The 72089-nt window shown below is 43.3% G+C and overlaps 2 protein-coding genes across 2 annotated transcripts; both read left to right on the top strand.

The window, feature by feature from the left end:
- Positions 1-2786: 2786 nt before the first annotated feature.
- Positions 2787-4199, top strand: LOC308314640 (E3 ubiquitin-protein ligase TRIM39-like; the record flags this gene model as incomplete). The annotated part of the gene is made up of 1 exon (XM_080762272.1): positions 2787-4199. One exon carries the CDS (start codon positions 2787-2789, stop codon positions 4197-4199), a length of 1413 nt encoding a protein of 470 aa, XP_080618398.1.
- Positions 4200-35186: 30987 nt separating this feature from the next.
- Positions 35187-39200, top strand: LOC308313801 (E3 ubiquitin-protein ligase TRIM39-like). Its single transcript, XM_080761128.1, has 2 exons — positions 35187-35237; positions 37088-39200. Exon 2 carries the CDS (start codon positions 37097-37099, stop codon positions 38741-38743), a length of 1647 nt encoding a protein of 548 aa, XP_080617254.1. The 5' UTR covers positions 35187-35237; positions 37088-37096; the 3' UTR covers positions 38744-39200.
- The last annotated feature ends 32889 nt before the right edge of the window (positions 39201-72089 follow it).

Genomic DNA, 72089 nt, shown 5'->3' with positions numbered 1-72089 from the left:
GTGCTTCCAAATATTACAGCAGTGGTTCCCAAACATTTCCATCAAGGACCCCCATTTGAAAAGATATCCCAGGGACCCCCATGAGAGAAGATGTTTTAAGGCTCTATCAGTGATTCTCAACCTGTGTAATTTCAAGGAGTTTGACTAGCTGCAATTTGCAACTCTAGATTTTTTTTAACCCTAACCCTAGAGTTGCAATACCCTCCATTGACTCCCCACTCATCCAAACTGCGTTTGTGATCTGCTCGTATTAAACGACGTTAAACTCACCAACATTGCAGCTCTAGGCCAAGCTTGAATTATATCCTCTTTCAATCTGCCGAGCTTTTGTGTCATAAATATCCACCGTAGACGTGTTATGAGCTGCTTTCTGTCAATAAATTCTCTGCAGGTGATTATTTTTCTAAGTGTTGGAGTTTGGAAGCACTCGTCGTAAGTCACTGAACGGCCCTGCGTAGCACCTGTTTTGAATTTGCACATAATGCAGGAGGCAGCAGCGTGATTTGTTAATAAAAAACGAGTGCTTTCAAACTCCAACATTTAGAAAAGGAATCGCATGCATAGAATGTCTTGACAGAAAGCAGCTCATAACAAGTCTACGGTGGAGTTTTATGAAACAAAAGCTGGGCAGATTGAAAGAGGATCATTCAAGCTTGGCCTAGAGCTGCAATGTTGGTGAGTTTAATGTCGTTTAATACTTATCGTAGCAAATCGCAAACGCAATTTGGATGAGTGGGGAGTCAATGGAGGGTATTGCAACTCTAGATTCATCCCATTTTTAAAAAAAAATCTAGAGTTGAAAATTGTGGCTAGAGTTTGACATGCATATCAATCTACGGACCCCCATTTAAAGGCAGTTCTATCTTTGGGACCCCAATTCATATTGTAAAATCAATGTTAATTTAACATTGGACCCATCAGGGTCCATTTTGACCCATTTGAACACTCAGAGTTACAGAAGCATAAGGGTCTGTAGAAGCCATCTTTTGTATGTCTTTATTATTATTATTATCACAATTGTTGTAGCTATTTGGCATTCGTGGGCATTGGTTTTATGGGTTATAATTTAATTATTGTTTGGACAACAGGGGCACGCCACCCCTGGCCTAATTGCTTGACAGAGGGTGGGTGATTGGGGAGCGGCATGCACCTGGTGGACTTAATGTTTTTTACCAGACAGACAGACAGACAGACAGACAGACAGCACAGAGATCATGCCATAACAAGGAAGAGAAGATGTGACTGTTTGTAATGTATCATTCACTGCACTTTGCAAAGTAAATGCAAACAAAAATGACATTGAACCTGTTGGACAATCTGTTTCTTATGTCTGCGTATACATCCATAATGTCTGAGTGCATCAGTGGGTTTGTTGGCTATAATAAGGTAGAAATGTTTGGAACCAACAAAATGGCCACAATGGGGGTCCATTCTGTTTCATTTGGCTGGGGACCCACTGGAACTCCCTCAAGGACCACTTGGGGGGTCCCTGGACCCCACGTTTGGGGACCACTGTAGTACAGGGTTCCAGGGTCTGTTGTATAGCTGCAATTAGCAACGCTAGATTGTTCTATAATGGGATGAATCTAGAGTTGCAATACCCTCCATTGACGTCCCACTGATCCAAATTGCCTTTCCGATCTGCTTTGCATTAATCAACGTTAAACTCACCATCAGTGCCCTGCTGTATAGGGAAAGCTTGGATTATCCTCTTTCAAACTGCAAAGCGTTTGTTTCATGAACATCCACCGTAAAACATGTTATGAGCTATATAATACTTTCTGTAAAATAAATTACGTGCTGTGATACTTTTTTTCTAAGTGTTGGGAGTTTGGAAGCACTCGTTTTTATTAATGGGTCGTGCTGCGACGTCGAAGCGGGTTAAGGTACGCAGGGCCGTTCAGTGACTTGGACGAGCGCTTCCAACACTTAGAACAACGGGGGGGGGGGGGGGGGGGGGGAGGGGAACTTTTAGTTCCTATAGCTGACTGGACTGATCTTTGAACTTTTTACGCAAAGCAGTATTCACAGCAGTGTTGTTTTCGGCAGCAGATTTGTATTTTAGTTTTAGTCATAGTCTCTTGAATGGTTTTCATCTAGTTTTAGTCACTTTAGTCACCTGGAATGTGTTAGTGTTAGTCTAGTTTTAGTCGACTAAATATCATGAGATTTTAGTCTACTAAATATACAGTTGATTTAGTCTTTTTAGTCTTATTTTGGTGGGCATTGATGCCGTAGTAAGGACTGTTTTTACACTTGCTGAAAATAGCCGATCTACAAGCTGCGACGCGTTGTGGGCTTGTAGATCGGCTATTTTCAGCATGCAACCAAGTGTAAAATGACTTGTACTGGATCTCTTGTCCACTAGTCCCTTCCTAACATTTTATTTGTTGACGAAATTGTCAGTATATTTAGTCTCCGTTTTAGTCATCATAGCTTAGTTTTCATTTAGTTTTCTTCAGTGGAAAAAGGTAGTCGACAAACATTTTTCGTCTTAGTTTTAGTCGACGAAAACGACACTGATTCACAGTGAAAGGAAAACTTCAGGGAACATTCTATAGAAGACTTGGTGTGTAACCTCAAATCTTCTTCTTTCAGCTAATTCCCCATCAGCGGTTTCCATCTCCTTCTGTTCTCCGAGTCTTCTCTTCAGTCACTCCAGACGTCTCTCACCGACGGCCTCCATAAACCTCCGTATCTTCAGCATCCGTCTCCCAGTGTTACCTAGTATAGACTGACTGGCTGATCAACGCGTTTTGTAGCTTAATTCGCTTAAAAGAGACAAAATGGCTTCTAAATTGTCTTTCACAGAAGATGATTTCTCCTGCCCGGTGTGTCGTGAAGTCTTTACAGATCCTGTTCTCCTGCCGTGTACCCACAGCTTCTGCAACGCCTGTCTGCAGGAGTGGTGGAGAACGACCCAAGAGAAGGACTGTCCGGTTTGTAAGGAGAGACATGCAACGGCCCCCCCTCTTAACCTGGCTCTGAAGAACCTGTGTGAGACCTTCACACAGAGGAGACTTCAGAGATCCACCGAGGTTCTCTGCGGTCTGCACGCCGAGACATTCAAGCTGTTCTGTCAGGAATGTCTACAGCCGGTGTGTGTCGTGTGTCGAGAGTCCAAAGAACACACCGACCACCGCTGCAGACCTGTCGATGAAGCTGCCCTGGATTACAAGAAGGAAGTGGGTAAATCACTGTGGTCTTTAAAGAATGAGCTGGATACCTTTAAAACGTTTAAAACAAAGTGTGACCAAACAGCAGAACACATTAAGGTCCAGGCCCAGAACACAGAGACGCAGATTAAGGAAGTGTTTAAGATTCTTCATAAGTATCTGCATGATGAAGAGGAGGCCAGGATCACTGCACTGAGGAAGGAAGAGCAGCAGAAGAGTCGGATGATGACGGAGAAGATGGAGGGTCTGAACAGAGACATATCGACCGTTTCAATCGCAATCAGAGACCTGGAGGAGGAGCTGAAAGCTGAACACGTCTCGATCCTGCAGAACTACCGAACCACAGTGGAGAAAGTACAGCTCACACCACCCAACCCACAGCCCGTCTCGGGAGAGTTGATGGACGTGGCCGGACACCTGAAAAACCTGGCCTTCGGTGTCTGGGAAGGGATAAAGGGAATTGTCTCCTACCGTCCCGTCATCCTGGACCCCAACACTGCCTGGCCAGGACTCGTCCTGTCTGATGATCTGACCAGCGTGAGTTGGAGGCGGAGGAGAGCGTGGGGACAAAAGCTTCCCGACAACCCAGAGAGGTTCGACTTTTGGCACGGCGTCCTGGCCTCTGAGGGCTTCGACTCGGGGACTCACAGCTGGGACGTCGAGGTCGGAGACAACTCATTCTTTGCGCTAGGTGTGGTCGTAGAGTCCAACAAAAGGCAGGGCATATCAGGCAGATTCATTGCAGGCCAACACTGGGGAATAGACGTACATAGAAGTGGTTGTTATGCAAACGCATCGGAGTCGTTCACTTTACTCTCTGTGAATTGGAAACCCCGGAGGATCAGAATCCAGCTGGACTGGGAACGAGGGAAGCTGTCCTTCTCTGACGCCGATACCGACGCACACCTGCACACCTTCACTGACACTTTCACTGAAACGATCATTCCGTACTTTTACACTGAGGATGAGGTTCACCCTGTGAAGATATCACAAATGAAGATCCGGATACAAATGGAGATCTGACTAGTGGCTCTTTTCGACTACACGAACTAGACGGTGAACCATTATTTTAGGTTCTGGGTTCCTGTTCGCGGTTCTCGGGACCAAAATGTGAGACCTGATCAGGGTGTGAATTCTGGGAACCTACATTCTAAACTTGATACTTTCAAAATGTGCATTTAGTTCAAAGTTAAATATTACAGAAGATTGTATGACTCCACGAGGTACAACGTAAACTATTAACCCTAGAGGAGACATGTATGTGTGTGTGTTGTCATGTCCTTGTAACATTGACATGCATGATATTTAGATTCTCAGACTCGGGACAAAGTGTAGTGTGTGTGTGGGCATGGGGAAATCATGGACTGGTTTTAACTAAGATAATGTAACGAATAAGGCTTTTTCCCTAATTCCAGTCTTAGAATCTGACTTTTTTAATTTCACAACATCACCCCATTTCCACTGGGATTTATGGGGCGGATGAATGAGTGTGGCATATTTGGTTTGGAACAAATATCTTGTCTCATTCTGTCATTCTGCCTGGCGACATCATGTGTCCCTATCCAAATCAGGTTCTCCAATCGCCTATTTTGTAGTTTTTGTAGTTTTGTAGTTTTGTAGTTTTTATACTTGGTAAAGCTCAGTGTATTTCTAGGATGTATAGATTTATGGAGGTTATATCATTCTGACATTGATAATGGAACGCAGATATGGACTCGAATTGTAAATATTGATAACCAATATTTGGAATCGAGTCAAATTGATTCGCTTCGAAATGTTATGCCTTTTTGTCATTTATAGATTTGTTTGGGGGGGGATTTGTTGTTCTGATCAGTGGTGGAAACACTCCATGTTTTAAAGTCTCAAATACTGAAATGTAGAAATTCTCTGTTATTACAAGTATAATGTCCGGAATTAAAATGTACAGAAAATAATAAAAGTCAAAGTATTCATTATGCAGAATGTCCCATTTCATTATTATTTTTTTAATGTATAAAAAGTCTTTTGAAAATGGCAGATCTACAAACACACAATGCTCATTGTGATGTAGTGAAATCAACGCTCGCCAAAATACATTTTAGTCGACAAAATCAACTGTAGATTTAGTCGACTAAAACTAGACTAACACTAAAACATTCCAGGTGACTGAAACTAAATTAAACCTATTCCAGAGACTAATGACTAAAACTAAAATCAAATGTGCTGCCAAAAACTGTTCATTTTCCTCAGACATTTTCCTCAGCCATTCATCAGGGAGTTTGTTGGAACGTTTAACGGGAGTTTCCTGTAATAATATACACATCCGTGTTCCAAGCTTCTTGCGCAGTGAAACCTTTTCAGTCGATAGAAGATGGAAACACAATGTCTCCGGCAACATGTCAGCCCGCGGGCCACCCCAATTCCTTGAGTCAATGAGCGCTCTGCACAAACTTATTGGAATAACCTTTTATAGCACAAACCACTGATATTAACCGCAGGAAATCATATCTGTCCCTATTTTCTGCGAAATGGCATATAGAGACAGTCGTGAGTGCATTGCGTGCGGATAAGAAGCCATGACTCCTCTATTCTTCACTCTCTTTCTGTTTCTAATTTTAGTTTTCATTTAGTTTTAGTCACATTTTAGTCACCTGGAATGTTTTAGTGTTAGTCTAGTTTTAGTCGACTAAATATAAGATTTTAGTCCACTAAATCTACAGTTGATTTAGTCGACTAAAATGTATTTTGGCGGGCCCTGATGCCGTCGTAATGATTTTTTTCCCCACTTTTTTCACAATCTACAAGCTGCGACGCGTTGTGAGCTTGTAGATCAGCTATTTTCAGCATGCATGCAACTAAGTGTAAAATGACTTATACTGGATCTCTTGTCCACTAGGCCCTTCCTAACATTTTAGTCTAGTTTTTTTTATTTGTTGACGAAATTTGTTTTCGAAAATAGTTTTCATTTAATTTCCATTTAGTTTTCATCAGTGAAAAAAGGTAGTCGACGAACATCTTTCGTCTAAGTTTTAGTCGACGAAAACAACACTGGCAAGTATACGTGCTCTACCATATGAAACCGGGCTTATGAGACTTGACTGACTGGGTATGATAACTGACTGACTGAAACTGTACTCATACTGTATCTCTGCGTGGGAGACCAATGTTTGCCCATCACAGGGAAGCTGAACCTTCAATTTCAATTCAATTTCAATTTAGGCATTTAGCAGACGCTCTTAATCCAGAGCGACTTACATTAAGCAAGAACAAAAAGCATGGGAATACATCACATAAAGACATTTATCATGAAACATGCGTAGCTAAGAAAGTAACAGTGGAATATCTATAATGAAACTATACATATAAGCTATACATCTATACTACTATGCTACACATATGTACTATGACGTGCTATGACTACATACAATGCACTTATGCTGTCTACATAACATGCTATAAGTCTGTATCAAATGCTATCTAAGTCTACAGAATTGCTATCTAAGGGGGTGGGGTAAGTGCTATGGGCCATGATGGAGTCTGAAAAGGTGGGTTTTCAGACTACGGTGGAAGATTGGGAGTGATGCTGCAGTTCTGACTGCAATGGGAAGTGCATTCCACAGTTTTGGAGCCAGAAGGGAGAAGAGTTTGGGACGTGTGGAGCGTTGTCCCGGCGTTTTTAGTGAGGGTACTTGAACCTTGAACAGAGCTGACCTGTTGTTCCTGCCTGTTCTGTTCCAGACCTTTGACCTTTGACCTGTTGTTCCTGCCTGTTCTGTTCCAGACCTTTTCCATCACCTCGGCACTGATGGATTGGAAAGTACCGTGTAGCCCTACTAAGTACACTTGTCAGGTATTTTGAGGTATATTCAATTTACAATACTTTTACTTCTACTCCACTACATCTCGGATACAAATGTACTTTTTCTTTTCAATATTATTTTTATTTACTTTTTTTTTATAACATACATTACATACAATACATTCACACACACACACACAGATATTGCACTTGCACTTGTATAAACAAAACAAAAAATAAGTATCTAAATAAGAAGAAATAAAATATAACATTTGTTTTCTTTAGTTTTCAGTTCTGTTTCTTTTCCTCTTAGATAATAGTCTGTATATAGTATTCATATATAAATGAAAAGTACAACATAAATGTTGTAGCCTACTTTTACTCCACTATGTACGTATAGATGGCAATAAAAGAGTCAAAAATGTCCGTATTTTTTCCACCAGCCGTGCACTGTGCTAGCTGCTCAGACTGACAAACATGTCAGCGTGAACCTGGACAACCAAGTCCTAAACATGTCTGATATAGAATTCTGTAGGTGTTCCCACTACCCTAACAACCTGCCCTGACACTGACCCTGACCCCTGACCCCTGACACCCCAACCTCTGTGCTTCAGGTCAAACATGAAGGACTGCAGCCACACAGCACCAGACCGGTGGTGAGCAAAGCACTCGTCCTCAATATACCTGAGGCAAATATTACTCTAACTACTAAGTGAGAGTTGCTGTGGTTTTGTTGTACATGGGGGTACTTACAGAAGTACTCAAGTAGTGTATAGTACAAAGTACATTTTGTTTTTAATACTGATGCATGTAAAAGAATATCAACAACATACAATAATAACTAGAACTGCACTCTGCATGTCGAGTGCCTATACTTGCGTGTTGCACACTATAGTAGGCCATGAATGGCCTACTAGTGTGCAAGCAGAGCGCGCAAGTTCTGTCGACCGCTACGAACTTTCAAATCGCAGCCTCTCTGTGAAGTGAACGGTTTCAATTCTGAATTATTAGGTTTAGCTACAGTATGTGCGTACAGTATACGTACCGAGTTTTTGTAGGTAAAACAAATAGTGTTTCAATAGTATCCAGTAGTATCTATGTAGCCTCTATGCATATATATGTAATTTTTAAGTTGATTAGCAGTATACCTTGGTTACTTGCAGTCATTTGATGCGTATATGACGTGATGAGGATATGTACCAATGCCAGGGTAGGCCTATAACTGGCTCTCAATGATGACGTAGGCCTGATAAAGATATGTTTCAGTGTCAGGCCTCTATGTATATATGTATATTATGTAATTTGTAAGTTGATTAGCAGTATACCTTGGTTACTTGGGTCATTTGATGCGTATATGACGTGATGAAGATAATATGTACCAATGCCAGGGTAGGCCTATAACTGTCTCTCAATTGTGACATATAGGCCTGATAAAGATATGTTTCAGTGTCAGGCCTCTATGTATATATGTGTAATTTGTAAGTAGATTAGCGGTATATATACTGTGGTTACTTTCGGTCTGCACCATGTCCATTTTGCTTAACCCATTTTGGGAGGGAACCCCTTTTTGGTATTTTAAACATTATGTTATAATTTAGCTATTGGAAAAATACCGAGTGGCGCGCTACACGAGCTTGTAGGTCTGCTATTTTTGAAAAGAATCGTGAAAATGTGGCACAAATTTTCGAAGACATTGTATAGAAATTTCGACGTCAGGCCTAAATGGCTTAAGTGTCTCCTCTCGGTGGTCGAGGGGCCTTGGGATGGATAGAGATTCATATATGAATATTAAAATTGATTTATTCATCATCTAATACAGATATACTTCCATCATGGACACATATGTACTGTATATTGTGTGGAAGTCGGTCCAAATGAGACTCAGCCCACACTGCAGAAAAACGTGGGGGCGGGGCTGATCTACTGTAATAACCCATTTTGAGCCGGGAACCCCTTTTGGTGTTATAGCATTATGTTATATGCTTTATAGCTGTCAAGGAAATGTGGAATACCAGCTATTGAGAAACAGCAGACCTACAAGCTCATAGCGCGCCACCGAGTGGCGCGCTACGAGCTTGTAGGTCTGCTATTTTTGAAAAAACGAAGAACGACTGACATAGAAACATGGCTTTTTCAGAAAACTGTCAGGATGTAGAAGACGTTTTTAGAATCTGATCTCAGGTCAGAATGGGATAAGGATCATCCATCTGAACTCAGCCGACCTCCTGTCATGATGTACATGTACAGTATGCTAAGCAGATTCATATCGCAAGATGCAATTATAATATCTGGATGGATATCATCTGTGTGCGATCGGGTCAAGCCGTTGAGTCCTGTCTCGGGACTATACACACATGCACACGCACACACATGCACGCACGCACGTGTGTGTGTGTGTGTGTGTGTGTGTGTGTGTGTGTGTGTGCACACATTATGTTGACCCACGTAGAAGATGTTCTCATTTTAACCCATTCTGACCTGAGATCAGATTCTAAAAATGTCTTCTACATCCTGACAGTTTTCTGAAAAAGCTATGTTTCTATGTCAGTCGTTCTTCGATTTTTCAAAAAATAGTAGACCTACAAGCTCGTAGCGCGCCACTCGGTGGCGCGCTATGAGCTTGTAGATCTGCTATTTTTCAATAGCTAAAGCATAACATGACGCTAACATAACAATAACACTGGGGTTCCCGCCCAAAGTGGGTTAATTATGCATCAATCTCAGGACAGAGATATGTTTGTAATAATGAATTAGTAATTTCTGACATATCCGCTCACTCACTTTGCCACAATGCCAAAGCCTGATTCAATTTGAATGTTTAATTGGTTGAAATGTTTCCTCTGTGGACTCCCCCCCCCCCCCCCCCCCCCAAATGGATTTGGGCGCTCGCGCGGAACGAGGCGCTGAAGCACGTCAGCGAAGCTGTGCATCCCTCTGACATCATCAACCCGCCATCACGCTCTCTGGGCTGATCCAGGACCAGCATCACAATGAGGTCCTTTATGTGGGGGGGGGTGGGTTTGTGCCGTTGCATTAACCCATTCTGACCTGAGATCAGATTGTAAAAATGTCTTATACATCCTGACAGTTTTCCATTCTGACCTGAGATCAGATTCTAAAAATGTCCTCTACATCCTGACAGTTTTCCATTCTGACCTGAGATCAGATTCTAAAAAATGTCTTCTACGTCAGTCGTTCTTCGATTTTTCAAAAATAGCAGACCTACAAGCTCATAGCGCGCCACTCGGTGGCGCGCTATGAGCTTGTAGATCTGCTATTTTTAAATAGCTAAAGCATAACATGATGCTATAACACCAAAAGGGGTTCCCGCCTAAAATGGGTTAATCAAATCACTGCGGCTGTATTGAGCGAGCGAGTGCGTGTGCTTGTGCGTGTGCGTGTGTGTGTGTGTGTGTGTGTGAGAGAGAGAGAGAGAGAGAGAGAGAGAGAGAGAGAGAGAGAGAGAGAGAGAGAGAATGATGATTGATGTCTCTGTTTGATATTGATAGCCTAACATGTAGTACGTCACACAGTGTATAAGTATACCAGTATAAGACGCGTTAAACGCGGGAAGCGAACGCAGCTGTTGTGGCAGTCTGACACACACACACACACAAACACACACACACACACACACACACACACACACACACACACACCCACACACTTGAGGCGGTTGCAGGTGGTCCTCAGACTAAATTGAGATTTGGGGCTGATTCATACTCCTATTTTACCCTGTTTCGGCGCTGTAGTGCCGAAAAGATTTCGGCTCGTCAGAAATTTTCAGTAGCACCGAAGAGACGACTTTAGGACGGTACCCGCCCCCCCGAACCTCAAATGACGTCACATTGTAGGCTCTACAGCGCCGAACCCACTTTTATTCGGCTCTAAAATAGGAGTATGAATCGGCCCTTGGTGACCAATTGGACCCTTTAATTCTTGAGAGTGTAAAATGAAACCAAACGGACCTGTATGGGTCCATTTGGACCTGTATGGGTCCATAATTTGGACTATCTACAATGTATTTTTTCGCTTATTTTGGGCATTAATGAAAGGAAAAAAATAAAGAAAACCGCAACGATATATGCGCTGTCAGATCCACTGTGTTGAATTCATTCACTTCTGAAGGTGGAGAAATGGATCTGCGAGGATTGTTTTGCTGTGTGAGGAATGAGCAGTAATGAATTAATGTGTTTCTTCTGTCTGAGAAATGAGCAGTAATGAAATAATGTGTGTTTTTTTGCTGTGTGAGGAATGAGCAGTAATGAATTAATGTGTGTTTCTTCTGCTGTGTGAGGAATGAGCAGCAATGAATTAATGTGTGGTTTTTTTTGCTGTGTGAGGAATGAGCAGCAATGAATTAATGTGTGTGGTTTTCTTCTGGCATTTGCAGAAACACTACATTTCACTAGAGGCAGTTTTTTGGCCAATATAACAGTAATCAAAAACTCTAATGGTTTCATGGGAGCGTGTTAATCATGTGCTCTGTTTCCGATGTGTGGTCATACACAGTGGTGGAGAATATAACTACCGTATACATTCATTATATACTGTACTTTTTGAGTGATGCAACCACTCCAAGGAACAGCAATGTCCGTCCTAACCTATTTATGTACTAACCTATGTAACCTATTCAACCCTCAGTAGCATAGCTACTTATTCAACCCTCAGTAGCCTAGCTACTTATTCAACCCTCAGTAGCCTAGCTACTTATTCAACCCTCAGTAGCCTAGCTACTTATTCAACCCTCAGTAGCCAGCTACTTATTCAACCCTCAGTAGCCTAGCTACTTATTCAACCCTCAGTAGCCTAGCTACTTATTCAACCCTCAGTAGCCTAGCTACTTATTCAACCCTCAGTAGCCTAGCTACTTATTCAACCCTCAGTAGCCTATAGCTACTTATTCAACCCTCACTAGCCAGCTACTTATTCAACCCTCAGTAGCCTAGCTACTTATTCAACCCTCAGTAGCCTAGCTACTTATTCAACCCTCAGTAGCCTAGCTACTTATTCAACCCTCAGTAGCCTAGCTACTTATTCAACCCTCAGTAGCCTAGCTACTTATTCAACCCTCAGTAGCCTAGCTACTTATTAAACCCTCAGTAGCCTAGCTACTTATTCAACCCTCAGTAGCCTAGCTACTTATTCAACCCTCAGTAGCCTAGCTACTTATTAAACCCTCAGTAGCCTAGCTACTTATTAAACCCTCAGTAGCCTAGCTACTTATTCAACCCTCAGTAGCCTAGCTACTTATTCAACCCTCAGTAGCCTAGCTACTTATTCAACCCTCAGTAGCCTAGCTACTTATTCAACCCTCAGTAGCCTAGCTACTTATTAAACCCTCAGTAGCCTAGCTACTTATTCAACCCTCAGTAGCCAAGCTACTTATTCAACCCTCAGTAGCCTAGCTACTTATTCAACCCTCAGTAGCCTAGCTACTTATTCAACCCTCAGTAGCATAGCTACTTATTCAAATAGCTGGTTAAAGTGAGTAGCAGAAGCAGCTGTTCCAAGTTACGGGTCTCTCCTCTGAGTTAAATCAAACGGACGGCTGTTCCTATCAGAGGATGATTGCTGATAGGGAAAGACACTAGACTACCCTCTGCACAAACAGCCTTAGGCTAAACCTCTCTCTCTCTCTCTGTCTCTGTCTCTCTCTCTCTCTCTCTCTCTCTCTCTCTCTCTCTCTCTCTCTCTCTCTCTCTCTCTCTCTCTCTCTCTCTCTCTCTCTCTCTCTGCAGTCACTCAACAGTCTATGGGTCACTGGCTACGTTTACATGAGCAGTTAAATCCCCTTTTCATTCCGAATAGAAGTTCAATCCTATTAAACGTTGTTATGTAAACACCTACAAAAACTTACATCCGAATGAAAACGCTCGATGCGATCTAAAAACCATTCCGATGTCACTGGCCGGATTACTCCGATTTTCAATGCGATTGAAAGAAATTTGACTCATGTATACACTGCTTCGGATGTAAATTAATTCTGGTCTTTCTGAGCATGCTCCAATTAAGGCGCTCATATCCAAGGCGCGCCGTCGGCGCCGAGGAGTTTGCACATAGAGCGCGTTATTTCGTTCCTTTTTTCAGATCCGAAATCCACAAAAAAAACGTGGAGCAGCAGCAGATGAGATACCCCTGATCTCTGTGTGTGTGTGTGTGTGTGTGTGTGTGTGTGTGTGTGTGTGTGTGTGTGTGTGTTCAACGGTCTCTCTCTCTCTCTCTCAAAAATAACGAGCGACCCGATACAATAATAATCATCAGTGTTGCGTTGCGTGCCCTGGCCGTGCTGTAGATACAAAGTATAGTAGTAGGCCTACAAATAAAAACGAGATGATCAACTTCCCAGCGGAGAAGCGGAGCCGCAGCGGGTGGGGAAAAAAATACGGTAAACACTAAACATATATGCCCGCGCCGCCCCTATCCAACCAGCAGCCTCAAAGCTACTGCGGAATGAAATGATGGGATTTCAAAGTATCGTCTTTCGTCTGTAATATGTTTGTATTGTTGAGACAGTCACAATGAATGAACTGCCTATATTTTATGTGTCCAACAGATGGCGTAGTTTCACGTGAATTAACATGTATCATGTCTTCTATCACTTCTCCATATAAACACTCATTCGGAATGACCATTTCCCATGTAAACTCGCGGCAAAAAACATTACATCGGATGTATTTTATTCGGAAGTATTTATTCGGAATGATCACCCTTCATGTAAACGTAGCCACTGACTGCACCCACCTGTGCATTGTCATGTTGTTTGAGATCAAGGAAAGGTCACACTTTCAAAAACAAATAATGATTGATTTTGATTTGATTGATTGTTTATTTATGTCCGTGTCATGCACACCTGTCGTGCCCAACCCACAGTCTTCCAAGCCAGCCGGCAACAACGTTAGTTAATTGGATGCAACTGTGTGTAGTTTAGGCGTGTGTGCATTGTTCTCCATCAATTCATGTGTATATAGGGCACGGGTTGCCCCGTGACAGACACCATTTCACATTTGCAATTACACAGCATGTTTTACATTACATAATTTATGCATTTTACAGCATGTTTACATTACATAAATCATTATATTACACCTCAGATGTACACAGAGAGTCCTACTCTGTTTTCTTTCCCAAGCTTGACAGATAAAATCTGCTACCACGAAAGTCCCTTTGGCAAAACATATCTCCATTTTTACATAATCATTTAAATCTAGGAAATCCCCACATATAGAAGACATCTTATTAACCATAATATCCCTTAAGCCTCAAGGCATCGTATTTAGAGCAATAAAACAAAAAGTGAACTTCGTTTTCAATTTAATCTAGATCACAGAACAGACAATATAATAAGACAGATAATAGGACCCCTGTCGCTCAAGTTTCGCGAAAACTAGAAACTAGAAAAAGTCAAATATAATGTAATTTCTAAAATGACCAAACCAAACATTTTTCCCAAGACGACTCCTCACCAATCTGTCTCTCATCATCATCATCATCATCATCATCATCATCACCATCACCCAGCACTGCACCGTAGTTTGCTGTTCATCTGGTTCTGCATCATACAACACGCCTACATCATACTACATAATATAATTACATCCATTCACATAATACTGTGTACACACACCACTTATAATGCTGGCTGGCACACGTATGCCCTCAATATCGTCTTTTCCTAATTGAAAACATGTTTGTAGTCTGTACCAGTACCATGTCTATGGCATTAGTTTACTTGTAGGAAAGAGTCATCTAGTCAGCAAACCTCCCCCTTTTTGTCATGGATGGGCTCCACCCCCCTCACCTGCTCATTGCCAATGACCAATCACTGCTGTCCTGACTCAACTCATTAGTGGCCTGGTATGTATATAATGCTGCCTGTTCCTTCACTCCCTGTTTGGCAGCAGCAGCAGCAACAACCAGCTGAGAGCCCTATCTGCTCTGGAGTCTCAGCAGGCCACGAAGTCACTGAAGTGAGTTCAGTTAAATTCATGAATACATATGTTTTACTTTATTGGGTTTGTGATGGAGATAATGACTATTACAGCTACTTGCTTGCCTTGAAGCTTAGCTTAATCTGTTATGACTTCTCCTCTGCATGCTGTAGTATTTAGATTGTTCTGTTATGACTTCTCCTCTGCATGCTGTAGTTTTTAGATTGTTCTGTTATGACTTCTCCTCTGCATGCTGTAGTATTTAGATGGTTCTGTTATGTTGTAGTATTTAGATGGTTCTGTTATGACTTCTCCTCTGCATGTTGTAGTGTTTAGATGGTTCTGTTATGTTGTAGTATTTAGATGGTTCTGTTATGACTTCTCCTCTGCATGTTGTAGTATTTAGAGGGTTCTGTTATGACTTCTCCTCTGCATGCTGTAGTGTTTAGATGGTTCTGTTATGACTTCTCCTCTGCATGCTGTAGTGTTTAGATGGTTCTGTTATGACTTCTCCTCTGCATGCTGTAGTATTTAGATGGTTCTGTTATGACTTCTCCTCTGCATGCTGTAGTATTTAGATGGTTCTGTTATGTTGTAGTATTTAGATGGTTCTGTTATGACTTCTCCTCTGCATGTTGTAGTATTTAGATGGTTCTGTTATGACTTCTCCTCTGCATGCTGTAGTGTTTAGATGGTTCTGTTATGACTTCTCCTCTGCATGCTGTAGTATTTAGATGGTTCTGTTATGACTTCTCCTCTGCATGTTGTAGTGTTTAGATCCAGCCTGCTCATGAATTTAAATGTCAAGTTCCTCAACAGAGCCATGAATGTAGTGAGACCCAATGAACAGAAAGGCCCACTGGCTCTAGTGCTCCTGGGCTTTTTTAACAGGATACGAAGACAGTCATTATAGGCTACTTGCAGTTTGCGTAAGCTCTCCTTCTTGTACTTCACCCACAGTGGAGCTGTGTAGAGAGGGGTGCAATAAGCTCTAAAGAGGTTTACCTTAACATCCGTAGTACAATGATGAAATATATATATAAACCCCTTGAGTTGCATCAACTCGAGGGTCCTCATGGCGCAGCATACAACAAGAAAACAACACAGAACCAAACAAACAAAGGCTCTTCCACCATCTCACACCCCACTAGAGCTTGTTTGATAAAAATCCACCGTAGACGGGTCAGGTCGGGTCGGGTCGTGAGAATCACTCAAGAATTCAAGCTCAGTCTTTCGTCAAAGGACCTTTATACCTGACATTTAGATCCCCCGATGAATTAATTATATGATCTGATCTGAATTAATTATATGATCTGCTCTATCCACTTTTTTTCTTTACATCAAAAAAAGCGCCGCCAAAGATTTCCGTATAGCCTGGTTAACCTCTAACCTCCTTGAACCCATTCTGACCTGAGATCAGATTCTAAAAATGTCTTCTACATCTTCCTGACAGTTTTCATTCTGACCTGAGATCAGATTCTAAAAATGTCAGTCGTTCTTCGATTTTTCAAAAATAGCAGACCTACAAGCTCGTAGCGCGCCACTCGGTGGCGCGCCACTCGGTGGCGCGCTATGAGCTTGTAGGTCAGCTTGTAGGTCTGCGAGGCAGTTTAGAGACCAGTTCCTTTCCCCTCCATCAGGCGCCCCGGCTGGCCAGGGGGAGGCAGTATAGAGACCACTTCCTTTCCCCTCCATCAGGCGCCCCGGCTGGCCATGGGGAGGCTAAAACGACTTTCTGGTGGAATAAAAACATTCTTTAACATTCCAACTGTGTCAATGTGGCTAAAAACGAAAACCACAAAAAAAAAGTATTTTGGACTATTGTGAAGTTTCATTAGAGCCGACTTGTGGTTGAAAATACTGTGAGGAGTCTCGACCTTTTGCACGAACGCATGGTTGGCTCCGGGTCGTACAGCGTTGACAGACAACCCCTTCAGAGCGTTACAAAAAACATCTCCAGCCTCCAACCAGCTATTTAACCCATTCTGACCTGAGATCAGATTCATACGAGGTTTTCCACTGGACACACACTGGTCTGATTAACCCATTCTGACCTGAGATCAGATTCATACGAGGTTTTCCACTGGACACACACTGGTCTGATTAACCCATTCTGACCTGAGATCAGATTCTAAAAATGTCAGTCGTTCTTCGATTTTTCAAAAAATAGCAGACCTACAAGCTCGTAGCGCGCCACTCGGTGGCGCGCTATGAGCTTGTAGATCTGCTGTTTTTCAATAGCTAAAGCGTAACATGATGCTGACACCAAAATGGGTTCCCGTTCAGAATGGGTTAATGAGGAGAAGATGGATGGATGGATGGACGCAGTGAAGAGAGGGCCTTTTTATGGCTTGAAGCTGAAGTGCCCTTGAGCAAGGCATTGGATTGAACCCCTACCATGAAATGTTCTATGAGCAGGGCCTGGCTGTAAACAAGTTCTTGAGCTTAGTCGAGTTTACCCTGGGTAAATATAGTAACTTGGCTTTGCTTTGGTTGTAATGAACGGCATCATGTCTGCTTTTGGTTGACATTGACATGGTTCTTTGCACCCTAGCTTTTGTGTTTGTCGAACAAAGGAGCTTTGGGAGGGTTTGTTAGCACTTGAACACTAGCTGCTTCGACTGGCTGTAATACTGTGTACTTTCTTCCGTTATTGTGGTCTCCAGACCCAGCGCGGTCCATGCACCAATCAAAGATTGCTTTGTTGGAACTACTTGTACATTCATGCATTCATTCACTCAGTGGGAATATCATTATGAATTGGCACAGTGCAGTTAACCCATTCTGACCTGAGATCAGATTCATACGAGGTTTCCACTGGACACACACTGGTCTGATGAACCCATTCTGACCTGAGATCAGATTCTAAAAAATGTCAGTCGTTCTTCGATTTTTCAAAAATAGCAGACCTACAAGCTCGTAGCGCGCCACTCGGTGGCGCGCTATGAGCTTGTAGATCTGCTATTTTTCAATAGCTAAAGCATAACATGATGCCGACACCAAAATGGGTGCCCGGTCAGAATGGGTTAATAAAGAATGTAAGACAGATTGTTCTTTTGTTGACAAGATGTCTATAGTGCCTAGAGAGATTGCTCTGATTAATGAATCACACTTCTTTCATTATGTTGTGATTATGCTGACCTTGCCTTTTCCATACAGTATGGTTAAAATCTCAGTCTAACAGTATAAAAGATGTGTCTATATTAAATCGTCTGAAGATCAAATTGAAGTATGAAATCGGTCAGCGCAGTGGTATTCTTGCCAAGGTTAATGGTTATAATCAATTTCAATCACCTCTTTTTGTTGCCTGGAATACTTGACACTTTAAGGTTATTATTTGAAAGCGGCGAGCATGCGCTTCCAAACATGACGTGACCAGATTTGACTGAGGGGCTGCCATTGGATTTTTATGAAATATGAAAGCAGGGAATCATATAGCTTCAAATTGACATACTGGTTGTTCAGTTTGACCCACCGGTTTTGGAGGTATGCCTTATAGAGTAATGTCTTGCAGAGAAACAGCGAGTTGAGAAAACTCGAAAGCTTGAAAGATTCACTTCTGTGGTCTCTAACATCCTAGGTTTAAGCATTTCTTTCATGTCGATTTCAGCCCTGACATTTATTTTAAGACATGCTCTAGTATGTGAAGAGTCTGCCTGTGATATTAACTCATTTTGGATCATAAAACATAAATACCAATTTTGTTTTTCTCCTCTGGTGAAAAGCTGGAGACTGCACAATGACAGCCCCTCAATCAAATGTGGTCACTTTACTGTTTATTGTTTTATGATCTACGGATCTGAATTATACAACACGGTGTGAACACATTCTCAGGCAACTCCGTGAAATTCCACGGCTGAGGCATCGAGTGAATAAAAGAACACTTATGTGACCTCATTTTAAAAGTAGGTTTTTGTCTACATTTCACTGGGGCATTACATTCCTGACATTTGTTTAACCCATTTAGTCCTGATGTCGAAATTTAAAAAAAAAAAACATTTTTTTACCTGAAAAACAGATGTTTCTATGTATATCAGTGGTTCTCAATATTTCATGTCAAGGACCCCAAAAATGTTATGTAATATGCCGCCGACCCCCATCTGAAAATATGTTGTTCCAGGGAAGCTCCAGAAGCAAAAGATTTGAGTTAAAAACTGAAACTCTTAAAAGAATATATATTCAAAGATTTGAGGCACATTTTCACGATTTATCAAAAATAGCAGACCTAGCGCGGCACTCGGTGCCGCGCTATGAACTTGTAGATCTGCTATTTTTCAATAGCTAAAGTATAACATAATGCTTTAAAACACCAAAAGGGGTTCCCGCCCAGAATGGATTAATGTGCAAAGCACATCAAACAACTCAGGCTTAACATTTCACTTTATGGGTCTAGTGCTTGCTTGTAGCCTGCGATACATTTAACTATACATTTAACAGTATAGTCATTTTTCCTAGTCCTCCATCCATGGTTGGCTATTTTAGCCGAATAGGGAGGCTGTGGTTCAGGTGGTTAAAGGGGTTCTATCTGTGTTTAGTTTTGCTCAAGGACACACTTATAGGCATGACGGAGTAGGAAGTTAACACATGATTCTATGAGTTATTCTATAATAATGTTTTGAAGTGTATACTCGAAAGGTTTTTATCTGAATTCTCGGTTTCTATCAAGTCTGATCCTGAAGAGCAGATTAAAAGTGTTCACTATGATAGCATAGTGTAGTGGTGTATTTGATCTCATTATACTCGACTATCCTGGCTTCTCACAGAGTCTAACACACTCACTGTTTTAACCCATGTAGGCCTCAGGACGATTATACAAATGCCTTCTAAATTCTGATAGTTTTCTGAAAAAACCCTGTTTCTATGTCAGTGCGGTTCTCAATATTTCATGTCAAGGACGCCCAAAGATATCTGTAATTGGCCGCCGACCCCCATCTGAAAATATGTTGTTCCAGGGACCCTCCCCAGAAGCAAAGATTTGAGTTAAAAACACGCTGAAAGAATATATTCAAATATTTGCGCCGCATTTTCAATATTTTTCAAAAATAGCAGACCTACAAGTTCATAGCGCGGCACTCGGTGCCGCGCTATGAACTTGTAGATCTGCTAGACTATAGTCTATAGACTCTATAGTCTATAGACTATAGTCTATAGGCTAACCCTATATAACCCCATAGCTGCTAGGGGGTTCAACTCCACAGCGGTGCATCCGGTTTGGCCCAGTGTGTCTTATCTATGCTAACACACAACTGGCCGCTTTCGGGGGAGGGGAGGGGAGGGGAGGGGGAGGGGAGGGAAACCTCCAGACGGTGAGAGTGAACTTTTACGATGCGCGCAGCCGTCTCCTACGCCCGGGGGAGGTGCCTGCTGTCAGCGGGGGGTGTTGAACAGGAGAATATAGAATTCTCCCTCGGTTATGTAGCTTTAGGGATTCGCTCTTCTATTTTAATCATCAAAAGCACTCCACGATATCAGAGGTAATTTACCACAGCGTTGTCTATAGTTAAAGGAGAATTCCATTTCTTACCTTTATTTGTAGTTGTTACGTACCCACCAAAGAGGTCCAGGTGTTATTTGTAGTTGTTACGTCCCCACCAAAGAGGTCCAGGTGTTATTTGTAGTTGTTACGTCCCCACCAAAGAGGTCCAGGTGTTATTTGTAGTTGTTGCGTCCCCACCAAAGAGGTCCAGGTGTTATTTGTAGTTGTTACGTCCTCACCAAAGAGGTCCAGGTGTTATTTGTAGTTGTTACGTCCCCACCAAAGAGGTCCAGGTGTTATTTGTAGTTGTTACGTCCCCACCAAAGACGTCCAGGTGTTATTTGTAGTTGTTACGTCCCCACCAAAGAGGTCCAGGTGTTATTTGTAGTTGTTACGTCCCCACCAAAGAGGTCCAGGTGTTATTTGTAGTTGTTACGTCCCCCACCAAAGAGGTCCAGGTGTTATTTGTAGTTGTTACGTCCCCACCAAAGAGGTCCAGGTGTTATTTGTAGTTGTTACGTCCCCACCAAAGAGGTCCAGGTGTTATTTGTAGTTGTTACGTCCCCACCAAAGAGGTCCAGGAGTTTTTTGTAGTTGTTACGTCCCCACCAAAGAGGTCCACGTGTTATTTGTAGTTGTTACGTCCCCACCAAAGAGGTCCAGGTGTTATTTGTAGTTGTTACGTCCCCACCAAAGAGGTCCAGGTGTTATTTGTAGTTGTTACGTCCCCACCAAAGAGGTCCAGGTGTTATTTGTAGTTGTTACGTCCCCACCAAAGAGGTCCAGGTGTTATTGGTAGTCGTTACGTCCCCACCAAAGAGGTCCAGGTGTTATTTGTAGTTGTTACGTCCCCACCAAAGAGGTCCAGGTGTTATTTGTAGTCGTTACGTCCCCACCAAAGAGGTCCAGGTGTTATTTGTAGTCGTTACGTCCCCACCAAAGAGGTCCAGGTGTTATTTGTAGTTGTTACGTCCCCACCAAAGAGGTCCAGGTGTTATTTGTAGTCGTTACGTCCCCACCAAAGAGGTCCAGGTGTTATTGGTAGTCGTTACGTCCTCACCAAAGAGGTCCAGGTGTTATTTGTAGTCGTTACGTCCCCACCAAAGAGGTCCAGGTGTTATTTGTAGTCGTTACGTCCCCACCAAAGAGGTCCAGGTGTTATTTGTAGTTGTTACGTCCCCACCAAAGAGGTCCAGGTGTTATTTGTAGTTGTTACGTCCCCACCAAAGAGGTCCAGGTGTTATTTGTAGTTGTTACGTCCCCACCAAAGAGGTCCAGGTGTTATTTGTAGTTGTTACGTCCCCACCAAAGAGGTCCAGGTGTTATTTGTAGTCGTTACGTCCCCACCAAAGAGGTCCAGGTGTTATTTGTAGTTGTTACGTCCCCACCAAAGAGGTCCAGGTGTTATTTGTAGTCGTTACGTCCCCACCAAAGAGGTCCAGGTGTTATTTGTAGTTGTGACGTCCCCACCAAAGAGGTCCAGGTGTTATTTGTAGTTGTGACGTCCCCACCAAAGAGGTCCAGGTGTTATTTGTAGTTGTGACGTCCCCACCAAAGAGGTCCAGGTGTTATTTGTAGTTGTTACGTCCCCACCAAAGAGGTCCAGGTGTTATTTGTAGTTGTTACGTCCCCACCAAAGAGGTCCAGGTGTTATTTGTAGTTGTTACGTCCCCACCAAAGAGGTCCAGGTGTTATTTGTAGTTGTTACGTCCCCACCAAAGAGGTCCAGGTGTTATTTGTAGTTGTTACGTCCCCACCAAAGAGGTCCAGGTGTTATTTGTAGTTGTTACGTCCCCACCAAAGAGGTCCAGGTGTTATTTGTAGTCGTTACGTCCCCACCAAAGAGGTCCAGGTGTTATTTGTAGTTGTTACGTCCCCACCAAAGAGGTCCAGGTGTTATTTGTAGTTGTTACGTCCCCACCAAAGAGGTCCAGGAGTTATTTTGTGCAAAAGTGCATTATTGGCTATTTTGCTTCCATCGAAATAAGTAGTAAAGTCTGGGATATGTGGGATATTTTTGAGCGATGCAAATAAGCAAATTAGCACAACACCCCACAGCCCCATTCAATTAAATGCCATTCACCGCAATTCATGGAGGGCTTATGGTAGGGGAAATAGCCAATAATGCGCTTTTGCACAAAATAACACCTGGACCTACCATAAAGGTAAGAAAGCCTTCTAGCATGGAATTTTCCTTTAAAGCATAAGTAAGTAGCCTTGCCGAGCCATGAGGCCCATAGGGCAGGAGCCTATCTCCTGTTTCTGTAGCGTGAGGCAGCTTGATGTACAAGTACACCCCCTGGACATGACGCTAGTATGTCGCAGGGACTTATACCCCCAATCCAACCCTTGATGCTGAGTGTCAAGCAGGGAGGCACTGGGTCACATTTTTACAGTCTTTGGTATGACCCGGCCGGGGATCGAACCCCGACCTCCCAGTCTCAGGGCGGACACTCTAACCACAAGGCCACTGAGTTGTTTTTTTAAAGCATGCAGCAAGTTTAATGGATCATATGAAGGAGTATAGGGAAGGAAATAAAACATTAATTAATTCATTGTATGTGTATGTACGGTATGTGGCCTATACTATAGCGGCACTGAGCCAGGCCATGAAACCTGAGCGCTGGTAAATGATGAACCTACCGTATATCTTTTACAGGTAATTTCTTTCATATGCGTTCAAACATGTTTCATTCCTTCTGAAGGCGCAATTTATATTTCCATAGAAATTGCTACATGCGGCTATACGGTATGCTTTTGAAATTACTGTCATAAAATAACTGCTATCAGCATTCGACTAATTGAAATTCTCTTCCACACATACAGCCCTTTTCAACGAATGAAAGATGAATTATGACACCATGAAAGGCTGCGTGTTGGACAGTGTACTCTCTTCATAGTAGGACTATAACTATATTGTAATAACAAATATTCATTTGCAGCAGCAACACATTCAGAGAATAAACTCTTGACATTGTTTATATCCAGCTTTTATTTTTCCAAACTGCTTTTGCTCCCTCTGAGAGCTCATTTAGAATGTAGAACATAAATAATCGAATTCCATTCTAATTACACCACGAACGCACGCACATACACACACACACACACACACACACACACACACACACACACACACACACACACACACACACACACACACACACACACACACACACACACACACACACACACACAAATGCATGTAGGATGCTTCACTGACAACCACAGCGTCTGGCCACAATAACTAGGAATATTTAGGAATAACACAAATTGAAATGAATGAAATAAAATAAGTAGGTCGGCAGTGGCTTATTGTCGATATCAGCCAGTAACAAGTGGGAGTCTGTCCCCGTTACAATGCGCTAGACCCCTGTAGCGCATTGTACTTTAAAACCTTAAAACAGTTGTCATGTTGCACACATGCCTAAAATAGCTCTTGTTTGCGCCGCCCTCGTTGAAAACAATGTATTTCCAACTCCAGCTCGTCCCTCTCCAGGCTGCATGAACAGCGTCTCGAGTGCTCGGTTTCTGCCCCCTCAATGTCATGACTCTTCTATTAGATGGCTCTGGGTTTCTGCCCCCTCAATGTCGTAACTCTTCTATTAGATGGCTCTGGGTTTCTGCCCCCTCAATGTCCTAACTCTTCTATTAGATGGCTCTGGGTTTCTGCCCCATCAGTGTCGTAACTCTTCTATTAGATGGCTCTGGGTTTCTGCCCCCTCAGTGTCGTAACTCTTCTATTAGATGGCTCTGGGTTTCTGCCCCCTCAATGTCGTAACTTTTCTATTAGATGGCTCTGGGTTTCTGCCCCCTCAATGCCGTGACTCTTCTATTAGATGGCTCTGGGTTTCTGCCCCGTCAATGTCGTAACTCTTCTATTAGATGGCTCTGGGTTTCTGCCCCCTCAATGTCGTAACTCTTCTGTTAGATGGCTCTGGGTTTCTGCACCCTCAGTGTCGTAACTCTTCTATTAGATGGCTCTGGGTTTCTGCCCCATCAGTGTCGTAACTCTTCCATTAGATGGCTCTGAAGACAGCCACCTAAATGAAATAACACCATCGGAGATCGATCTGGCTAAAAGCAGGCTATAAGCACTAAGCAAGGTCTGCAGGTTTCAAACCAACAGGTTTAATTGTATAAAAATAATTTTGTAATGGAGTAAAAAAAAAAGTACTAATTTGCCTTTGAGATATACTGTAGTAGAAGTATGAAATATCGAAAGAGTAAAGTCAAGTAAACATGTCTCAAAATTGTACTTAAATGTACTTTTCACCGATGCATACTTTGCACATGTGTCGTGTGTTTTACGTGCACATACATGTTTGCAGGCTGAGCTGTGTATTTAACCCATTCTGGGCGGGAACCCCTTTTGGTGTTTTAAACAATCTGTTCTACTTTAGCTATTGAAAAATAGCAGATCTACAAGCTCATAGCGCGCCACCGAGTGGCGCGCTACGAGCTTGTAGGTCTGCTATTTTTTTAAAGTCATGGCGCAAATCTTTGAATATATATTTCAGAGCGAACAATTTTAACTAAAATATTGAGCTTCTGGGGGGGGGGGGGGGGGTGCCTGGAACACCATATTTTGAGATGGGGGGTCCGTGTGGCCCAATAGAGATAATTCTGGGGGTCCTTGACATGAAAAAGGTTGAGCACCACTGACATATAAACATGTTTTTTTTCTGATTTTGAAGCCTTTTTTTTTAATCGACCTCAGTCCAAAATGTGTTAATATGAAACATGGTGGTGAGCCTACTGTTGGTGGTAGAATCTGATCTCAGGTCAGAGTGTGTTAAGCCTCTAACACCCGCATTAATTTCTACTTGCAAAAAATAGATTTCAACCTTACTACTACTTTGTACTACTAGGACTGACACAAAAAAATATGTTAAAAAAAATAAAAAAATAAAGTTTGATGAAAATTTTATAATAATTATATAATAATTATATAATAATATAATAAATTAATAATTTACATTTGGGGGATATCTTTCACAATAATGAATAAAACATGTTCTAGACATTCTAATGATCACAAAAAAAACATATATTACAATTATTTTACCTACTTTTATTAGGGTAAAGGTCAAAAGTCTTAGGTTAAAAAAATGTTCAAAATCGCGTCCAGACATTTTTTATTTGTGTGAATTTCAGCCTCTGTGGGGGGTGTTTATATGCAAATATCATGACCAATGGCATTGAAATGGCATTGCAATGAACATCACTGATGACGTTTAGGTGAAAAAAGAACAGAAAAAATAATAATAATTTAGTCATTAATTAAATTAAATTTGTTGCTAAAAAGCAACTCTGGGTGCTAGAGGGATGAAACATGGTGGTGAGCCTATACTGTTACTAAACTACACGAGGCTGCGACTTCCTCAGTTAGTTGGTAATTATCCTAAGAGATCCTGATTTATCTCTGCCATTAAGAATGCTTTATGGACATAAGTATAATTTATCTATATGGACTATTGTTTGTCATTAGGAGTGTTTTATGGATATACTGTAAGCATAATTTATGCCGGACTATAACAGTTGTTTATGGCCATGTGTCCAGTCGCTCTTTGGCTATACGAACCGTCTGCTGTGCCGCTGCAGGCTGGCGTTGGATCGATGCTTATAAATATCCTCGCTAAAGCGTTCAGGCTGGTTTTTATAACCAGTATAAAAGTATAAAGGCTAAACCTATTCATTTAATTAGCAAATGTGCATGAACTTGATATCACAAAGTCTAATAGACTTCTACTTGCATGCACAACATACCATCGTCATAATTATCATCATATCACATTAATATCATTCTTGTCTGAAAACAGAGACAAGCTCCTGTGTCAAAAAGTATTTATTTAAAAAAAAAAAACGGCAGGTTACAACACTTTTTTTTGTTGTTTTTCTTCTTTGTAATTATTTGTTTGGTCCAAAATATTGCATTTGTAGTCATGATTTGTCACAATTCCAGTTGGCTTCGTCGTACGAGGCTTAAAAGGTCTTTAAAAAAATACTTTTTGAAATGTCTATGAGGAAAAATGCATTGGGAATTATTTCCTGGGCCTGGTGTTGGCAGTTGGCCATATTTGATCTAATCATGATGGAGATTTAGGTTACACCACCGTCTCATCCCATCTCAAAGTTGACTTGCATGGGAGAGGCTCAGTGTGTCTGAACGTACATAAGAGGAGGATTATACAGACATCTGTTTTAGTAAAGAGAAAATCAATGTTTTTTTTTTTTTTGTTATATCCTCCATCTTTTGAATGTAGAACTCTTTCTTAATGGGGAAGCTCGGGAGCCTTTGAGACAAGACATTATACAGCCAAAAGGGTGCTTCAGCTGCATGGCCCAAGGACCACCCAGATGGGTCAAGAAGGTCCACCCAGCTGGCCCAAGGACCACCCAGCTCCCTATAAATAATGATTGATGTTGTCCAGAACTGCCAATCAGACCTATATGCCCATACTGTATGCCTTCTGTATATGGAGAACATTCTAAACTCATACGGCTTGTGCCTGTAACCCCGCTTCTGTGGCCAACGCAGAAGTGCCTCTCGCCACCTATACAACAACTGCGGACAGTTTTGTGGTCGCTAAAGTATCGTGTCTGACCACGATGTAGGAGGCGCGCCGTCTCAGGCGAACTTGAGCCACGTGAGGCGACACACGAGTTGCCGTGTCGAACGTTGAAGAGTTGAATTGAGCCGACTCGGGGCCGCTCGAGTGGCGACCCGATAGGCAGATGGTAAATCAGGTTCTGGTGAGAGCGTTTGACTCGACTGTCCACTCAGAGTGGCTACGGTTCAATCACAGTGACAGTATATCCTTGCACAAGCCGTATAATGGAGCTTCCGATATGCGCACATATTATTTATGGACATATAATACTGATGACCTCATGGACAAACCGCCACAACCGACTAACTCGCTGTGTGTGTTGTGAGAACCTGAGGGTGTACTGTGTGCCCCTCAGTGTGTGCTGTGTGCCTGTGTGTGTTGTGAGAACCTGAGGGAGTGCATGTGTGCCCGCAGTGTGTGCTGCTGTGTGCCCCTCAGTGTGTGCTGTGTGCCCCTCAGTGTGTGCTGTGTGCCCATGTGTGTTGTGAGAACCTGAGGGAGTGCATGTGTGCCCTCAGTGTGTGCTGTGTGCCTGTGTGTGTTGTGAGAACCTGAGGGTGTACTGTGTGCCCGCAGTGTGTGCTGCTGTGTGCCCCTCAGTGTGTGCTGTGTGCCCCTCAGTGTGTGCTGTGTGCCTGTGTGTGTTGTGAGAACCTGAGAGAGTGCATGTGTGCCCTCAGTGTGTGCTGTGTGTGTGTGTGCTGTGTGCCCCTCAGTGTGTGCTGTGTGCCCGTGTGTGTTGTGAGAACCTGAGGGAGTGCATGTGTGCCCGCAGTGTGTGCTGTGTGCCCCTCAGTGTGTGCTGTGTGCCTGTGTGTGTTGTGAGAACCTGAGAGAGTGCATGTGTGCCCTCAGTGTGTGCTGTGTGTGTGCTGTGTGCCCCTCAGTGTGTGCTGTGTGCCCGTGTGTGTTGTGAGAACCTGAGGGAGGGCTGTGTGCCCAGCGTCGTTCGGACGCAGAGTTTTCCAGAACGGCTGAGCCGACCAATATGCCCACAACATAGGCACGGAGATCCGGAGATCCCAGGACTTCATAATATGGGCATGTTCTGATGAGACGAGAGAATACAAACGACAGAGCAGCACAATGAATTAATGAAAAACCTCAGTGAAAAACAAACGTCTTCAGCTTTGATTTAGAATAACAGAAAGTTGTGCTTTTTCCGGGACGCTTTGTTCCAAATAATTATGCTGTGCGTAAAAACGGAACATTCGGTTCTGACTCTGAAGACAGAACGCAAAAAGCTACACAAAAGTGTACTCCTCATGCTGACCTTGGTGAAAAGCCCACCTATGCCCATAACAGCTTACATCACATGAGCTATGAGCGATGACAACTAGACATAAACACGTGGACACCATGAAGTGATTTGTCGCAGCGTGTCTGAGATTGTTTCTGTAGCATATTATCACTTCTGTCCATCTTGTTCTTTCTCACCTATCTATCCTTGCTTTGCTTTAATAATATCTCTCCCCGTGGCAGTAAACTAGCGACAGCAGCCGCAGATCAAAGTCGGTCTGGGTTGAACAGGCTCACCCGTTACCATCTAGTGGTAATGTTTCCCTGGGCGTAGATGGTGGCCCTAAGGGGGGGTTCTTTTTGTGTCGATGGAAATGAGGGAATAATATGGAACAAAGAGATTAAGGAGAGCGGCACAGAAGTCAGTAGATGGTGAGAGAGAGCGAGAGAGAGAGAGGTAAGTGATAGATTGTGAGAGAGTGACGTAAGTAGATAGTGAGAGAGAGAGAGTTAAGTGATAGATTGTGAGAGAGAGACGTAGGTAGATAGTGAGAGTGAGGTCAGAATAGATAGTGAAAGAGACACTCTGGGAATACATTTCTTACCAAGAATTTTCTTCACCAATGTGTTCGTAAAGGTGTCTACTACAGTACTAACATATATTCCATAACCACCCTAGGGGGATTTCTGACAGCTACTGAAAGTCAGGGTACCATACAACAACCATTATAAGGCAACATGTTCTAAATTTCATTATGCTTTAAGTATAGCATGTGACGTGTCAAAGTAGGGGGGTTTTCATCATTCTGAATCCATTCCAAGCATTAGTTTTGCACGAAAAACACTCCTTGGGCTTTAAAAGGCCATAGCCGTCATGTGATGCACAGTGTGGGCACATTTGGGCACATTTGGGCAAGTGTCTATGGCCGAATTTAGCCCAAGGAGTGTTTTTTGGGGCAAAACTATAATGCTTGTAATGGATTCAGAATGATGAAAACCCCCTAGTTTTGTGACACACTACACTGCCACATAAAATGTGTGAAATATTGTATTTCCTGTCCTTTTAACATACTGGGGAATAACAGGGGAGTATGTTGGTTAAACTTTGGTTTAATATTTAACCCATTCTGGCCGGGAAGCTGTTTTGGTGTTAGCATTACGTTATGCTTTAGCTATTGAAAAATAGCAGATCTACAAGCTCTTAGCGCGCCACCGAGTGGCGCGCTACGAGCTTGTAGGTCTGCTATTTTTTAAAAATCGAAGAATGACTGACATTTTTTGAATCTGATCTCGGGTCAGAATGGGTTCATCAGACCAGTGTGTGTCCAGTGGAAACCTCGTATGAATCTGATCTCAGGTCAGAATGGGTTAACATACTGGGGAATAACAGGGGAGTATGTTGGTTAAACTTTGGTTTAATATTTAACACTGAAATGTAGTTGTACGGAGAATACAATATAATGTGTTTTGTGTATAGTTGAACCATGCAGGTCATCCATTCTCTGTTAAACAAAATGACAAGGTTTGATCAGAGGGGGAGCTGTGGGGAGAATGCAAGCGAGAAATAGTTCCAGGAATATAGTTCCGAGTCCAGGAAGTGAACTGCCAGGAAGCTATAAAAGAACAGGAAGTGTTGCGCCGAGCCTGGGTTCCATTTTGGGCATGTATGTTAGAAGAGGGTTTGTTGTGGTTGTGATTCTTTGCCAAACAAAACCAATACTAAGCCAAATCAGAGCTGAACTCGAACAACCACACATTTTGACCGAATAACTTTGTTCTAGGGAAGGAGAGAAAGTTTGGTCGGACCACTTTCTGAGGCTTTGAGCTCTGCAGAAACGACCAGAGCTGGATCAGAACCAAGGACCCAGTGGACCACTCCCCACTGAAAGGTTGGGTGAGCAGCAACCTTTTATTTTTTCCCGTAAGCAATGCATTGCCTTTTGGTTTCGTAACTGTTTGTTGTTTAGGGATGATTAGCATGAGGGAGTGTAATAATTGGTTATTATGTGTTATGTTGAGGTACTGTATAAAGTGTAAAGTTCATACTCTCAGGACCAGCTGGGGAAATATGTGACATACACTATACACAGTCTGCCCTATTAATTATATATTTTTAGTTCTGTATAATATTCACAAACATTCACGGATCATTCTATGAGGTCTTTTAATAACCGGAGGTGCATGCAGGCCATTTGAGGCATAGGCCTATAAGCCATGCCGCTTTGGTTATGGTTTGTATATTTATTCCCCTTATTGCTTTTGCTCATTCAGCTCAATGTCAACACAGAAAAGCCCTGTTGCCCTCACTGTGTGTCTCATAATTATGACACTCAGTCAGTTGATCTGGTCCATGTTGTCTGTTGGTCTCATGACAGTCAGTCAGTTAATCTGGCCGATGTCGTCTGGTGGATGTTGTCTGTTGGTCTCATAATGACAGTCAGTCAGTTAATCTGGTCGGTGTCGTATGGTGGATGTTGTCTGTTGTTCTCATATGACGGTCAGTCATTTAATCTCGTGGATGTCGTCTGGTTCCATGTCATTTACCGATGATTCCCGTGCGATTACACAGGAAGTGCCTATGCCGGCACTGTGCTCATGCGCGTCACTTCCACTTGCTCTTCCTTTTCTCGGCGATTGATCTGAGTGGACGAGAGTGGTAAGAGCTCATCTGTGTTTACCGTGGAAGGTAGAATGTCCCCTGAGTAGCTAGCCTGCTAGTCCCTCTAATTATATGGAGTTGCCTTCCTTGTTGTCGCCCAGACTCGATTGGCTTCCGTGCTTTTTCGAACCGGGGTTTGTCTCAGTGTATTTTTTTTTAAGCTAAGGCTAGAAACAGACAAACAAACTGAGTTGTCTCTATTCATGGACCACTTATTTATGTCCATGCTAAATGTTTTAGCCAATGTGTCGTATTGTACGAGTTGTGACCTTCGGTTATTTTAGCCCCCCCCCACCAGAATATGGATGCTGGGTTCAAGTGATTAAATGAGCACTTTGGCCATTTTCAATCTTAACTTCACATTGGTCCTTACTAATCTGTGTCTCATTGGTGGACTATGTCCAGTTCAGAAACCAACAAATTACATCCTCGTGATGGTGATTCCAAGCCACTAGAAACAACAGCCTTTCTCTTCCTGGGAAGTCACTGGTATAGGCATGTTTCTGAACAGTCAGACCTTGAGAACAAAGGGAATCTACCATCACGTAGATGTGCATCACAGGAACAGGGATATTTGCAGAAGGAGAAGACGCTGGACAGTTTAAGCTTTATTCAGGTGCTGTAGTATAAATAGAAATGACTGACGTTTCGATGGTGCAATCTTCCTGGGTTTGGGGATGCGTTTACGTTTAGATACAGCGGTAGGTGAAGGCTGTGCTCTCAATGAGGCAGTGGTAATTGGCTCTGTTCCATATGGTATAGTAGCCCCATTCTGCCAGCGGTCTGTGATAAGGTTGGATAATGGAAATGGACTATTTAACCAAAGTCAAACAGTAAATTAACCATAATATAATGCCGTACAAAATATTAAAGTCAATACAAAAGCAGTGTACATACAGGATTAGGGGGAATACATAAGGCCATACAGGTTACAACAAGTTTAATACAGTGAACTTTAAAATGGAAAGAACACGTTGCAACATCCACAGATGTCCACAGACCTCCTCTGAGACACAGACTGGATTACATTAAATTAAATTAAATTACATCTCGCTGCAGGCTCCGAGCACCACCTTCTCGCTCGGGTGGAGTCTGCGGAACCATTGCACCAGTGTTGTTTTTGGCAGCAAATTTCTATTTTAGTTTAGTCATAGTCTTTGGACTGAAACTTCATTTAGTTTTAGTCAAATTTTAGTCACCTGGAAATGTCTTCGTGTTAGTCTAGTTTTAGTCGACTAAATGTCATAAGATTTTAGTCGACTAAATCTACAGGTAATTTAGTCGACTGAAATGTGTTTTGGTGGACCTTGATGCCGTCGTAATGAGTGTTTTTACACTTGCTGAAAATAGCCGATCTACAAGCTCACAACGCGTCGCAACGCGACGCGTTGTGAGCTTGTAGATCATATTTTCAGCATGCAACCAAGAGTAAATTGACTTATAGTGGATCTCTTGTCCACTAGTCCCTTCCTAACATTTTAGTCTAGTTTTTATTTGTCGACGAAATTATCAGTATATTTAGTCTTAGTTTTAGTCATCATAGCTTAGTTTTCATTTAGTTTCCATTCGTTTTTGTCAGTGGAAAAAGGTAGTCGATGAACATTTTTCGTCTTAGTTTTAGTCGACGAAAACAACACTGCATTGCACCACCACTCCTGGATGAAGTGCCTGGTGCTGGGAATCTGGTGCAACGCACAGGTCCTGGGGCTGGTGAGGGCAGGCCTCTGGTGCAACGCACAGGGTCCTGGGCTACGTCCCAGGATACGTCCCAGGTGCATACATGCAATGTTGTTTATTTTTTCGTTATAGTGAGCATTTCAACCAATTTGTATACAGGTTGAAAATGAGTGGAGTACATGTACTCATTTTCATTGAGTTTCTGAGTGGTGCAACCACTCCAAGGAACAGCAATGTCCGTGTTCCCCTATGTGTCCTCCTATGTGTTAAATAATGAGCACGAGTATAATGAGTACCAGTAGGGGCGCTGTTTGCCAGAAACAGAGATAGGGATAGTGCTGTACTGTTGCCTGCTAATGAGAGAGAGAGAGAGAGAGAGAGAGGTGGGGGGGGGGATTGCACCACTCAGTTCACACGGGTGTGATTTTTTTTTTATAGACTTATTTCATTCCACTACATTTCAAAGATAACCGCTCAACGTTATTACAGCTCCGGTGGTCAGCTCACCACCGGAGCGGTGGTCACCTCACTACCGGAGCGGTGGTCACCTCACCACCGGAGCGGTGGTCAGCTTACCACCGGAGCGGTGGTCACCTCACCACCGGAGCGGTGGTCAGCTTACCACCGGAGCGGTGGTCACCTCACCACCGAAAATCCAGACTATGAATAGGCCTTCAGTCTCCAGGTAGCATATCTTTTGTTTTGCTTGCAATCTATGAGAGTGAAGAGAGAGGCATGCACTTGGAACGAGTCTGCAGGAAGTTTAACCCATTTAGACCTAGATTCTAATGAAAAATGGCTTCTAAATCAGACAGTTTTCAGAAAAAACAATCTTTCAATATCAGTGGTGTTCAACTTTATTTCATGTCAAGGACCCCCAGAATTATCTGTATTTAGCCGCAGATCCCTATCTGAAAATATGTAGTTCCAGTGACCCCCTAGAAGCATAGATGAGTTAAAAACGTTCGCTCTTTAAGAATATATATATTCAAAGATTTGCACCACGTTTTCACAATAAATTAAAAAAAATAGCAGATCTAGAAGCGCGGCACTCAGCCGCGCTATGAGCTTGTAGATCTGCTATTTTTCAATAGCTAAAGTAGGCTATACAACAGAATGCTTACAACACCAAAAGGGGTTCCCGTACTGAATGGTTTAAATGCACTTGACAGGCTGTGACATTATATAGCTCTTTGCTTTTGTTTTTAGAAAAGGCTTCACTGTGCGAGAGAGAAAGTCATGGTTCCTAACTGGAAACATTGACAATATTATTCCCTTTTCTCTGTTATATGTGGAATGATAGTGCTTTGTGGATTCTTAGAGCTATGCATTGCATTCTTGTTAATTATAAAGTTCAACCATTTATTCTTTAGGCTACGGCATGGCATTGCAAGAGACTATAGCTGTCTATTGGTGTGTGTGTGTGTGTGTGTGTGTGTGTGTGTGTGTGTGTGTGTGTGTGTGTGTGTGTGTGTGTGTGTGTGTGTGTGTGTGTGTGTGTGTGTGTGTGTGTGTGTGTGTGTGTGTGTGTGTGTGTGTGTGTGTGTGTGTGTGTGTGTGTGTGTGTGTTTGATTGATTGATTGAAATCTTTATTAACAGTTTGCAGAATTACAGTACATTTCAAGCACAAACTCAATACAAAGACTGTTAACTGTGAGTGGACGACCCAATTAAGCCTTACACTTGTTTACAACAGGGTCCACATTGTTCAATTCATCAAAACATTTAGAGACAAACAAATAGACACTTCTATGTAGTTAAAGAACAGAACAGGAATTCATCATATAGGAAGCGAAAAGGGAAAAAAAAGTATATATACAGTGAGGGGAACAGGGGGATAAAAGAAAAGAAAACGAAAGACAGAGTGTAGGGCGCCTGCACACAACACCATGCGTTGATGCCATGTGTGCATATGTGCAGGCACCCAACACCACGTCCATACAAAAACATAGTACAATCCATAGTACAAAGACAGAGTGTAGGGCGCCTGCACACAACACCATGCGTTGATGCCATGTGTGCATATGTGCAGGCACCCAACACCACGTCCATACAAAAACATAGTACAATCCAGATACAAATTCAGCTTTTACAGAGGCCAGTTTCGAATTGCAGCCATCCGTAGGTGCCCTTTGAGAGCAGTTTTGAAGGAGCCAAGGGATTCACATGTCTTAATGACTGTTGGTAGGGCGTTCCACATTTTGGTCGCATAGGAGCGAAAAGAATTTAGTCCCTTGTTTGTGCCGAATCTGGGTTGTACATGGTTTGTTGTGTGTGTGTGAGTGAGCGTGTGCGCGCGCGCGCGCGCGTTCTGAACTTTGTCACATAATGAAATATGACACCAGTAGGGTGTAGGCTACTGCAGAGTAATCCAGTAAGAGAGTGGTGGCACTGCAAAGCGGGTGCCTAATGCCTATAGCGCCATAGTTCCAAACATTGCTCCTATATGGCTGGAACTATTCCATTGAGATAGAATGAGCACTTCCGCATTCCATTGTTACAATGCGAGTCAACGGGAGTGTCGTTACTCTGTCACTAGATCACTCCGGGCTACTGGCTGCTGCTGTTGCGTAATCTCAATGACGTTTCAAAAACGAAAGTTAAAAACCACAGCACTGAGACAACAGAGCTACGTGGATCAAATCAACAGGATTTTCTATAAACGGGAAGGAATTACAGACATTGACAGGTGAGCATAGTTACATAAAACTGTTCTATACATACAGAAAGCAGACCATATTTTCTGTTTAGCTGTGGTTCATAGCCTATTGTGTGGTTCTACAACATAATGGAGTGTTTTCAGTGAGGTGGATGCATTTAAAACTATACTAGCTTGATCAGGGTTTTGGTAAAGTATCCTTTAAGAAGTATGTTTACTCTAAATTGCATTTAGTGGTGCATTTAGTTGCGCGCGCGTGTGTGTGTGTGTGTGTGTGTGTGTGTGTGTGTGTGTGTGGAGACCAAGTTCACGTGTGGCTGTCAAAGAGGGGGAGAGAGATAGAGGCGGGGGGGGGGGGGGGGGGGGGGGGTGAGAGTCTGCGTGTGTGGTTAGGTCACTGGTTAGGTTGCTGTTCTTTGGTTATTAATTTGTTCATGTGGAGGCAGCTGCTATAAGCAATAATATGTCAACATTTTTATGACCTTTTTATTTTTTTTGGTATTCAGATAGCCAGCAATGGGTAGAACGCTCCAAAAATGATTTAGTCTCTGTCACACATCTAGGGGGCGCAATCTGCATTCAAAGATGTTCCTAGAAGCTTTAATTGTCATTGGTCGATTTGCCTGTCTGCTTCCTGACTGATTCGACCAATGACAGAGCATCTAGGGACATCTTTGACTGCAGATTGCGGTCTGACGTCATTTTGTAGTCCGACGTCATTTTGTAGTCCGGCGTAGCCCAATGACGTCACATTGTAGGCTCTACAGAGCCGAACCGACTTTTATTCGGCTCTAAAATAGGAGTATGAATCGGCCCTTATTGTAGATACGCCTCTGATGGGGACACAAAAGCGACACAAACAGTAGGAAATGTTTGTAAACAAATACCAAAATATCTGTAAACAAATGCCAAATGTTTATAAACAAATCCTATATGTTTATAAACAAATATTAAAATGTTTATAAACATATCCCAAATGTTTATAAATAAATATCAAAATGTTTATAAACAAATCCTATATGTTTATAATCAAATATCAAAATGTTTATAAACAAATCTTAAATGTTTATAAACAAATCCCAAATGTTTATAAACAAATATCAAAGTGTTTATAAACAAATCCTAAATGTTTATGAACAAATATCAAAATGTTTATGAACAAATATCAAAATGTTTATAAACAAATCCCATATGTTTATAAACAAATACCAAAATGTTTATAAACAAATCCCAAACGTAGCACTAAAGGTTAGAGATATACCTGCCAGACAGTAGGATACAAAGGCTGAAAGGCATGCATTTACAATCCAATGGGTGATTGAGGGTTGCGCAACGGCCAATCAGCTGTCCACTAATATCCATACCATTTTTTTCTCATTGTATGGATTTTGGCCAGGCCAGATTTGGACAGGCGGACGCCTGCCCTCGCCTGTCCTCGCCTTAGGGCCGATTCATACTCCTATATTACCGCTGTTTCGGCGCTGTAGTGCCAAAATGATTTCGGCTTGTCTAGAGTAAACTAGCCTGGTCTAGTGACGTCACATTGTAGGCTCTACAGAGCCAAATGACGTCACATTGTAGGCTCTACAGAGCCAAATGACGTCACATTGTAGGCTCTACAGAGCCAAATGACGTCACATTGTAGGCTCTACAGGGCCAAATGACGTCACATGGTAGGCTCTACAGCGCCGAACCGACTTTTATTCGGCTCTAAAATAGGAGTATGAATTGGCCCTTTATTGTAGATACAACTCTGATGGGGACACAAAAGAGACACAAACAGTAGGACACGGAAATATCTGGAGAGGGCGTTTATGTCAGGGCTAAAGTCCTGTCTAGGCCTATAAACAACTGACTTGATTTTCAACCTTTGCTTCCAGTGTGTAGAAATGGCGTCTGCCAGCAGCCTCCTGTCTGAAGAGCAGTTCCTGTGTTCCATCTGTCTGGACGTGTTCACCGATCCAGTCACCACTCCGTGTGGACACAACTACTGCAAAGCCTGCATCACACATTACTGGGACACTAATGATGTGTGTCAGTGTCCACTGTGTAACAAAAGGTTCTGTAAAATACCAGAGATCTTTGTCAATACTTTCATTTCTGAGTTGGTTGATCAGTTCAGGAAGTCAAAGCAGCTGAAAAAAACGTCCAACGCAATCCAGGAACCTGCTGAACCAGATGAAGTGTGCTGCGACATCTGCTCTGAGAACAAGCTCAAGGCTGTGAAGTCCTGCCTGGTGTGTCTGACCTCCTACTGTGAGACTCACCTGGAGCTTCATCAGAGAGTCACAGCGTTAAAACGACACAAGCTAATCGACCCTGTGAAGAACCTGGAAGACTTGATGTGTACGGAACATGACAGACCTCTGGAGCTGTTCTGTAAGACTGACAACGTGTGTGTTTGTCAGTTCTGCACTAAGTCAGACCACAAGTTACATCGCATTGTATCTCTGAAAGAGGAATATGATGGAAAGAAGGCTGAGCTGGGAAAGACGGAGGCCGAAGTTCAGCGGATGATCCAGGAGAGACAAGAGAAGATTCAGGAGGTCAAACAATCAGTAGACCTCAGCCAGAAAGATGCAGACAGAGAGATGGAAGACAGTGTGCAGTTCTTCACTGCTCTGGTGAGCTGTATTGAGAGAAGCCAGGCTGAGCTCATTCATGTGATTGAAGAGAAGCAGAAAACAACACAGAAACAGGCTGAAGGCTTCATCGAAGAGCTGGAAGAGGAAATCACTAAGCTGAAGAAGAGAAGCTCTGAGCTGAGGAAACTCTCACACACTGAAGACCACCTCCACTTCCTCCAGAACCTCCCGTCCATCAACATCCCTCCACCCACCAAGGACTGGACAAAGGTCAAGGTCCGTCAGTCTTCATATGTGGAGATCGTGAGCACAGCCGTGGCTCGGCTGGAGAAGACACTCAGTCAAGAGATGAAGAAGCTGGGTGGCGATGAGCTGAGGAGGATCCAGCAATATGCTGTGGATGTAACTCTGGACCCTGATACGGTACATCCCAACCTCATCCTGTCGGAGGATGGAAAACAAGTGAGTCACGGAGATGTAAAGAAGAACCTCCCAGACAACAGAGAGAGATTCTCCACGAACTACTCTGTTTTAGGAAAACAAAGCTTCTCCTCAGGGAAGTTTTACTACGAGATTCAAATAAAGGGGAAGACTGGCTGGACTTTAGGAGTAGCCAGAGAGTCCGTCAGCAGGAAGGGATCAGTTGAATTTAGACCGAGCTATGGTTACTGGGCAATCGTGTTGCAGAATGGAACGCTCTACAGCTACAGCACTGTTACTGACACTCCTGTCATCCTTACTGTGAGAGAGAAGCTCCAGAAAGTGGGAGTGTTTGCTGATTATGAGGAAGGTCTTGTCTCCTTTTATGATGTGGAGGCCAGAGTTCTAATCTACTCTTTCACTGGCTGCACCTTCACTGAGAAACTCTATCCATTATTCAATCCACATATGAACCAGAATGGTAAAAACTCTGTTCCCCTGACCATCTGTCCTGTCGGTTACACAAAGTAGACTCATCCTCGGCTTTCCATGAAAATATTGTGTTATATTTTCTCATCAAACTGTCAAATCCATCCAAAACTAAACGTTCTAACAATTATATTTTAAGAACTTAAATTAAATTTAACATCTCTGAAAATAATTATGGTTTGCAAAAGGCGTTCTCCTTTTGAAGATTTTAGGTATAAGACTTTGTTAAATTTGAGGTGAAAATCTGTTTTGTTATACTTTGTACTTTAGAGACATGCCATGATTCTGATGTTAATGATAATCTCTTTACAGTATGCAGCTGATGTTAATTATTAACTAGGCCTATACTTACTACAGTATGTAGCTACAGTATAAACTGCACACCACAGTGTATTTGTATGTTTTTATTAAATGTTCTTTTATTTTGTTTTAATAATGTATGCATGTACATAACAAAAAGTATCTTCATGCTTAACGCAGATTGTGGTAGACTGTTGATTATGCTCTCTGTCTGTCTGTTGACTAAAACTACGTTGTATGAAAAATGTCGACTACCTTTTTTCACTGAACTAAAATAACTATGATGAGTAAAACTGACACAATGTACTGCCAATAGAAACTAGACTAAAATGTTAGAACTAAGACAACTCATTTCATCCGTGGTTGTGTGCAGGTGTCATGGTCAGAAAATAGCAGATCTACAAGGTCACTACACGTCACAGAGCAATGCATTGTGAGCTTGTAGATCTAAACTAACTCAAATCTTATATGTAGACTAAAACTAAAACTTTAAAAAATGTAATGGAATTGTATTCTAAATACTATGACTCAAACTAAATCCAAATGTGTTGTCAACAACACAGGTTTAGAGTGTATGGTTATTTTTGATGTCATTATTGCTATAGAGTATATTTAATTTATTTATATTTATTTATATTCATTCTGTAACTCGTTTCTCGTAGTCTCTTCAACGCTTTAGTAAGCAGAAATACTGTAGGACCTACATTTTCAAATCAGGATACTAATCTCATCCAATCAGGAAACAGCATAGACAATTAAGTGAAAGTGGACGTGATTAATCAAAATAACTACATGGCAAACAGGTTTGAAACTGATCAATTATCTTCGTGTGGTTCTCTCTCCTGATTGGATAAAGTTGGTTTCCTACCTGTATCTAATAGAAGAGCTACATTATAACAGTTATTTATTTCCCCAATAATATTTCTGTGACTTGGATTTCTGGTTCAAACACAGCATACAGCTCCATACATTACAGTACAGTATCCTGGATAAATATGATGTTTTTCTTTGGCTTTTGAGGGAAAATACTATACCACTCTCAAAGTTTGTACATTTACATTCACTGACTGGATGAAAGAGATTCAGAGATGACTTTCCTGAGTACCACAGACGAAAAACAGTCCAGAGTCCAAATTTCATTCTGACCCCTCCACGAAAAGGCCTCGTTGTCCTGAACCCTATAATTTATACATTATGGATCAATAGTGTGGACTTTTTCGTTTGTGGCATTCATTAACCAAAATGCAGCTGACAAACTATACACAGAGCATACGAGCCTCCCTTCTGTACAAACACGTGTTCTTTAGGCCTACAGTAAAGCAATATGTGAAGGACTTTGATCGCATAAAGTAGTACACATTAACAAGGCAGCCGGGTGAACATGGGTTGCCTAACTCTTAAACGTTTTCTGAAAAACTGTTTGTAAATATATTTTCAGCTGTTATCAGATAACATCATACAACGATACAATGAAAATGGAATAATACAAAAACGATGGTACATATTTTACATGATGCGCATTATCAACTTTATCAAAGCAAAAATATGCCAGGGAGGGGTTAACTTGTGGAACGTGAGGACAATTGAAAAGCACTGCAGTAAAACGTTCACAGTACCTACAGCCCTAGGCTGTGAACAACAGTGTGCTATACTTTCTCTACCACAACGTCAAGGCAACAGTTACCCTTAAATCGCTGAAAAAACATATTCTTTTTAATGACAGATGTAGTCACTAAGACCACAAATGTCCCAAGAAACCAGCTAGCCTAAAGCCACCGAGTTTGCTAGCGCTCTGGGAGAACAGAGCAGCTGAATTATTTGTTTTGATTATAGGTGTGGAGGGGTGCTCGTTTGATATAATCGTAATAATGGTGAGGCTGGAAGCTGTTTTCTTTTCAAAAGCACTTCCCTACAGGAGTTCCCTCCCTACGCTGTTGGGGAAGTCCCAACGGGACAGTCTTCCATGGTGCAGTGCTGGGCAGTGTTGTTTTTGGCAGCAAATTTCTATTTTAGTTTTTATTCATTAGAGTTTCTTTATTTTGGTCATTATAACAAATCAATACAGTGCCTGCTCTTTTTGCAAAAGAAACATTGACCAAAAGGTGTAGGCTGAAGCCTAAGCTTATAGTGCCTACCCTTCTGACAGATAAATGGCTTTCATAGGTAAAATAATACAACAAAGCAAACAGAAGGGGGAAAAAAACAAGAAAACAAAAACAAACAAACATAACATAACAAAACAAAGACAGACAGGACAATACAGTTAACAGGAACAAGACAAAAAAGAACAAAAACTACAAAACAAAACACAAAACGAGAAAAACAAAACATCATAGTCAAACATTAGTCTCTTGAATAGTTTTCACTTATAGTTTCAGTCACATTTTAGTCACCTGGAATGTATCAGTGTTGGTCTAGTTTTAGTCGACTAAATCTACAGGTGATTTAGTCGACTAAAATGTATTTTGGCTGGCGACGACTGATCGCTGGCTGACGACTGATTTTATACTTGCTGAAAATAGCCGATCTACAAGCTCACAACGGGTCACGCCTGTAGCTTGTAGATCGGCTATTTTCAGCATGCAAACCAAGTGTAAAATGACTTGTCTCTTACTTATATACTTATACTCTGGCACACTAGTCCCTTCCTAACATTTTACTCCGTTGACGAAATTGTCAACATATTCCAGTCTTAGTTTTAGTCACCATAGTTTAGTTTTCATTATTCGTCTCCATGTAGTTTTCGTCAGTGAAAAAAAGGTAGTCGATGAACATTTTTCGTCATGGTTTTAGTCGACGAAAACAACACCGGTTCTGGGAGGAACCTTGGCAGTTGTTCAGGTTCTTGTATTCCCTGATGAAGGCTTAACCACCGAAACGTTGGATTCATTTCTGTCTCACCTGCTGTTCCTAATAAAATATTGGCACTCTGGCTATTGGCGTGTGCGACTGTGCGGCCACCTTCTTGTTTTTTTCAAGATCTCCACTACGGGTTCTTGTATAGAAGACGGATTTTGACAATGTCAACACAACTTGTCAGAACCCGACCGGGGTACTGCTACGAGAAACCACTGCAGGACATGTTCATCAGTTACTCATATCTATAATTATCATGCCTGTTTAATGCCTGGTTACATTAATGTTGATTCATGATTTAACATTCACACATCAGTGGCGGAGGAGACCATGCATGGCAGCCTGCTTCCCAGGAGCAGTTAGGAGGACACCGTTACGTGCACCATGCATGGTTTCCTCCTAACTGCTTCCCAGGAGTTAGGGCTTCAGTAGCCTGGACAGCATTCCAATTCCATTCCATTCCATTCCTGGCCAGCATTCCATTTCGTGTTTATGATCCGGTCGAGAGCGGATGGTAACTTTCCTCAATGTTGTAGTAAATTTTGTGATGGATTGAACAAGGTGGACCCTGTTGTAAACAAGTGTAATGCTTTATTTAGGGCTTAAAGTTCTCAGTCCTGGGGACTGATTTCAGTCCTGAGGATCTCATAGGGGTAATTTAATGAGATCAGTGCAGATTTGCAAAAACACATTTTCAGTCTTGGGATTGTTTTTACTGTCGAAGTGTCCTTGAGCAAGACACTGAACCCCTATTTGCTCCTGATGTGCAGGTTGTTGCCTTGCATGGTTTCCGTCGCTATCGGTGTATGAATGTGTGTGAATGGGTGAATGTAATGCACAATCTATGTAAAGGTGTATGAATGTGTGTGTGAATGGGTGAATGTAATGCACAATCTATGTAAAGCGCCTTGGATAAAGGTGCTATATACTGTAAATGCACCAAATTATGATGGAATCATTTGGATATTGCGAGAGGCAACAGTCTGGCAACACGAGACTAGGGCTTCTGTGTGTGTGTGTGTGTGTGTGTGTGTGTGTGTGTGTGTGTGTGTGTGTGTGTGTGTGTGTGTGTGTGTGTGTGTGTGTGTGTGTGTGTGTGTGTGTGTGTGTGTGTGTGTGTGTGTGTGTGTGTGTGTGTGTGTGTGTGTGTGTGTGTGTGTGTGTCATTTTGTTCGGGAACCCCTTTTTAAAAATACCAGATCTACAATGCTACGAGCTTGTATGTCTGCTATTTTTGAAAAATAACTTTGAACGACTGACAGAAACATAGCTTTTTCAGAAAACTGAGGATGTAGACATTTTTAGAATCTGATCTCAGGTCAAAATGGGATAGGCCTATATACATGTATATATACAGTATATATGGTAACTTGTTTGCTTTGAACTGGGAAGTCAGTGATGTGTTTTTCACTGGCTTTATTCTCCGTAGATAGATGAATATGGCTCAAAAAACTGTCTCGGAAAAAGCAATTCCTCAGGCAGTCACAACAATTCCTGGCCCCATTTTTCACATCCATGGAGAATAGAAAGAGGTTAATCCATTTTGGGCGGGAACCCCTTTTGGTGTGAGCATCATGTCATGCTTTAGCGATTGAAAAATAGCAGATCTAGAAGCTTGTAGCGCGCCACCGAGTGGCGCGCTACGAGCTTGTAGGTCTGCTATGTTTGGGAAAAATCAAAGAACTATACTGACATAGAAACATAGCTTTATCAGAAAACTGTCAGGATGTAGAAGACATTTTTAGAATCTGATCTCAGGTCAGAATGGAAAACTGTCAGGACATGTAGAAGACATTTTTAGAATCTCATCTCGGGTCAGAATGGAAAACTGTCAGGATGTAGAAGACATTTATATAGAATCTGATCTCAGGTCAGAATGGAAAACTGTCAGGATGTAGAAGGCATTTTTAGAATCTGATCTCGGGTCAGAATGGAAAACTGTCAGGATGTAGAAGACATTTTATAGAATCAGATCTCAGGTCAGAATGGGTTAATTTGACTGCTTTCCTGCACAGAGAGATACACCAACACCCCGACTGACTTAGTGAGACGCTAACCTTTTTGCTTCTCCCACTCAAGATGGATGTATGCAGAAATCTGTCAAAAAGCGTGCGCGTGCGTGTGCGTGTGCGTGTGCGTGTGCATGTGCGTGTGTGTGTGTGTGTGTGTGTGTGCGTGCGTGCGTGCGTGCGTGTGTGCCAAACAAGAGGGAGAAAGAGAGGAGGAAAGAAGAATTATCGTACTATAGTTTGTCTGCAAAACGTTCAGGTGTTTTGCATGTAGATTGTTTTCAACAGCTCTGCCCCCTATAGACTGAGTGAGTGATGTGCTGCTCTAATGTGTAGCAATCCTTAATATATATATTTTTTCCGAGGACCCCCAGTTGGGATGCATTATTAAGTGCCTTGCAAATGGGATACGTTTTATTGTATTGTTTTTTGTATACTGTGCGAAATAAAATAAAATTGTTTATTTCATTTTCCTCCATGGCATATTATAGAAAAACATCAGTCCTTCCTCCAGGACCTGTTCTAATTCAATTCAATTCAATTTTATTGAATCTCAAGACACTTTACAACCAACAAAGATCCACCCAGAGCAGCAATATTGCGACGACGATGGTATAACGAAAGACTTCAGGAAGAAACGTCAGGCAGAACCCGACTCTAGGGTGGGCGGCCATCTGCCTCCACCGTGTCGGGGGAGAGGGGGAATAGGAAGAAAGAATAGAGCACCGAAGTCCTGACGTAACTCGCTCATCCCGACGCAAAGAAAGCAGACAAAGCGGTAGCATCGCTCTCAACACGACCAGTCCGGACAAGCCGCCTGGAGGCTGGGACGTCTGCTTTAGCTATTGAAAAATAGCAGATCTACAAGCTCCTATAGCGCGCTATATGAGCTTTTAGATCTGCTTTTTTTTTGTGTGTGATTTTTTTTTTATGTGGCGCGCAAATCTTTGAATATATTAGCCTATTTCACAATACACGTTTTAACTCATATACCCTTTGCTTCTGGTGGGGGTCCCTGAAACTACATATTTTCAGATGGGGGGGGGGGGGGGGTCGGCGGCCAAATTGAGATAAATCTGGGGGTCCTTGATGTGGAAAAGGTTACGTTAGGTTAGGTTTTATGTCACCGCTGACATAAAACTGTCAGGATTTAGAAGACATGTTTTAATGGGCCTCAGGTCTAAATAGGTTCTTGTCAACAGAGGCCTTGGTCGTCATGCTTGGAGCAGATAAACATCATTTGATGCTAGATTTTCTTTCATTTTTTTCCTCTCCCTCTAAATCAGTATTTGAACCAAGAAGCAAGGCACTCGCAATGTCTGTTAAGGCCTTGCAGTGGACCCATAGGAGGCCTTAAGTATGTTTCACCAGTTTCAATTCAAACGGGCCTACACCCTCAGGGGGGGGGGGGCTCCACCCTCATGGGGGGGGGGGGGGCTCCACCCTCAGGGGGGGCCTCCACCCTCAGGGGGGGCCCTCAACAAAATAATGATGTCATAGGTATATGGGGGCCTCATATTTGGTCTTGAAACGGGCCTCCAGATTCCTAAGGCCGCCCCTGAGAACACACAAACACACCAAGCTGGCCATAGGGGGCGCTAGCTCCCCTCAAAGAGCCAGAATGCAAAATGCTTGTCATTCAGCCTCACTTTGAGTTGCTCAGTGGACTGTCTCTCACACAGCGATATGGAGAAAAATATCACACCCGCGTGATGTGAGCGGCACTGTTATCACCATACATCACATTCCGTGCTCAGCCAGTCAGCTTGAGCACATTCTGCGCACGTGAGCGCACACACACACACACACACACACACACAAAGCCTAAAAATACAACACAGCTCAGTGTTAGTGTTAGCAGACGCTCTTAATCCAGAGCGATTTACATTAAGCAAGAACAAAAAAGCACGAGAATACATCACATAAAAACATTTATCATGAAACATGCATAAGCTAAGAACGTAACAGTGGAATATCTATATAATGAAACTATATTATAAACTATACATATATACTATACTATGCTATACGTGTGGAAGACCCATAGATCCATAGACCCATAGATCCATAGACCCCAACGTAGCCGCAATGAAGTAATAAATATAGCAATAGAGTTCAAAGGGTGCAGATGAAGAACAGCTGCACTAATTGGCGTCGTTAAGGCGTGCATGGCAACAGTTTGTGTCACGTGTGATTTCACACCAGAAGATATAAGATGATGCACCGTGTTGAAAATGACTGTAGACGTCGAGAGAGAGAAGAGAGACAGACAGACAAACAGATTGACAGACAGACAGACAGACAGACAGACAGACAAACAGAGTGATGTTGTCTTGGACCGTTTCCAAAGCAGGAGGACCAAAGCGAGACTATCATCCAGCTGTAGCAGTAAAGGAACAAACTGTATTCCTTTGGAGGCTACTGTGATGGAGGGACGTTCAACAACATGGAACAGATGGATCTCCATGTCTTCAACACTGTGTCTTTATGCTGGAAGAAGTTACCTCCAGTGGAACCTGGAAGAGGAGACAGTCACCTTGAGGTTCCATCCAGGCGCTGGGGCCACACAGCTGTGTTGGTTGAAGATACAGTCTACATCTGGGGAGGGTCTTGGGATGGGCAGTATTACAATGTGCTTTATGCATTTGATGTTGAGTCCCACAGATGGTCCCAACCCAGGGTTTCTGGGACTGTTCCAGAGGAGAGGAGCTTCCACTCAACCTGTGTGTTGGAGAAGTTCATGTTTATCCATGGAGGATACACCAAGCTGACTAGAAGCACTAATGACATGTACAAGTTGGACACCAGCACAATGGTCTGGACTTTAATTAACACCAGAGGAACTCCACCTCCTGCTTCATCAGCTCACTCTGCCACCATCGTCAGGAAAAATATGTTTGTATTCGGGGGCTGGGGGCCCCAGGGGGCCTACAACACCATCAGAGTGTTTGAGACAGAGACAAACGTCTGGCTGAATACACCTTCTGCACAACTTCTACCAAAAGGACGCTGGTGTCATTCAGCATTTATCTACAATGGAGAGCTGTACATATTTGGTGGCTGGAACGCTAAGCAGAACTTCAATGATGTGTGGAAATTCAGTCCAGAGACCTTCTCCTGGAAGAAGGTTGTGCCCAAGGGGAAAGGACCAGGTCCAAAGAATGTTACGTGCTGTTGCTACATTGTGGGAGATCGTATCATCCACTTTGGAGGAAGGAAAGGAGATGATTACACTATCTCTGATGAGCTGTTCATCTTAGACTTGAGTCCTTGTCTTAAGACGTTATGTAAGCTAGAAGTTATTCAGTACACTCTGGACCAATCAGAACTCCCACACAACATCAGGTGGGAACTGGCAGCCATGGCAACAAACAACAACAGACAACAACAACAACAACAACAACCGAGACCACATTCCAGACGAAGGAACAGCAGAAAGATCAAGAAATGATGGATCAACATCACATCCCACCTGATGGTGAGCCACCTCTCAAGAACCTCAACACGGATTTTCCTGGAGGTTTAGACATGCCAAGTTGTTTTGATTTTGTACTAAAACTCCGCAGCCATATACATGCTAAACACAGCCAACAATCAATGGAAATCAGACTTTGAATATAGGGGACAAATCAGCACATTCCACACCAAGCTAACCTGGGACACGAAGCGAGTGTACAGTGCACTGAAGTCCCCTCAGTCAACCCCCGCCACTCTTGGCCCTCTCTCTCTCTCTCTCTCGCTCACTCACTGCCTTGCTCTCTCCCACAATGTTAATGTTAAGTTAGTAAAGTTACACCTATTTTATGTAAATAACATGGTAAAATGTGCAGCATTGGGAGGTAAAGGGGAGACACTTTAATTGTGAAGGGACGACAGGATGAGGAAAGGTGTTGTTGTTGCTAATTGTCGAGAGTAATGGCTGCGTGTGATATTGAACAGTCAAACTATTCGTATCAATATACGGCTGTATCAACAAAATAATGATGGCATAGGTATATGGGGGCCTCATATTCGGTCTTGAAACGGGCCTCCAGATTCCTAAGGCCGGATCTGGCATGACCCTGCCAGATCCAAGGAGCTTGCTACACAAATTTGTTTCACAGCTTATTGGGATCTAAGATCTCGGGAGGCAATTCGATGACAGGGCAGTTCCTTTTTTTCAAGATACTTGGTAGATGATTGGATGGACCGTCGGTCTATCACCGTGTGGGCGTGCAAACACAACCAATCATATTGACGTGTCTATATAGCGTCACATCCGGTTTCGCACATGTCCCGCCCTTAGCTCACGCTGATTGGTTCGAACCACGAGTGGTTTGGCGTTAGCACAACTCCCTGAGAGATCCCAGATGGAGGCTGTGTTGGGGAACATGGTTACCCAATACCGCCCCCAGCTGGCAGAGTCAGGTTAGAGTGGACCACCTGTTTCTTTTTTTTTTAAATGTCTTTATAGTATACTGTATATACAGTACCTGTATCTGAGATGCATGGATGGAAACAGCCTCTCTTATTGGCAAGTTGCTTTTCCGGGAATCTGTCCGACTATCCGTCTATCCACTCACTGACTACAAAAGGAAAGACACAAACTCAATGCAGACGCCACAGAGACGAGTGGAACTATAGATTCAACGCTTCGAGTTATGCCTGTTAATCCATTCTGAACGGGAACCCATTTTGGTGTTAGCATCATGTCATGCTTTAGCTTTTGAAAAATAGCAGATCTACAAGCTCATAGCGCGCCACCGAGTGGCGCGCTACGAGCTTGTAGGTCTGCTATTTTTGAAAAATCGAAGAACCACTGTGACATTTTTAGAATCTGATCTCAGGTCAGAATGGGTTAATCAGACCAGTGTGTGTGTCCAGTGGAAACCTCGTATGAATCTGATCTCAGGTCAGAATGGGTTAATCAGACCAGTGTGTGTCCAGTGGAAACCTCGTATGAATCTGATCTCAGGTCAGAATGGGTTAATCCCGATGGCTGTGTCGTTCCTCACAAGAAGAAGAACATGTCCGCCGTCTTAGAGACGATCAAAGCAATCTGTCTCCAGCGAAGAGTTCTGTGACATCCAGGATGCAGCTGAGCTGAGCCGTGCACCTTGATGTGTGCAGCTGAGCTGAGCCGTGCACCTTGATGTGTGCAGCTGAGCGGAGCCGTGCACCTTGATGTGTGCAGCTGAGCGGAGCCGTGCACCTTGATGTGTGCAGCTGAGCGGAGCCGTGCACCTTGATGTGTGCAGCTGAGCTGAGCCGTGCACCTTGATGTGTGCAGCTGAGCTGAGCCGTACACCTTGATGATGATGTGCAGGAAACCGCATGCATAGCCATGACTTCAGGAAGAACGTGTGGTTTAACCCATTCTGGGCGGGAACCCCTTTTGGTGTTTTATAAGCATTATGTTATACTTTATAGCTATTGAAAAATAGCAGATCTACAAGCTCATAGCGCGGCACCGAGTGCCGCGCTATGAGCTTGTAGGTCTATATATTTTTTTTAATCGTGAAGATGTGGTGCAAATCTTTGAGTATATATTCTTTCAGAGTGAACCTTTTGCTTCTGGTGGTGGGGGGGTCCCTGGAACAACACATTTTCAGATGGGGGGGGGGGGGGGGTCGGCGGCCAATTACATATCATTTTTGGTGGTCCTTGACGTGAAATATAGTTTGAAAACCACTGACATATAGAAACATGGGGGTTTTTCAGAAAACTGTCAAAGACATTTTGTTAGAAACGTCCCCAGGTCAAAATGGCTTAATCATTCAATCCTGCAGGTTGATTGAAAAATAAGAATCCAATTCCACTCTCTCTGATTGAGTCGTAATCAAGTGCCAGAAAACGGAGCGGAGCAGAAACACACTCCACACTCCACGTCTTATCACACGCAGGACTCCATCACAGTTAATGAAAGACAGCCAAAAAAGTCCACTCCACATCTTATCACACGCAGGACTCCATCACAGTTAATGAAAGACAGCCAGAAAAGCTATACTCGTATATATACATGCTCAAACAAACTATAATGGAAAATAACCCGGATATTTAAGATAATTTAGTTTATGCTGTAGAGACAATAAGATGGAAGAGCGACTGAAGGACCCCCAGAAGCCAGAACAGGGGGGGGGGGGGGGGGGGGGGGGTTTGCAATGCAGTCGTCAGAGGAGGATTCTGATCATGACAGCCAAACGTGCAGTGATGGAAATAAGGATGGATTTAACCCATTTTGGACTGAGGTCGATTCAAAAAAAAGGTGGTGCTCAACCTTTTTCATGTCAAGGACCCCCAGAATTATCTCTATTGGGCTACGGACCCCCCATCTCAAAATATGTAGTTCCAGGGACCCCCCCGCCCAGAAGCCAATATTTTAGTTAAAAATATTCGCTCTGAAATAATATTTTCAATGATTTGTGCCACATTTTAACGATTTTTCAAAAATAGCAGACCTACAAGCTCGTATAAGCGCGCCACTCAGGTTGTATAGATCTGCTATTAATTTTCCAATAGCTAAAGCATAACATAATGCCAACACCAAAAAAGGGGTTCCCGCCCAAAAGGGATTAAACAAGAACAGAAAAGAAAAAGAAAACGGAATGGGATCAAACAATTCAGAAAGTGATGAATAGAGAGATACGTTGTTGTGGGATGAGAGAGGAGAGACCCAGCAGGTGGACTGCATCTTTCAACGCTCAGCATGCGCTGCAGGGAGCGGTCTGTTGAGAAGAAAGTGCAGGTGGAGAATCTAATCCTTGAGGGTTACTGTAGGAGAGAGTGGTCTGGTGATTTCTGAATGCATGCAGTGCTGATCAGGTGGACAGTGCTTTGAATATTAACCCATTTTGTGCAGGAACCCCTTTTGGTGTAAGCATTATGTTGTGCTTTATAGCTATTAACAAATAGAAGATATGAGCTTGTAGGTCTGATATTTTTTTTGAACGACTGACATAGAAACATGAGCTTTTTCAGAAAACTGTCAGGATCTAGAAGACATTGTTAGAATCTGATCTCAGGTCAGAATGGGTTAATACTGTACATACGGGGAGCACCTTTTCGCCTTGAAGGGAAAACGGAGCAAGGGAATAATTATAAGTGGAGTTCTAGGACACAGGCCGTTTGTGAGAGCCTCGCTGACAGTGTCTGTGAGGCACAAAAAAGAATGCCCAGATTTAGAGATGGGGAAAACGAGAGGAAAGTGGGTACGTTTGTTTGACGTTTGTACAGGAGATCATCTTCCACCAGAGAGGGTACTTAACTTAGTTCAAGTTCATTGGTCAGTAAATTAAACACACCTTCTTATACAATGTCTTTAGATTGTTTTTGTTGACCAAAAGCAGTGGCGGGCCACACACACACACACACACACACACACACGGGGGGGAACGCATGTAAATCCGACGGAGCATTAGTTCGACAGCACCTGCTCCGGTGCTTGCAGTTATGGTTAGGTTAGGGTTTGAGGTGGGTTGTCGTTTGTCGGACCAATGGCTAGTCTAACACACACACACACACACACACAACGGTGGAGCAATGAGCTGCACATCAACCTTATAGGCTAATGGAACAATATCGAACTCAGTCATATTTTCTTATGAAACACGAAAGCACACTAAGGACTCAACAGGCTTTGTCACAGAGAGAGAGAGAGAGAGAACTCTTCTACAGCAGTGCACACAGGGCCGGTTCTAGGCATAGGCGAACTAGGCGGTCGCCTAGGGCCTCAACCACTGAGGGGGCCTCGTCACAGGGAGAAGATTTTATTTTTCATGTATCCCTTACATGGGCTACTGGCCACATGTGGCCCCCACCTAGCTTCTTAATTTTGATCTCAAAGTGCACCAGATTGAAGCATTTTCATGGCAAATTTACAATTTTTATCCGGCGTGGCAAAGCAGGAGGGGCCTCTGTATAATATGTTGCCTAGGGCCTCAAAAGGCCTAGAACCGGCACTACCGTAGGACCACTACCAGTTGACCTGTAGTAAGTCTCATGGTCGGGGGGGTAGGACCAAGGGATTTGGGATTTGTTTATAAACATTTTGGTATTTGTTTATAAACATTTGTGATTTGTTTATAAACATTTGTGATTTGTTTATAAACATTTGTGATTAGTTTATAAACATTTTGGGATTTGTTTATAAACATTTGGGATTTGTTTACAAACATTTGGGATTTGTTTATAAACATTTGGGATTTGTAAGTCTCATGGGGGGGTAGGACCACTACCAGTTGGCCTGTAGTAAGTCTCATGGGGGGGGGGTAGGACCACTACCAGTTGGCCTGTAGTAAGTCTCATGGTCGGGGGGGTAGGACCAAGGGATTTGGGATTTGTTTATAAACATTTTGGTATTTGTTTATAAACATTTGTGATTTGTTTATAAACATTTGTGATTTGTTTATAAACATTTTGAGATTTGTTTATAAACATTTGGGATTTGTTTACAAACATTTGGGATTTGTTTATAAACATTTGGGATTTGTAAGTCTCATGGGGGGGGTAGGACCACTACCAGTTGACCTGCAGTAAGTCTCATGGTCGGGGGGGTAGGACCAAGTCTCATGGGTTTTGGGATTTGTTTATAAACATTTTGGTATTTGTTTATAAACATTTGGGATATAAACATTTGTGATTTGTTTATAAACATTTTGGGATTTGTTTATAAACATTTGGGATTTGTTTACAAACATTTGGGATTTGTTTATAAACATTTGGGATTTGTAAGTCTCATGGGGGGGGGGTAGGACCACTACTACTGGCCACATGAGGCCCCCACCTAGCTTCTTAATTTTGATCTCAAAGTGCACCAGATTGAAGCATTTTCATGGCAAATTTACAATTATTATCCGGCGTGGCAAAGCAGGAGGGGGGGGGGGCTCTGTATAATATGTTGCCTAGGGCCTCAAAAGGCCTAGACCGGCACTGAGTGCACATGCAAGGCCGTCATAACACTGTGCCACGACGTTATCCAAACATTCATGTTCCTCCTCCAGGAATGTGATCCGCAATTTCCATTTCCGCAATTTCCGCAATTTCCTATTCCGCAATTTCCACAATTTCCGCAATTCCGCAATTTGACAAAAACGATGGGTTATAGCCCATGTTTTTCATAATAACCCCCCCCCCCCCCCCTCACGCAACCCGTGCCCTATATACAAAGACACATGAAACTGCTTTCTATAACATGCAAGGACTATTTTAAAATTGTGTGTTGGAATTTAAATGATCACTGATTGCCAATTGTCTCTCCTGCACTGCTGGTGGCATTTCCCTTGAGTCTAGGAATTAAGGGGCCAAGTGCTATGCAGGAGAGGGGTGTTTCTTATGCTGTCTTATTATTGTCATTGAGTTTACATGCTGATTTATACTTCATACTTAATTGTAACGGTTTAGGTTACTTTTATTCAAGGTGCTATTTATGGCAGTATTTATTTGAAAGTATGTATTGAGAAGAACCAGCTCAGTGGCCTTGTGGTTAGAGTGTCCGCCCTGAGACTGGGAGGTCGGGGTTCGATCCCCGGCCGGGTCATACCAAAGACTCTAAAAATGGGACCCAGTGCCTCCCTGCTTGGCACTCAGCATCAAGGGTTGGATTGGAAGTCCCTGATTGGAAGTCCCTGTGACATACTAGCGTCATGTCCAGGGGGTGTACTTGTATACATCAAGCTGCCTCACGCTACATGAACTGGACATAGGCTCCTGCCCCTAGGGGCCTCATGGCTCGGCAAGGCTACTTTGTATTGAGAATAAATGTTGCTAATTGTCCTGTGGTAGGACTATTTAAGGGAGGCTGCAGGGACAGACACGTTAGTTGGATGTGGGCATTGACACAAATAACATCCCTGAGGGAGAGCCACAGGGCCTTGTGATGAGAGCTCTCATCCTGGTTGGGTTTTGTTAAGGAGTGTTTGCCCAAGTATTTATTCGTCTTTTTGTCCTTTCTTTATTGTGTTGCCTGTAATCTATAGTTTGTTATTGAGGATTATTGCACTGAACAATTGTCTGGACTTTGGTGGAGGAGTTTTGTGGAAAAAATAAAGACCCTTAAACTGCATTTCTGAGCAAGGCTGAAGCAGTTGGTCACTGAGCTCTCATTGACTCCAGTGCATCCTGCCCAACCTCCGGGTGCAGTTTGGCTCCCACAAGGAATTGTCAAAACACACAGACTTCATTATTTGTCTGGCCATATAGGTACAAATTGTGCTACTGTTATCTACTACGAAATATACTATTTACATTGAGTGACTGCAATTTCTTCCAGCTGTGAAATGTCCCTTTAAGGTTAGGACTGAGGTTAGGTTCAGGCATAGTGTACTGAGGTTACATTTAGGAATAACATGGAAGCTACAATATTCAATAGGACCACTTCACCACTTTTCAACCTATCTTCATATAGCCTACTGTAGGTCCTCACTAATAATCATGAGAAAATGGCACGATTTTTTCCCCTACTCAGTCCTCCTATGAGACACAGACCGAGTAGGAAGAAATTGCACAATTTTCTCATGATTATTAGTGAGGTCCTATTATATGAAGATATAGGTTGAAAAGTGGTGAATTGGTCCTTTAAGAATCCTCAAGTATTGAAATGACAAAAGCTTACTATTATAATGTCAAGACGAAAGCATATCAAATAAAATGCATATCTCAGCCTATAATATAATGTGCAATATGCAACATAATCCCGTTGATATAACAAGTTGTGGCGCAGAGACTAGGCTAGTGCAGACGGACCCACTCTGGCAGGTTCGTGCGCATCAGACAGAGATCCTACAAATCTATTGGTGCTGGTCAGAGCTCTCCTCTCTCTCTCTCTCTCTCTCTCTCTCCCCCTCTCTCTCTCCCTCTCTCTCTCTCCCTCTCTCTCTCTCCCTCTCTCTCTCTCTCTCCGGTGCCTTGCTGATCACTGATCACACACACACACACACACACACGGAAACAGTCACACACTGACACTGCAGTTGGATTTGGGGATAAGTTGGCAACTCGCAGCATTTATATACACGGCTTTTTACTCTCAATCATAACGCCCGGATCGGCTGGACTGTGGAATTATGACCAGAACCGTTTCCTCCTGCTCTGTTAACCTGCGTTTGAACTGATCTTTCCCGACGAACTGAAGCAGAACATGGAGATTGGAGTCCGCGTCCTGGTCGCGTTCCTCTTCCACCAGGTAAGAAAAGAGTTCCGCTCGACAGCGTTTAATTATTATATCGAAAGAATGGTTGTGTTTTGTTGTTATCGGAGGGTGGAAACAATGTCAGTTAATACTCAGTGCTGGTCTCGACATTTATAGGCTATTTAGCTGATTAGGAAGGGTGTGAGACTGAGTTGGTGAAGCAGTCGCAGGGTTTTATCCCGGCTGTATCTAATTGTGTTTTATTGATGCGATGTGGCGTGGAGTTTTGACTGCAGCAGTTTGTAGTCACTTTAGACTGGGAGACTTCGTGTGTGTGTGTGTGTGTGTGTGTGTCAGTGTCACTGTCACGGTGTCACCGTGTGTGTTACTGTCACTGTGTGCGTGAGTGCGTGTGTCTGTCTGTGTGTGTGCGTGCGTGCGTGCGCGCCGTCGCACTGTGGCGCGCACACATGCATGCGTGTGGTGTGTGCACGGCTGTGTCGATGTGCCAAATCACGGCGCAACTCGTCTCCTCCAATCGCATCTATATTCCACTCAGCTATACCAAGTTGAGCATTCCTCAAAAGGCTCTGCTGGGGAAAACGACGTTCACACACACAGAGACAGAGAGAGAGAGAGAGAGAGAGAGAGATTTAAGGCCGTTTGTGGGGTGTGTGTGTGTGTGTGTGTGTAGTGTGTGTCTTCGACATCTATGCCGGAGTATTAATTTATCCTCTTGATATGCAGCCGTCCGTTTGATTTAACTCAGAGGAGGAGAGACCCGTAACTTGGAACAGCTGCTTCTGCTACTCACTTTAACCAGCTATTTGAACCAATATAGTGCCTGGCTACTGAGGGCTGGCACTTGGCAGTCAGACCCACCGGTTAGAGGCTACTGAGGGTTGGCAGTCAGAACCACCGGTGTATCAATATAGAGGCTACTGAGGGTTGGCAGTCAGTACCACCGGTGTATCAATATAGAGGCTACTGAGGGTTGGCAGTCAGAACCACCGGTGTATCAATATAGAGGCTACTGAGGGTTGGCAGTCAGAACCACCGGTGTGTCAATATAGAGGCTATATTGAGGGTTGGCAGTCAGAACCACCGGTGTATCAATATATAGAGGCTACTGAGGGGTGGCAGTCAGAACCACCGGTGTATCATTATAGAGGCTATATTGAGGGGTGGCAGTCAGAACCACCGGTGTATCATTATAGAGGCTACTGAGGGCTGGCAGTCAGAGTCAGACCCACCGGTGTATGATGTATCAAGTCAAGATGAGAAGAACAGGGGGGAGGCTTTTGTCTCTGGAGTCTGGATAATACTCTGCGCAGCCACTGCCAGTGGTGGAAAGTAACTCGGTACATTTACTTACTACTGTTACAGTTGTAAATGTATACTGAGTTATACAGTATAGTACTGTACACCCGGGAAAGATATTCTACAAAATGTGACCGAATTTGATCAAGAGACTGCCATTGGATTTTTTTCATTTTCATTTTTTATCATGTCATATTATGAAACTTTGAAAGCAGGGAATCATAGCTTCAAATTGACATATAAGTTGTTCAGTTTGACCCACCAGTTTTGGAGATGTGGCTGTCAGGATTTAGAAGACATTTGAATGTCTTCTAAATCCTGACAGTTTTCTGAAAAACCTTGTGTTTCTACCTAAGTCGATTTTTCAAAAATAGCCCAGATCTACAAGCTTGTAGATCTGCTATTTTTCAACAGCTAAAGTGGGTGTACAACATATACTGTAATGCTTAAAACATCAAAAGGGGTTCAATGTTGAGATACTGTATTTACTTTCCTTTAGTATTTCCATTTTCCAGTACTTTTACTTCGACTCTACTACAAAACAAATTGAGTACTATTTCCACCACTGCTGGCAACGTACGGAGCTAAGATAGAACAGTGAAGGATAAGACATACTTCAGGCTGGTGGTAGTACAGTGACATCATGGTTATGGCATTGGTACAGTTTAGTACAGGCTGGTAGTACAGTGAAATCATGGTTATGGCATTGGTACAGTTTAGTACAGGCTGGTAGTACAGTGACATCATTGGTAATGGCATTGGTACAGTTTAGTACAGGCTGGTAGTACAGTGACATCATGGTTATGGCATTGGTACAGTTTAGTACAGGCTGGTAGTACAGTGACATCATGGTTATGGCATCGGTACAGTTTAGTACAGGCTGGTAGTACAGTGACATCATTGGTAATGGCATTGGTACAGTTTAGGGAGCTATTCCTGTGTGAAGTGAGGGGTGCTCTTATCATCGTAGAATCATCTCATAGTAGCTATTCAGAATGCCTGTTTCCTGTTGCCACAAATGTATGTCATATTTGGCTGACATTACATTTGACCTGATTTCTCCTTTCATTGGCGATGGCAGAATATATGAGACCTGTGGGGACAAAGATGACGTACATTTTCCCTTCATTGTCGATGGGATTTAGTGTTTGTGTGTTGTGGACATTTTGTGGGGACAAAAGCTGTATATAGGAGGGGCCGGGCTAGCCAATGGACCTCTTATGTTCGGGTTTATTTTTTACAGTGTCCGAGTCAGTGTTGTTTTCGTCGACTAAAACTAAGATGAAGAATGTTCGTCGACTACCTTTTTTCACTGACGAAAACTAAATGGAAACTAATTAAAAACTAAGCTATGATGACTAAAACTAAGACTACATATACTGACAATTTAACAAATAAAAACCAGACTAAAATGTTAAGGACTAGTGGACAAGAGATCCAGTGTAAGTCATTTTACACTTGGTTGCATGCTGAAAATAGCAGATCTATAAGCTCACCACGCGCTGCCACGTGTTGTGAGCTTGCAGATCTGCTATTTTCAGCAAGTGTAAAATCAGTCATTACGAGTACGGCATCAAGGCCCGCCAAAGTACATTTTAGTCGACTAAATCAACTGTAGATTTAGCAGACTAAAACTAAACTAACACTAAAACATTCCAGGTGACTAAAATGTGACTAAAACTAAATGAAAACTATTCAAGAGACTATGACTAAAATGTCCCTGTGTATACTGTAGCTGCCAGACCTGTTTCTAAAACCACGTACTGTAGGAGAGTCCTGGAGTGTGGGAAAGGACGGGAAGGCAAAATTGCTCATTTTGGGGGAAAAGTCTGTGTTCTAGTATTCCTTTTGCGCCAGGCAGGCATCAGACAGAAGTGTCAATTAAACGTGGGCTGTTGCGTCTTGTCTTTTCAAACATGTACATGTCACACGTCAACATGTTTTTGACCACAGAGCTCCATTTGAACAGACTTGTGGCAGGATAACCCACACATTTTCGAATATAAGCTGGAACATTATGAAACAAACAGAGCATATAAGTGTTCAGTTTTTAGACAGAAACCATTAAATTGCAACAAATGGAATACATTTAAACTTGGCGTCAAAAGGCTCTGCTTAGGGAGATGATCCGTGTTGAATCGTGTCAAAGCAAGCATGGCATGCTGAGCAAAACCAGGGAACCATAGCAAATCCCACCATAGGGATACACAAGCAATGTGTTGACATTGTCTTAAATCAGCAGACATTGAACATTTCAACAGCCGATATAATTATAAGTGTTTTAGCCTCTATGCCTTACAGCCTCGGTCCCAGCCTTACTCGTCTGTGGAGAGAAAAGCCTCACGGTCACACCCTGAGGCAGAGACGCTATTGGCGGTTAGTGCCGGTCCGGAAACATCCGTCGGATGCATTTCCCCCCGGATACGTGGATTTCTTTCCGATTTCCGATATTTCATTCGCTGATAATGTAAACTGATTTCGCTCAGTTGTTCAAGTAATCACACGCACACACACGCACACACACGCACAAACACACACACACACACACACACACACACACACACACACACACACACACACACACACACACACGCAGTCCTCTTCCAACCCACCATACGCCAACACTGAACACCAAACGCCACATCTCAGCATGTTCTATATATATTTGTCGGTAATGCAACACCCTGCTACTCAAGCTGGCACGTGTTGCACACATACGCGCGCACACGTCACACACACACACACACACACACACGTACGCACGCATGCACGCACGCACACACCGCCCCAAACAATTATCATTATAAATGATAATGATTGATCATTATTATTGGATGATATCCAGTCCACCAGCGCTCTTCACTTAATTCCCCAAGGGGGCCAAGCCAATGAAGAATACAATAATGTCCATCTGGAATCTGATGAAACTACCGCATTCACATTATACGATAATAATTACTGTAAAAAACCTCTTCAAGTCTTATAATTCCTCCTCTCCACTTATCAACTATTCTCTCTTTCGCTCCACGACTCTCTGTCAGTGTCTGCCATCTCCTCTCCAGTGAGCATTGTTCTCTGTCAGTGCCATCTCCTCTCCAGTGAGCATTGTTCTCTGTCAGTGTCATCTCCTCTCCAGTGAGCATTGTTCTCTGTCAGTGTCATCTCCTCTCCAGTGAGCATTGTTCTCTGTCAGTGTCTGTCATCTCCTCTCCAGTGAGCATTGTTCTCTGTCGGTGTCATCTCCTCTCCAGTGAGCATTGTTCTCTGTCAGTGTCATCTCCTCTCCAGTGAGCATTGTTCTCTGACAGTGTCTGCCATCTCCTCTCCAGTGAGCATTGTTCTCTGTCAGTGTCATCTCCTCTCCAGTGAGCATTGTTCTCTGTCAGTGCCATCTCCTCTCCAGTGAGCATTGTTCTCTGTCAGAGTCATCTCCTCTCCAGTGAGCATTGTTCTCTGTCAGTGTCATCTCCTCTCCAGTGAGCATTGTTCTCTGTCAGAGTCATCTCCTCTCCAGTGAGCATTGTTCTCTGTCAGTGCCATCTCCTCTCCAGAGAGCATTGTTCTCTGTCAGTGTCATCTCCTCTCCAGTGAGCATTGTTCTCTGTCGGTGTCATCTCCTCTCCAGTGAGCATTGTTCTCTGTCAGTGCCGTCTCCTCTCCAGTGAGCATTGTTCTCTGTCAGTGTGATCTCCTCTCCAGTGAGCATTGTTCTCTGTCAGTGTCATCTCCTCTCCAGTGAGCATTGTTCTCTGTCAGTGTCTGCCATCTCCTCTCCAGTGAGCATTGTTCTCTGTCAGTGTCTGCCATCTCCTCTCCAGTGAGCATTGTTCTCTGTCAGTGCCATCTCCTCTCCAGTGAGCATTGTTCTCCGTCAGTGTCGTCTCCTCTTCAGTGAGCATTGTTCTCTGTCAGTGTCACCTCCTCTCCAGTGAGCATTGTTCTCTGTCAGTGTCACCTCCTCTCCAGTGAGCATTGTTCTCTGTCAGTGTCATCACCTCTCCAGTGAGCATTGTTCTCTGTCAGTGTCATCTCCTCTCCAGTGAGCATTGTTCTCTGTCAGTGTCATCTCCTCTCCTGTGAGCATTGTTCTCTGTCAGTGTCATCTCCTCTCCAGTGAGCATTGTTCTCTGTCAGTGTCATCTCCTCTCCAGTGAGCATTGTTCTCTGTCAGTGCCATCTCCTCTCCAGTGAGCATTGTTCTCTGTCAGTGTCATCTCCTCTCCAGTGAGCATTGTTCTCTGTCAGTGCCATCTCCTCTCCAGTGAGCATTGTTCTCTGTCAGTGTCATCTCCTCTCCAGTGAGCATTGTTCTCTGTCAGAGTCATCTCCTCTCCAGTGAGCATTGTTCTCTGTCAGAGTCATCTCCTCTCCAGTGAGCATTGTTCTCTGTCAGTGTTATCTTCCTCTCCAGTGAGCATTGTTCTCTGTCATTGTCATCTCCTCTCCAGTGAGCATTGTTCTCTGTCAGTGCCATCTCCTCTCCAGTGAGCATTGTTCTCTGTCAGTACCATCTCCTCTCCAGTGAGCATTGTTCTCTGTCAGAGTCATCTCCTCTCCAGTGAGCATTGTTCTCTGTCAGTTCCATCTCCTCTCCAGTGAGTGAGCATTGATTGCTCTCACCATATTAGCATGTTGTATGGAACGGGGTTGAGTGAAAGAAACACTGCTATTCCTGAAGACACCAATCTGAAAATATATTATTCCCCAGAAGCAAAGATTTGAGTTAAAAACGTTAGCTCTGAAAGAATATATATTCAAAGATTTGCGACACATGTTCACGATCTTTCAAAAATAGCAGGCCTACAAGCTTGTAGAATTGCAATTTTTGAGTGGTGCAACCACTTCAAGGAACAGCAATGTCCGTGTTCACCTATACCTATGTGTTGGTTCCCCTATGTGACGTTAATGAGTACCAGTAGGGGCGCTGTTGTGCCAGAAACAGACACTGTTGCCTGCTAATGAGAGAGAGAGAGAGGAGGGGTAAGAGGGGAGTTGCACCACTCGGTTCACACAGGTGTGTTTTTTCAATAGCTAAAGTCTAACATGATGCTTAAAACACCAAAAGGGGTTCCCGACCGCGCAGAGTGGGGCTAAATGAAGCGTTAAGCTGTCTCTCTGGGTGGAGCAGTGGTTCAGACGTAAACGCAGCACAGCTGGGTGAGATGCAGGTGTATCTCTCTGGGTGGGGCAGTGGTTCAGAGTATAAACACTAAACACCGCTGGGTGAGATGCAGCTGTCTCTCTGGGTGGGGCAGTGGTTCAGAGTATAAACACTAAACACCGCTGGGTGAGATGCAGCTGTCTCTCTCTGGGTGGGGCAGTGGTTCAGAGTATAAACACTAAACACAGCTGGGTGCGATGCAGGTGTATCTCTGGGTGGGGCAGTGGTTCAGAGTATAAACACTAAACACAGCTGGGTGCGATGCAGGTGTATCTCTGGGTGGGGCAGTGGTTCAGAGTATAAACACTAAACACAGCTGGGTGAGATGCAGGTGTCTCTCTGGGTGGGGCAGTGGTTCAGAGTATAAACACTAAACACAGCTGGGTGAGATGCAGGTGTCTCTCTGGGTGGGGCAGTGGTTCAGAGTATAAACACTAAACACCGCTGGGTGAGATGCAGGTGTCTCTCTGGGTGGGGCAGTGGTTCAGAGTATAAACACTAAACACAGCTGGGTGAGATGCAGGTGTCTCTCTGGGTGGGGCAGTGGTTCAGAGTATGAACACTAAACACCGCTGGGTGAGATGCAGCTGTCTCTCTGGGTGGGGCAGTGGTTCAGAGTATAAACACTAAACACAGCTGGGTGAGATGCAGGTGTCTCTCTGGGTGGGGCAGTGGTTCAGAGTGAACACTAAACACAGCTGGGTGAGATGCAGGTGTCTCTCTGGGTGGGGCAGTGGTTCAGAGTATAAACACTAAACACCGCTGGGTGAGATGCAGGTGTCTCTCTCTGGGTGGGGCAGTGGTTCAGAGTATAAACACAGCTGGTTGAGATGCAGCTGTCTCTCTGGGTGGGGCAGTGGTTCAGAGTATGAACACTAAACACAGCTGGGTGAGATGCAGGTGCTGCCTGGGAATCTTATTCTCTTCCACACTCTCCTTCATTACCTCCTCTCTCTCTCTCTCGTTCTGTTCTCTCATGCTCTCTTTTCCCCGAGTCGCGTTTCCTCGCCTTTCGTTTCCTCGCTCTGTCGCTCTCTCTCTCTCTCTCTCTCTCTCTCTCTCTCTCACGGACAGTTAAACCCACAGCAGTTGGCTCAGTTCCAGTTATAATCCAGGACTGGTGGTGATAATGACCAAACGCATACAGTGCAGTATGTTTTGGAACTATGCCCCAACCAGTAGAATATTGACTATAGTATACCATATTAACCCATGTAGACCTGGTGCTCAATATTTCATGTCGAGGACGCCAAAAATTGTAATTGTAACATGTAATTGGCCGCCGACCCCCATCTGAAAATATGTTGTTCTAGGAAAGGAACCTCTCAGAAGCAAAGATTTGAGTTAAAAACGTTCGCTCTGAAAAAATATATATTCAAGGATTTGCACCAAAATGTCATGATTTAAAAAAAAAAACAGGAGTATTTGGTATTTCAGCGCTGGGCCAAACTCGGGTGCCGTTTGGGATGGTATCAGACGCAACAATCTGGCCATCTGATTGGTCAAGCTCTAATTGAATGGACTGGAAAGCCTCAAGACTCCCGAGGCATTCGTTTTTGACTAAATCTACAGTTGATTTATTGCTTCTAACTCCACGTGAACATAAAATAAACACCATGTGCACCACACCACCATACTCCAACAATGTAGTCTAATATAATTATAATTATAATTAGGTTCCTAATTGCCGACACCTGCAGGTGACAAACATCGTTACCGTAGTAGCATGGAATGAATGAACGTAATCCACGGACGGAAGAATTTAGGAATTATTTCTGTTGTAATTGTGGACATTCTGCAACTGAGCCGTATCAAAGTGTAGCCTAATGATGCAGGTATGAGGAGAGAGATAGAGAGAGAGAGAGAAGGCTAGAGTCCTTTAACACATTCTGGGCGGGAATCCATTTTGGTGTTTTAAGCGTTATACTTTAGCTATTGAAAAATAGCAGATCTACAAGCTCGTAGCGCGGCACTCGGTGCCGCGCTACGAGCTTGTAGATCTTGTAGGTTGTACAAGACCTAGGTCTTGTAGCTTGTAGGTCTGCTGAAAAATCGCATGTGTTTGGCGAAAGGGCCTTTCTGTGTGGAGTTTGCATGTTCTCCCCGTGTCCCCTAGGGTAGGTACCCTCACAAAAAACATGCATTAATCCTGGTCTCTAAACTGCCTCCCCCTGGCCAGCCGGGGTGCCTGATGGAGGGGAAAGGAACTGGTTGGAATAACGTGTTCCTTCCATGCGTTACGTCCAACCAGGGAAACTCCCCCCTGTCAGGTGTAAAGGAGCAACTTATTGGACACTCAGGCATGAAGGAAGCATGAGTTCAAGTCCGTTGCTCTCCCCTTGTCCCCCATATATGGGGACTAGGTTGGTCTCCCCTTGTCCCCCATTTATGGGGACTAGGTTGGTGGAGGGTGTGTAGAGCCCAGGATCACATTAGATGATTGACACAGGGGTGTCATATTTTCAGATGGAGGTCGGCGGTCAATTACATATTTTAGTAGAATCGTCCTCAGGTCTGAATGGGTTAAATGCATGCGCGCACACACACACACACACACACACGCACACGCATGAACACACACACACACACACACACACACACACACATATTCCTCAAGACACACATCCTCCTCTCATTCTCATTCATGCTTTCACCTTCATCCTCCACCTCTCCTCGTCCTCCTGGGGGATTCTGGAGGCATCATAACATGTCATCACCATTTATCATTTATTCATCACGGCTGGGACACGCTGTCGGAAAGGTGTAGTAGGCCTACTACATGCACACACACACACACACACACACACGCATGCACGCGCACACACAAACACACGCATGCATGCGCACACATACAGTACACACACCGCAGCGCATGCACACGTTTCTTTTTGTTTTGTTGTTCTGCCAATTATTTCCCCTCACACAATACTGTGTGTTGTCACTGCTGTTGTATCCTATACTGACTCACCTGCCAGTTCTACCTATACGCGCAGTACGCGCTGTGAGGGCAACATGCCGATGGGGGGACAACAAAATGTGCCAAAAAGTGCCAAGCCGACTCCCTCAAAATAACAATTTTCTCTGCGGCACAAACAGTGAAAATAGCCGATCTGCATGATGAGGAATAGCAGCACTCTCGTCGGGACGGAGGGGGGGGGCAGCACAAATATCCTACGAGTAGGGCAACTACGTGGTCAGCTATACGGCCCTGCCAGTGAGGAGCCCCCACCGGGAGAACGTAGCGCCTATACGCTTGCCCCCAGCACCACTCCCTGCTGACAGGTACACGCAGTGACACATATCCACCTTCCCTGCCCGGCTTCCCTCTCCAAAACGCGGCACAATTGTGTTTGTACATGCAGTAGTTGCTTGACAAAGCTGCTGGCTGCACCAATACAAGGTGGATTCAAACCCCACAGATTTAGTAGATTTTTTTTGTTTCCTTTTGCACCATATATTGGACCTGCCGGCTCTTTATCAGAGGCCTCTATACGACGTGCAGCCCTTCTGTCTTAAATGTTTTTCACCCATTTCTTTCACCCATGTGTCAATTATCTAATGTTTAACCGTTGGCTGTTTCTATAGGTTCTGTATGTGCATAATATCCATGTCTATAGAACCAGTGTGTTCATGTCCGTGCTCAAATAACTGAGTGAAAAACAGAATGTCCTCCCATGGGGATTAACCCATTTTGACCTGGGAACGATTCAGCAAATGTCTTCTAAATCCTGACTGTTTTCTTGAAAAAGCAGTTTTTCTATGTCAGTCGTTCTCAAACACTTTCATGTCACTTTTCACGATTCTTAAAACAAATAGCAGACCTACAAGCTCGTAGCGCGCCACTCGGTGGCGCGCTACGAGCTTGTAGATCTGCTATTTTTCAATAGCTAAAGCACGACATAATGCTAAAAACACCAAAAGGGGTTGCCGCCCAAAATGGGTTAATACAGGTTCAATTATAATTATCAGGCTATATAATTACAATCCATGCAGAGTGCATCATTTTTTGATAACCGCACGGCTCAGCGTTGATTATTGGCTCATGGTCGCTTCACTTACCCATGATTAAAATATGTAGCGAGTGTTTTTTTCTCTCTCACATCCTGGGGGCAATCTTCTCTTTGAACAGAAACGTGGCAATTTGGCAGCAATATGGTCGTCAACCTTGGAATGGATGTTAGCTTATAGTGGCAGCGGTGGCCGAACGGTTTGCGGAGCGGTCTTGATATCGGAAGGTCGCTATAGTTCGTATCCCGCCCGGACCGGCACGTTAAAATTTAAATTTTAACGTTAAAAATGACCACCGCTGAAGTGCCCTTGAACAAGGCATTGAACCTCTACCATGAAATGTTCTATGAGCAGGGCCTGGCTGTAAACAAGTTCTTGAGCTTAGTCCAGTTACCCTGCAGGGTAAACATACTGTAGTTCCTTTCCTTTCCTTTCCTTTCCTCTTGTAAGTTGGAGAAACATGAGACACCAATATCAGTTGGCTGACAATCGGTGCTAGAAAGTAACTAAGTACTTTTACTTAAGTACTGTACTTGAGTACAATTTTTGAGGTGTGCACAAGGGCTGCCAAAGTAGCCTAAAGGCTATCATTTGTTGTTTTTCTCTGGGTTTTTTTTCGCCACCTCTCTTCGAAGGTGTGTGTGTGTGTGTGTGTGTGTGTGTGTGTGTGTGTGTGTGCGCACATGCATCATGCAGTGAGGCGACTCAGGAAAGGCGTAAGATACTCCCGTCCCCTCTCTTAAAAGTTTGCTCCCATAAACTTCACTTGAAAATGACGTTTATAAGAAACTTTAATAATTATGTTGCTTCAGTTCAATGCTTCTCTGCACAGCGCGTCTCCCTGGTTTCCTGTGTAGTCTGTTGATAATATTATTATTATTATTATGATCTGTTATTGACGTAAAGGATAATATCTGGCTAGGCGGTCGTTGTCGTAGAGATAATTCACAGACGGGATTGATTGATTGAAAACTTTATTTCAGACACAATGGGTCCATATATACAAACAACAGGGAAAAACATGACAGTAAATACAAAACAACAACAACACAGAGATAGCCTATACTGTATGTATCAGGCTATCTCCACTCCAGGCAGTCCTTGTCAATTAAAAACATATAAACATTAGCCTCCAGTGTTTCCAGACACATGAGGAGAAGACTGTATCACTCTGTGTGATCCCTGTTAAGGCCATAATTAATACATCCTTTGATTCCCTCAGTCTACACATGAATCTAAACATACAGTTCCTCAGTACAGCATGAAAGGTATGGGTACATTACTGGTCACAAACATTTCACTAGCACTGTTCCATCTGTGGAGTTTATTATATCCCAACAATGACCACCTAGCCAGATATTATCCGGCTTATTACATGACTACCAAACATAACGTCAATATATTGACCCAAAACAAACAACAACAAAAAATGCTTTGTCTATATTTCTCTCTCAAATGTTTTCAAAAACATTTTTGCAGAGCAATGTTTAGCTGTAAATAAATGTGACCTTTTGGCTGTTCATGAATAGAAAAAGGTAAATAATCAACTCTTGGGAACTCATCAGGCTCTTTGTCTTGTCAGAGAGGGGAAAGGCTACAATCTGCATTCATTCCCGGGACATATCAATAATAACTGAGTCCCAGACCAGACAGTATAACTCCTATGGGGGTATTTTTTGTGTCACGGTACATTTGGCACTTTCAGGACATTTTGCAGTTTGTCCTCTGCATTTAGCCCTCCTAACTATAGGTGCTATTAACTCATTCTGACCTGAGATCAGATTCTAAAAATGTCTTCTACATCCTGACAGTTTTCTGAAAAATCCATGTTTCTATGCCAGTCGTTCTTCGATTTTTCAAAAAATAGCAGACCTACAAGCTCGTAGCGCGCCACTCGGTGGCGCGCTACGAGCTTGTAGGTCTGCTATTTTTCAATGGCTAAAGCGTAACAACATGCTAACATTAAAAAGGGGTTCCCGTCCAAAATTGGTTAACACTGCAGCAGCTAGCAGCGACACCTCGGCAGTGACTCACCCTCAGCAGACCGGAGGAGACCTTCTGATTCACAGATAGCCTGTCTCAGAAAGTCTCTCAGAGATTAAAATAGGGAGCATTATTTTGCATCCCAAAACGCAATTTATACAGTAGTAGTAGTAGTAGTAGTAGTAAAAAAAAAAGTCTACTGAAAGAATATATATTCAAAGATTTGTGCCGCATTTTCAAAAAAATTCAAAAATAGCAGACCTACAAGCTCGTGGCGCGCCATATGACTCCTAACGTGGTTGAAGTGGGACTCCCTGGGACTCATTTCTAAAAGACCATTCCTGCATCCCGGGACTCATTTCTAAAAGACCATCCCTGCATCCTGGGACTCATCTCTAAAAGACCATCCCTGCATCCTGGGACTCATCTCTAAAAGACCATCCCTGCATCCTGGGACTCATTTCTAAAAGACCATCCCTGCATCCTGGGACTCATTTCTAAAAGACCATCCCTGCATCCTGGGACTCATCTCTAAAAGACCATCCCTGCATCCTGGGACTCATTTCTAAAAGACCATCCCTGCATCCTGGGACTCATTTCTAAAAGACCATCCCTGCATCCTGGGACTCCTTTCTAAAAGACCATCCCTGCATCCTGGGACTCATCTCTAAAAGACCATCCCTGCATCCTGGGACTCATTTCTAAAAGACCATCCCTGCATCCTGGGACTCATTTCTAAAAGACCATCCCTGCATCCTGGGACTCATTTCTAAAAGACCATCCCTGCATCCTGGGACTCATTTCTAAAAGACCATCCCTGCATCCTGGGACTCATTTCTAAAAGACCATCCCTGCATCCTGGGACTCATTTCTAAAAGACCATCCCTGCATCCCGGGACTCATCTCTAAAAGACCATCCCTGCATCCTGGGACTCATTTCTAAAAGACCATCCCTGCATCCTGGGACTCATTTCTAAAAGACCATCCCTGCATCCTGGGACTCATCTCTAAAAGACCATCCCTGCATCCTGGGACTCCTTTCTAAAAGGCCATCCCTGCATCCTGGGACTCATCTCTAAAAGACCATCCCTGCATCCTGGGACTCATCTCTAAAAGACCATCCCTGCATCCTGGGACTCATTTCTAAAAGACCATCCCTGCATCCTGGGACTCATTTCTAAAAGACCATCCCTGCATCCTGGGACTCATCTCTAAAAGACCATCCCTGCATCCTGGGACTCCTTTCTAAAAGACCATCCCTGCATCCTGGGACTCCTTTCTAAAAGACCATCCCTGCATCCTGGGACTCATCTCTAAAAAACCATCCCTGCATCCTGGGACTCCTTTCTAAAAGACCATCCCTGCATCCTGGGACTCATTTCTAAAAGACCATCCCTGCATCCTGGGACTCATCTCTAAAAGACCATCCCTGCATCCTGGGACTCATTTCTAAAAGACCATCCCTGCATCCTGGGACTCATTTCTAAAAGACCATCCCTGCATCCTGGGACTCATTACATTGAAAAGCTAATTGCCTCACCGTTCTAATCTCTACCCGTTCATCTATTCTATGACTATATAATGTAGGATTCATCAAGAGAGAACAGAACCATAAAGTCACATTGGTCTACTATAGTAATGGGAAAGGAACACCAATGATTTCCCATTTTAGCAAAAGACAGGGTTTAAATAATGACAGGGCTCCCATGTGGAGATCAGACTTCATGTGGCCAGTCTGTGACGTCGGTCAGCTCCAGGCTCTCCAACGTGTACACACGCACGCACGCACGCACGCACGCATGCACACACAAAACATTCATTCATTCATTCATTCACACACACATTCACGCACCACTGCACTTTAAAACAAAAATGCAATTTAAAACTCCAAACATTTGAATACCAAATGTGTACAACAGGTGTACTGTAGCAACATTGAATGACAGGACTGGTGCTTATATTATTATTATTATTATGATTATTATATTATATTATTGCACGCTGTGTTTTCATTCTAGATCAGGAGGATTCGGTAACCTTTTTGACATGAAGTGCCATGTTTTAATTGTCTTAGTCAGTGTCAGATAGTCAGTATCAACACTGGCTTTAATTATGATGCCACATTTATTCTTCTTATTCTTGTTGTTTTTCTTACACATCAAGATGTAATAATGATCATTAGATTTAAGCCTGCAGCTATCTCCAACAAGACAACCTCCCAGCTCCCCATAGTCAGAGTTATCCGTTTGAATGAATGTAGAATTATGTGCAATTTGTATAGATGTGAGGGGACTTCATTTAACTGACTAAACTTTTTTGAATACAAGTTTTAAAAGGAAAAAAAAACACCTTTCTCTCTCACACTTATGCCAGTGATGATCACCCTCTGTGCCAACGCTGGCACCCCATAAGGTTGCCTTGTTCTCGATGACACCTCTGCATCGTCACCATGTGTGTCAAACTGTTAGAAACCATGGGTGGACCCCCAGGCTAATCAGTGGGTGGTTCTCTCTGCACAGGTGTGAATACAACAAGCTGTTATGGTGTTAGGTAAATACATAGACTTCATAATGTATGTATTGTCATAGTGATAATACGCGAGTACTGTATGCTCTTGTGAGCTTGAGAGATGTTCTCTTTCCTAAGACCCACAAAAAACTGGTCTTATGTTTGGACCATATTATTATGTTTGGTGAAACTCCTGTTTTAGCCTATCAGTGAGTATAGCCTCGGAAACCCAGACGTTTTTATTTCCAGGGAGGAAAAAAAAAAGAATAAGTCTGGGTCCGAGTCCACTTCATTTCGGCATAGAGTAGCGCTAACGTCGATCACTCTCTGCTGATTTCTGATCGTCTGCACCTTTGTTAAATTAACGCACACACTCATACACAGACACACACTCCTCTCTTTCTCTCTCTCTCTCTCTCTCTCTCTCTCTCTCTCTCTCTCTCTCTCTCTCTCTCTCTCTCTCTCTCTCTCTCTCTCGCTCTAATTAATTAGTCTCATGTCGCGCAGCTGCGTCTAGATTCTCCCGTCGGGATTCTGCCGATGCCATAGAAAGCATCGGTGGAGCCCACAGGCTAGTCCGCTCTGCTCAGGTGTGAACACAACAAGCTGTTATGGTGGAGGTAAATAAATAGACTTTATATAATGTGTATATATATAGTTATACGCGAGTATACTCTCTCCCTATCCACGTCTCTATAGCACGGTCTTTCTGGCAGACGGGTATATAGTTGTGGGAGAGGTATATTGATTTATAGGCTAAATATATAAGATACAAGAAAGAAGCCCATTTGTAGCTATACTGAAAGGCCTGGATGTTTTTAGTTTCCCCACAAGAATAGCAGACCTGCATAAGCTCACAACACACGAGAGTGCAACGCGATGTGAAACCTTTTGTAGATGAGTTGTTTGTGTTTGCGGAAGTAAGTTATTCTTCTTCTCAAAGGTGAAGGGGACCCCCCGCAATCCCCCCCCCCCCCCACTGTGTGTGTGTGTGTGTGTGTGTGTGTGTGTGTGTCATTTTTTTAAGGAGAAAACTCAGTTGGCTGCTTCAGTGAAACGTATTATTATTATCAAATTAGCTTCTGGGTATATGAGCTGAAATATTATAATATGAATTAGGTGAGTTAAAGCTGCAGTGCAGATGTGATGATCTGACAGCCATGCAGGAGACGTGCTGTTAGCAGTACAGTATGGCTCTACTGTACGGATGCTTACCTTGCATTCTACTGTACGTCTGGAATACTAATGGGACAGCAAGGACAGTGAGTGGTGCTTAACCTATTTTAGGCGGGGACCCCTTTTTGGTGTTAGCATTATGTTATGCTTTAGCTATTGAAAAATAGCAGATCTACAAGCTCATAGCGCGCCACCGAGTGGCGCGCTACAAGCTTGTAGGTCTGCTATTTTTTTGAAAAATCGAAGAACGACTGACATGGAAACATAGCTTTTTCAGAAAACTGTCGGGATGTAGAAGACATTTTTACTAGAATCTGATCTCAGGTCAGAATGGGTTAACCACCAGGCTGTCTCTGAGAGACAGCCACATCGCGTGTGTGTCACGTGTGTGTGTGTGTGTGTGTGTGTGTGTGTGTGCATGTGCGAGTATATTACTATACTTGTGAAGACAAAATGTCCCCGCAAGTATTAGTAGAATAGGAGAAAGTCTACGACTCTACGTACTGGCCATTGTGTGAGGATTGTGTATAGTTGTACAGCAACTCATTCAGAGGTTTCATGATGATCCCCTAGCTGGCCATCTGGGAAGATACAAAACCTACAGACGACTGCAATCATTGGTGTACTGGCCAAGGATGAGTCTGGAGGTTACCAATTATGTCAAATGTTGTCAAGTGTGTCAAGCCTACAAGCCGGAAAGTAGGAAGGTGGCAGGAAAGCTTCAACAGACCATCGTTCACCATCCGTGGGAAATGGTTGGAGTAGACCTGATGGGACCTTTTCCGAGAAGTGCCAAGTTGAACCTGTACCTGTTGGTGTTTGTCGACTACTACTCGCGCTGGGTTGAACTCTTTGCCTTGAAGAAAGCTACAGCAGAGGTGGTATCAAAAGTACTCACCCAGGACATCCTGACACGTTGGGGGGTACCCAACTATATTCTTTCAGACCGAGGCCCACAGTTTG

This window comes from Protomyctophum bolini (assembly GCF_963924005.1).
Source record: "Protomyctophum bolini genome assembly, chromosome: 4".
Lineage (NCBI taxonomy): Eukaryota > Metazoa > Chordata > Actinopteri > Myctophiformes > Myctophidae > Protomyctophum > Protomyctophum bolini.
Note: the sequence above shows the minus strand (reverse complement) of the source record. Positions and strands in the feature narration are given on the sequence as shown.

What these genes read in the sequence shown, in the direction of transcription:
- LOC308313801 (XM_080761128.1), top strand. Translation starts at nt 37,097, where the DNA reads ATGGCGTCTGCCAGCAGCCTCCTGTCTGAAGAGCAGTTCCTGTGTTCC.